The sequence below is a fragment of the Equus caballus genome, chromosome X (assembly GCF_041296265.1).
Source record: "Equus caballus isolate H_3958 breed thoroughbred chromosome X, TB-T2T, whole genome shotgun sequence".
NCBI lineage: Eukaryota > Metazoa > Chordata > Mammalia > Perissodactyla > Equidae > Equus > Equus caballus.
In genome coordinates this window covers 138,581,161-138,650,889 of record NC_091715.1, presented here as the reverse complement: position 1 = coordinate 138,650,889, position 69,729 = coordinate 138,581,161, and the positions used below count along the sequence as shown (strand labels likewise).

Below are 69,729 nucleotides of genomic sequence, written 5' to 3'. Positions count from 1 at the left end.
ATTAAACGGAGTTAAGAAATTATTTCTTCAGTCACAGTAGTCACATATCAAGTGCTCAGGAGCCACACTTAGCTAATGGTAACCGTACTGGACAGTGCAATACGGAACGTTTCCATCAGGGCAGAATGCTGTGATGGGCAGCGCTAGGTGTGCGCGGTGACTATAGTGAATATGGTCGATGTTCAAGAGGTCGTTAAACTGAGTAGGAGCTTTCAAGTGGAACAAAATGGTATTTGCCTTTGGAAACCTTAAGGTTGAGTTACAAATAGATGAAACAATAAGAAACATGAGAACAAAGAGTCTGTGAGGTGACTCAGGAACACTTCGATATCATTCCCATCATTTGCCACCAATGAATTGGGTGGCCTTAGGTGCCTTCCTCCTGCTGGGCCTCAGTGTTACGTGTGTAAAATGAGAGAGTTAGCATTGTCTCTAAGCCCCCTTCTTGCTCTAAAGTCTGACCCTCGAGCAAAGTCCCGTTATCCTCGCTTGGTTTGGGCACACCTGCTAATGGACCATGTAGGTGATGCTGGCTTGCTTCTTAGCCTATCTCATTCTAGTTTTTGAGGGATGTCAAAACTACCCTTCTCAACTGCATTTCCATCCTTATTCTCACTATGTTTTACTCTGGCTTTCCAATGGTTTTCTGCTAGTTTTATTCTATTGTTATTTCCAATGTTAATAGGCATTCCACAGGAGTAAGGAGTGGGGAAGGCCTCCTATGCAAATAATTCTTGAAATTTAGCACATTCCACCCCACCCACCCTCACATCCAGGAGCAATGCATAACGTTCTTTATTAAAGGATCTGAAGAGAGAAGAAACTGCTTTCCTTTCCTTTCATCTTTAAAAAAATTTGTTTTTGCCTCAGCTTTTCCAAGACTAATTGACCAGAAGACACCTGTCCCACAAAACACTTATTAACATCTTCTGAAACTACTGCTTGCACTTGTGAGGAACTGTGAAGTGTCAGCGTTTACTCCACTTGTGAGTAACAAGGTAGCCTGCCACAGTTTCGTAGATACTGGCAGAAGATGCAACACTTCTGGGTCGGAGACAAAGGACAGATGCTCTACTGAGACATGCAGAGACTCGAGAGACTCATGAACAATTGCCTTCCTACAGCAACCCTGTTTGTGTTATAGCACACATGGAAAATGATCATATGACCAGACACGACACAGCCGCCCTGAGGGCTCAGGGGATTAAGCTAGAGCACATGGGTTGGGAACTCAGCTCTCGACCACTTCATGGCTTGTGCTCTCTGAGCCTTAGTTTCCCCTTCTGCAAATTTTGGGCTGTGGTCAGGCTGATTGTGAAGATTCCTTCCAGCTCTGGCTTGCTATGGCTCATACTTGACTGTAGTGTTTGGGTTTGCTGTAAACAAGCAAGACGTGGCAGTTCTACAACAGTGCAATACTCCTGAGCAATCCACATTATACCACTAGAAACCCAAATTACTAACAAGAACTCGGGGACAAAATCCCTAGGATTATGCCTGAGCATCCCCTGGTTTACACAATACTAATTCAAGATTGGGGCGGCAAAAAGCCATGTGGAAGTATCCATTTTGTAGATTGTCAGATGTAGATTTAAAATCTTGCACTGACTTTCCTCTTTCCTCCTATATCCTTGTGGGAGCTAAATTTGATACTGGCCAACTCAGACCTAATTAGGGAATAAAATCTGTTGCATGGGCATGAATACAAGAACTGCTTCGTGAGATGGTACATACCATTGCTCAGAATGTAACTACTGCACTTGTGGAAAATTGAGAATTGACACTATTTTTTAAATATCACTACAGACAGACATGAAAAGATGCTCAATCTCAGGTAATCAGGGGATTGCAAATTAATTAACAATGAGGTATAATTTTATGCTCATCAGATTGGCAAACATTAACAAATATTCACAAGAATATTGTGAATGCTTAACTAGGAATTCAGTCATTGCCGGTGGAGGTGCAAATGGGTACAACCACTCTGGAGAGCAATTTGATAACACCTTGTAAGGTTAAATATCCACATAGTCTGTGACCCACAAATCCCGCTGTTGGGTATCTATCCTGTCACTCATGTGTACAAGGAGACATGTACAAAGACGTTCATTGTTGGGCCGGCCTGGTGGCGCAGCGGTTAAGTTCTCACATTCTGCTTCCGCAGCCCGGGGTTCGCCGGTTCGCATCCCGGGTGCAGACATGGCACTGCTAGGCAAGCCACGCTATAGTAGATGTCCTACATATAAAGTAGAGGAAGATGGGCACGGATGTGAGTTCAGGGCCAGTCTTCCTCAGCAAAAAAAAAAAAAAGAGGAGGATTGGCAGCAGATGTTAGCTCAGGGCTAATCTTCCTCAAAAAAAAAAAATGTTCATTGTTATAGTGAAAGCAATGTAAAGGATGTCTCAGTAGGGAAATGAAACAGACTGTAGTTCATTCCTATAATGTACTAATACATAGTACCTAATGATGATCAGGATCTATCAACCTCACCACATAGTAATTCATTTTTTGCTGATTTGCCTAGTGGCATGAGGTGGCACTGCAGTCTCAGCTTCTAATTCAGTGGAACCATTGTTGTATTCCCTGAAAGAAACAATTCCTCTCTTGGATAATAAGCTTCTAAAACAGCAGAAACCAGAGTTGTTGGAATGAGAAGCAAAGTGTAAACATTGTTGCAAGTAGTTCACTAGGTATCATTTTCACCATCACCCCTTAGATCTTAGCCCCGTGTATACTGGTTATTGGAAAAACAGCACCTTATGGTGATTTCACTTCTGGTTCAGAGTGCACAACGCATCCTCCAAAACAATACCCCACACTCACAGAATGTTTTCTCTGAGGTGGACTTCAGCAGGTGATTTCATTATTCTATTAGGCTAACTTCTTTTTTAATCTTGACTGACGTGTAATTGACAAATTTGTAAGATATTTAAGGTGTACAATGGGGCGATTTGATATACACTGTGAAAGTATTCCCACTATCTGGTTAATTAAGCTATCCATCACCTCACGTATTTCTCTCTCTCTCTTTTTTTTTGTTGAGAACATTTTTCTACTCTCTTAGCAAACTTCAACTATATAATGCAGTGTTATCAACTATAATCACATGTTTTACATTAGATCCTCAGACCTTACTCATCTTATAACTGAAAGTTTGTACCCTTTTACCAACTCTCCTTATTTCTCCCACCCCCAGCCCCTAGCAACCACTTTTCTACCCTCTGTTTCTGTGAGTTCTACTTTGTTTTTAAGATTCCAAGTATAGTTGCTACCACGTAGTATTTGTCTTTTCTCTGTTGGCTTATTTCACTTAGCATAATGCCCTCAAGTTCCATCTATGTTGTTGCAAATGGCAAGATTTCCTTTCTTCTCATTGCTGAATAATATTCCATTGTATATATATATGCTACATCTTCTTTATCTATTTGTCTGTTGATGGACATGGATGCTTAGGTTGTTTCCGTATCTTGGCTGTTGTGACTAATGCTTTAATAAACATGGGAGTTGCAGATGTCCTTTCGAGATCCTATTTTCATTTCCTTTGGCTATATACCCAGAAGTGGGATGGCTGGATCAGACGGTAGTTTTATGTAGGCCAGTTTCTTCTAGGTGATGTGGCACATGGTAAATACAGTGAAGCCAAATGGCCTCAGTCCATTGCTACACTTCTATTAGGGTAATGTGAGTTCCTTTGATGGAGGCAATGTTGTGTGAGATACAGTGGTGATATATACGGTATTCAATAAACCTATGGATAGTAGGACTAGCAGAAGTGTGGTGGGCAGGGAAGCAAATCCAATCTGGAGGGAGAATCTATTGAAGTGAAGGAAAAAAAGCATTGTCCACTCCATAACAGAAGAGTCCAAAGAGATGAACTTGTCTTAAGGTTTCTGGATGGTACCCACAGGATATGACACCATATCAGGGGTCCCGGGTTGATGGCTCCGGCTTGCAAGTTGGGCATTCAAGCAGCAGTAATAGTCAGTCTTGGTGAGAAGAAATCCATGTTATTGAGCCATATGTAACTTTCATCCCTGCCCCCACAGCCACTTTGTGTATGAGCCCATCAATCAAGCACAGGATGATGGGGAAAGAGTCTGACTGACCTCCACTGCATGGGCATTAAGTCCACCTGATGATTTAGCACCTCTTCTACAAAGAGAAACTTTTCATGAATATTAACATGCAAGACAAATAGTATCACACTCTAAGTCTATTTTAGGTCAATTTACATACCTCTTTCCCAAATTTCCTTGCCGTAAATCCTTCAAACTTGCTTCTTCCAAGACCTTGATCATCTAGCAGCAACATTAGGCTCTGCCGTGAATCAACATAGATCTTTGCTACAGCCCTTCTTTCCTTCCAGGCAAATGGGACAACTTCCAGGCAAAGGGGACAATCTGATACACTGCTCAAAGTTCTGCCCACGGGGAAGATTTCCTATCCCCTTCCTACTGATCACCTGTTGAGTGGAGCTGTAATGCCATAGCAGTCCACTTACTCCAAAGAGATAAATATTCTCTCCTTTTCTTCTGATCGTTGTTGTCTCTGGATCGGCTGCAGCCATCTTGCTATCAATATAAAGATGAAGTCAACATGGAGGATGGCAGAAGAGAAGCACAGGAAGAACCTGGATCCCCAGTGACATCAGTGAGCCGACTCACAACTTAACCCATCTTGAAACTTCCAATTATGTGAGAAAATTATTTTTCTAATAGTTTTAACGACTTTGAGTTAGTGTTTCTGCTTCTGGTAGCCAAATGCTTCCTAACTAATACAGTTGTTCAACCTGTCTCACTAGGAAGGGTAACACGACATGCACTATTTGATCACATAGCCCAAAGTCAATGCTATTAATGGAAAATATCCCACATTTGAACACCACATAGATATAACTATATATACAGAGATTTATGTTAAGTATTTGTTCAATGAAGGAATGAACAAATGGATAAATAAATGTTTTCAATAGCTATTGCTCTAAGCACAAATCTCTATTCCTTATTATCTGTATCAGTCAGGGTTTAGTTGCAGACAATTAGAAACCATCCTAGTTAGTTTAAGTAAAAAGGAATTTAATACAGAGAAAGAGGTGATTACAAATTTGTAGGAAGGGCTGGAGGAGGAGGCTCTTAGCTGGGCCTCCAGGGAAAATTCTAGAACAACACTGTAAACTGACTCCCTGAGGGAACCAGTGGCATACCAATGCCAGAGCAGTAAGACCAGACTACTCTGGGTGTAGGCACTGAGGGAGTGCGGCATCTCTAGGAAAGTAAAAATAATAATAAAACCAATTAAAAGTTTGTCTGCTTTTTTATTGTCATCATATGTCAACAATTCTAAATAATGTCAGTGATAAAACACTTCTCTGAAAAACAATCATTTCTTTGGCTATGTTCGAAACAAATTACTGTGACTACTGTTGAGTTGTAATAATATATGCAAGCTTCAATCCAGCATATTTCAATTACATATCCTTTAATCAACATTGTATTTACATGGAAGTTAATTTGGAGAACTTCCAGTTATACAGGCGATCCCCAACACCTATGGAACCAACAACATATGTTAATTTTGAAAATAAATTCACCAGAGTTTAAAATCATTCAAGTTCAATTCAAGTACAGTTCATGTCTCCAACACTTGCAGTGCTACACATTCCTGTATTTAAAAAATGACAGCATGGGGGGCCAGCCCGGTCCTGCAGCGGTTAAGTGCGTATGTTCTGCTTCAGTGGCCTGGAGTTCGCCAGTTCGGATCCCGGGTGCAGACATGGCACTGCTTGGCAAGCCATGCTGTGGTAGGCGTCCCACATATAAAGTAGAGGAAGATGGGCACGGATGTTAGCTCAGGGCCAGGCTTCCTCAGCAAAAAGAGGAGGATTGGCAGCAGATGATAGCTCAGGGCTAATCTTCCTCAAAAAATAAATTAATTAATTAATTTAAAAAAATGACAGCACACTGATTGTAAAGACGAAGACACAGAACTTGAGTTTCTTCAGTTCTGTCATTTATGATACCCCTTGAAGTTTTTAATTGTGTTTACAATTTACAAAACTGAGACAGAATGTCAACTGTAAAGTATGATGTGGTTATTTAGTAAGTGTAAATGTTAGCTTATACATTAAATAATATTTCATTCATGAACCATTTTACCGAACTTAAAAATTTTCAAAATTGAGATTGATCCTTCTCTGTACCTTACTATTCTTCTTATTTTTTATTGAATTTTTATTAAACTGGAATGTTATTATTCATTATTGCAACTGATCAATATATAGAAATGTTTGTTCCCCCTTGTGTCCAAAATATTTATTAATTTAATTAAGAAGTATTAACCCATTACATTTTTCTCTTTTTTGCACAGTAATATTTATTTTATTATTTATTGATTTTTATTATATGATTATATATGAAGTTTAATAAAAGAAATTTTCACAATGCCTGCAGCTCTTTTCTGGCCATGTATTTTTATTCTTTTCATTTAATGATTATTACTGAAAATAATTATGTCACATAGAAGAAAGAGGTGTTAAAAAATGATCGACTCCATTAAACTTCCTCACACTCCTCTATGGCAGCCCAGGTTCATGGGTTCGGATCTGGGGTGTGGACCTTCTCCACTCATCAGCCATGCTGTGGAAGCACCCCGCTTACAAAGTAGAGGAAGATTGGCACAGATACTAGCTCAGGGTTAATCTTCTTCAAGTAAAGAAAGAGGAGAATTGGCAATGGATGGTAGCCCAGGGTGAATCTTCCCCACCAGAAAAAAAAAAAACAAAAACCTGATACACTCCAGTGTATCCCATGTGAGATATGTTTGGCATCCAGTGAAAAAAACAGCTACCTTTCTATAGCTGAGATGCTGGGTATCAGGAAGTCACTTCCAGAACTGTTAGTTCTAGGAAACCACTACTTAAGCTGGGATCTGGGGATCAGGAATTTGCTGCTGGAACTGTTGGCACCGGATCCTCACCAGCAAAATGGATGCCTTGCATCCCTCTTTACTCCATTTGGTTCAGTTTGGAATTCAATCACAATGAAATTGCATCTGATTGGCTATACCTTTAGGTGATTTATCACATCCAAAAGCCTGTGTGCAAGGGAATCTGGGAAATGTAGTTTTTAGCTTTCTAGCTTCTGCACTATAGGAAGGCATACTCAAAAAAGTTGGATGCTGAGCAAGCCGCTACAATCTTCAATAGCCTCACACCCATCCAGATCAGGGCTACTATCACACAGGCACACTCTACTTCTCACTGTCACTCTACCAGCTCCTTCCACCGTGCCTTTTAAAATCTCCATCCTGATGTGAAGAAACTACTCTATATCCTCCCTTTTCCTTTTCCCTGATTTCCTTCGCCTGAATTAGCTGAATTTTAGCTTCCTACTGATTAACACTTCCTGTATTCATTACTACCCTGGAAACTGCCTTCAACGAATGCTGCTCCTCCTTCTAATTCTAGGTAAAGAGAAGGAGTCAGTAAACTCCTCAGACTCCTTTGCTACCCCAGAATATGACTTGAATACTTCTGGTCAATCTCCTCTCTTTTGGAGCTCACATTATCTGATTATACCACCTGCTCCATTTTCTGCATCTCAAAGGCCTACTAAATCCTATTTTCTACTTTTGTATTTTAGTACCTGAATCACTGACTTCCTTTCCATCACAACTTTTGGCCATTATCCTTGGAATGAAACTGGCTACATGGTTCCTTCACCTTCCAATTTTCAAATCCAGAGGCCACTGAACTATATATACTCCTCAAACTCTTTGAAACTGTTAACTTCCCTCTTTCCCTGAGGAAGCTATGTGTCCCTACTGGAATATAAGTTTTATGAGAACAAGGATCTTGTTGTTGTTTGTGTTGTTTATTGATGCATTTTTAGTGCCTAAACAGTGAGTTGCACATAAAATCCACCAAATAAATATATTTTAATGAATAATTGTTATGACAAAGCACAGTTCTCAGGTAAAATCTCATCCTCATCCCATTGGCTAAAGGTAGGCATTCCCCAAGATTTAGCCCACTACCACCTATTCTTTGTGTTCTCTAACTTTTTTCCTGAGTGATATATTTACTTCCAGTTCTTCAGAAATCACCTCTATGTCAATAATGCTTTCATCTCTATATATCTAGCCTCACCCCTGTCCTGAGCTACAAGCTGGAGATCAACCAAGCAAGTTCAATGTTCTTGCTTCTAGGAGAACCAGATGGAATAAGTCAGAGATCCTGGGCTCTGAGAGTTTCAGTCTAGTGTGGGAAGCAGCCATGTAAAATACAATTATAACAGAAAGTGATGAATACTCTTAAAAACAGAGGTAGGGAGTGATATCAGAATCATGGTGGAGTGAGCTTTTCCCTTAGTCTCTTCTCCCAAAGATACAATGAAAAGGACATTCATAAACCAGCAGTGGACATTCACACAACACAAAAGACATCTGAGAGACCCATGCAGCCATACTTCTGAAGGGGGAGGTGCTGGACCTCCCAGGAGGAAGGGGAAGGAGGTTAGGGGATCTCCTGTTCATCCCTGGCAGAGATCTAGGATATAGGATTGTGTGCAGCTCTGAGAAGAGAGGGGGGAGGGGTGGCTTTCCATGGGAATGCCTTCGTTCTCCAAGTTCCCTCACAGCTGTGGGAAAGCTCCACACAGAGGAGGCTAAGATATTGAAGAGGTGTCTTCATCAAGCCAGCACCTCAGGAGGTCAGATAGTGAAGGCAGAGTGAGAATGCCACCAGGATTACTCACACGAAAGTAAGCACCCCTCCCCTTCCCTTGCCCAGTGCACCAGCTTGGCCGGTTGGCCGGAGCAAGTGACCCCTGCCAGAGTGACTGTGCATATGTTAGTAAAACAGGAGCTTTGAGCTGGCAGTCACAGACAGGCCCTGTCATCATAGATTCCAAAAGACAGGCACAGATGCCAGGGATGATGGCAGGCTCAGAATACACAGCTCCTGACCCCACCCCCCAATGATGGCAAGTGGAATCTGCACCCAGATACTATCACTTATGGGAAGGCACAAATCAACCTCATCAAATAGCATGAAGAAATACGTTACTACTCCAGAACAGAAGGAAAATGACAAGCACCCAGAAGTCAATCCTGAAGGCACAGAAATTTACAAGCTAAATGACACAGAATTCAAACTACCTATCAGAAAAAAAACTCAATGAGCTACAGGAAAGTTCAGATACACAGTTCAATTAAATCGGGAATAAAATTAATGAACAAAGGGAATTCTTCACAAAAGACACTGAAACTATAAAGAAAAACCAATCAGAAATGTTGAAGACGAAAAATACAATGGATGAGATAAAGAAAAATCTGGTCTCCCTGAACAACATTGCTGATATTATGGAGGACACAATCAGCAGTCTAGAGGATAGAAATACAGAAATGCTTCAGATGGAGGAGAGAGAACTAAGACTAAAAAGAAATGAAGAAATACTCCAAGAAATATCCAACTCAATTAGGAAATGCAAAATAAGGATTATAGGTATTCAAGAGGGAGAAGAGAAGGAGAATGGAGCAGAAAGCTTGTTTAAAGAAATAACAGTGGAGAACTTCCCAAATCTGGGGATGGAGCTGGAAGCACAAGTGAAAGAAGCTAATAGATATCGTAATTATATCAATGTAAAAAGACCTTCTCCAAAGCATATAGTAGGAAAGCTGGCAAAAGTCAATGACAAAGAAAAAATATTAATGGCAGAAAGGCAGATGAAAATAATTACAAAAGAACTCCTATCAGGCTCTCAGTGTATTTCTCAGCAGAAACCTTACAGGCTAGAAGAGAGTGGAATGATATATTCAAAATTCCAAAAAACAGAAACTTTCAGCCAAGAATATTCTATTCAGTGAAAATATCCTTCAGATATGATGGAGAAGTAAAAATTTTCATAGATAACCAAAAGCTGAGGGAGTTCATTGCCACAAGACCCCTCTAGGAGAAATTATCAAGAAGGCCCTCATACATAAAAAAAAAAAGGGTTTACAAACCCTCGAGCAAGGAGATTAATAGGCAGACAAAGTCAGAAAATTGCAGCTCTCTATCAGAACAGGTTAGCCAACACTTAATTTTAACACAAGATAAAGATAAGTAAAATGTCAAAAATAAGTACAATCTCATTTTAACCATGAAATCACGAAACAAAATGGAATAAGTTTTGACAACAATAACTTAGAAGAGGAAGAAGAAAGGGATGGAACCAGGTTAAATTAAGGGAATAAGAGGCTATCAGAAAATGGACTGAGATCTCATCAGGATGGCAGCATAGGCAGACTCTGAACTCCTCTCCTCCCACAAACACAACCAGGTTGCAACTATTCTTGGAAAAATTACCCTGGAGAGAAAACTGAAAACTGGATAAAAACAAGGAACAGTCCTGACTGAGGCAGAAGAGGCAGAAATTCCTTCTGGAGAGAAAAAAGCCACCTTTTTGAGCCGTGGAGCTTCACAGCCAGCCAGGCAGGAGTCACTCTAAGGTACGCAGCCCTCCCTAGAGAAGTGGGGACCTTAGAGGGAGCACATCACTGCTATAAGCATCCTTCAGACTCAGCACAACTGAGACGAATGTCCTACTATCTGTCTTCGCTGGCTATTAACTGCAAAGGGGGCATATCCCCAGAAAAGCTATCAGATGATAGCTGAAAAAAACTAGCTCTTAAAGGGCCCATACACAAATTCTCCAGTCTCAGAGAGCAATCTAAAATCACCAAAAAGAAAGCTGCACAGTCCTTTGGTGAAAAGAGACTTACCTGGTAGGCTCTGGGTGCATCTTGGTGAGAGGTGAGACTTCTCCAGAGACTCAGACATTGGTGGCAGCCATGGTTGTGACCTAGTACAGGTGTGCTCACACAGGCCCTGGCAGATTCCATTGAAGTTCTTCCCCTGGCCTGTAGGCCCAGGGGTCTGCCACACTCACTAGAGTGCAAATGTTATCCAGTTCAGCCAAGGCAGGCAGCCTGCCCTAGGGACCAGCCCAACCCAACAGCAAGTGCTCAGGCTACTTGTCGACCTGCATAGACTGGGTGCCTTGATCCTCTACAGTCAGGCGAGTGTGTCTGCCTCTGTGGGGCAGAGCCTGTGCGAGGAGCAGGTGAACTGTGAGGGTCATTGGTGCAGAGGTGGGTGCCTCTGCAGTGGGGCAACTGGGTTCACTTCTGGGGTTCGAGAAGTGTGCACAGACCAGGGCTGTGTTGACTGTGTATGTGGGCCTCTGGGGGGTGCGGCTTATCAGTGGCAGAAGACTTGATCTTCACAAATAGCCACAAAGAGGATTGGCCCCACCTTCCAAAGCCTGAAACAATTGGGTGCTTCCATACCTAGGGCCAGCTCCACTCAGCTCCAATCCTCAGAGAGCTGACAATAGCCTTGCAGGCCTGAGGCCTACAGCAACTATAAGCCCCTGAGCCTAGCAACCAGCTACACTGGGTACCTACTCAATCAACAGGAAAACTGCAACAGGAGAGTGCTATTAGACCTTGTAGCCAACTGTGCTGGGGCTACCCAAGCCAGATTTACAAATAGCTGGCCAGGGAGGGAAAGACTACACTCCCTGGGTACCTGCAGTAAGAGCAACCCTGCCACAGCAGAAGGACACAAGTAGCCCACACAGGGATCACTCCTGGATCATCTGGACTGGTGACGAGAGGGAAGTACACTGCTGGGCCTCAAAAGGCATCTCTTACATAAGGCCACTTCTCAAAGATCAAGAGACATAGCTGACTCACCTAAAAAGATTATAAATCAAGATCAAGAGGGTTTTATTCCAGGGATGCAGGGATGGTTCAACATCCACAAATCAATTAACGTGATACACCACATCAACAAAATGAAGAATAAAAATCACATGATCATCTCAATAGATGCAGAGAAAGCATTTGACAAGATCCAGCATCATTTATGATAAAAACTCTGAATAAAATGGGTATGGAAGGAAAATACCTCAAACATAATAAAGGCCATATATGACAAACAGCTAGTATCATTCTCAATGGAGAAAAACTGAAAGCCATGCCTCTAAGAACAGGATCCAGACAAGGATGCCCACTTTCACCACTCTTATTTAACATAATATTGGAAGTTAAATAAGAGCATACAATGGAGATAGGAGAGTCTCTCAATAAAGGGTATTAGGAAAACTGGACCGCCACATGCAAAAGAATGAAAGTAGATCATTATCTTACACCATGCCCAAAAATTAACTCAAAATAGATCAAAGATTTGAAGGTAAGATGTGAAACCATGAAACTCCTAGATATAGGCAGTATACTCTTTGACATTGGTCTTAGAAGGATCTTTTCAAATACCACGTCTACTCGGGCAAGGGAAACAAAAGACAAAATAAACAGGTGGGAATTCGTCAGACTAAAGAGCTTCTGCAAGGCAAAGGAAACCAGGAACAAAATGAAAAGACAACCCACCAACTTGGAGAAAATATTTGCCAATCATATATCCTACAAGGGGTTAATCTCCAAAATATATAAAGAACACCTACAACTCAACAACCAAAAAACACCCAATCAAAAAATGGGTGGAGGATCTAAACAGATGTTTTTCCAAAGAAGATATACAGATGGCCAATAGGCACATACAAAGACATTCAACATCACTAATCATCAGGGAAATGCAAATCAAAATACACTAAGATGTCACCTCACACACTTTAGAATGGCTATAATCACCAAGACAAAAAATAACAAAGGTTGGAGAGGATGTGGAGAAAAGGGAACCCTCATAAACTGCTGGTGGGAATGCAAACTGATTCATCCACTACGGAAAAGAGTATGAAGATTTCTCAAAAAACTAAACATAGAAATAACATATGACCCAGCTATCACACTACTGGGTATTTATCCAAAGAAGTTGAAATCAACAATTCAAAGAGACTTGTGAACCCCTACATTCATTGCAGCATTATTTACAATAGCAAAGACGTAGAATCAACCCAAGTGCCCATCAACTGATAAGTGGATAAAGAAGACATGGTATATATATTCCATGGAATACTACTCACCCATAAAAAATATGAAATTGATCCACACGCAACAACATGGACGGACCTTGAGGATATGATGTTAAGCAGAATAAGCCAGACAGAGGAAGACAAACACCACGTGATTTCACTCATATGTAGAAGATAAACTAACACATGGACGAAAAGAACATATTAGTGGTTACCAGAAGGGAAGGGGGTTGGGGGCTGGGCATAAGGGGTAAAGGGGCACATTTACATGGTGACTGACAAATAATAATGTACAACTGAAATTTCACAATGTTATAAACTATTATGACCTCAATAAAATAATGTAAAATAAAACAAAGGTATGAACACTGTGCAGTAGGAACACAGAGGAGAGGGCAAATAATTCGGCCTAAAGTTGTTAGCGAAGGCTACTGAGAAGTGACATTTAATTTGGGCTTTGAAGATTGAATAGAAAATGTCTGGGTAAAGAAGGTGGGAAAGGTATTTTCCATGGAGGAGGCCGAAGAGAGACTCACAGGAATGAGAGGATACGATAGATATGGTATGTTGAGGAATCAAGGATAAATATTCTGCCACACCTAAAAGTATGTCCAAACCTGACCTTTAAATCTTTCCCTCCCAAACCAATCTCTCCTCCTGATTTCCCTTTCCCTGTCAATGTCCTCATCCTTCTCCTGATCCCTTCGACTTAAGACATCTGGGTCATCTTGGATTCTTTATCCCTCATATCCAGTTAGATTTTTATTGATTTTGCTTCAAAATACTCCTCAGTCCCATACCTCCCTTCTATTCCTACTTCGACAATCCTAGCTTAGACCCTCGTTACTTCTTGCCTTGACCAGAAAAAGTTTCTTAAGTGATCTCCCAACCAATGGGGTCTTGCAGTTCTAATCCATTCTACTCACTACAGTCTAATGATTCTTCCTACTTAAATACCTCTGCTGGCTCCCTGAAGTCTACAGAATAAACAAATGATGATAATAAATCTACTCCCTCCTTCAGGCAGCAGTCTCTCTCTTTGGCGTTTGTAGATCTCCCCCTCCTGGTTTTCTTCGTGTCTGACTGCTGCTTTTCAGTGACTGCTGAATCCTCCTCGTCTAGGGCCTCTGCAAGGCCATCTTCCAGACCTTCTTCTCTATCCTCTCTCACTCTACACTCTCTCCACCAGTGATCACATGGACTCCTGCAGCTGACTTGCCATTATATCCTGATTATTTACAAAACTACAGTTTGGATCGCTCTTCTGAATCCCACTTAAGCATCTCTGCTTGGATAAGTCGCAAGCACTTAAAACCGCTCACATCCAAAATTGAATGATTATCTATCACAAACCTGCACTGTCTCCACTGTTCTCTATCTCAATCACTGGTACTACCTTCTATCCATTTGCTCAAGTGAGAAATCTGAGGGTCTTCCTTCATTCCTCCATATTCTTCAATCCCCATTCGTTCAATCAAGAAAAGCTCTCTACCTCCGAAACTATGTGCGATGGTTAGTTTTATGTGTTAACTTGGACAGGCTATGGAGCCTAGTTGTTTAATGAAACGCTAGTCTACATGTCACTGTGAAGGTATTTTATAGCTGTGGTTAACATCTACAATTAGTTGACTTTAAGTAAGGGACATTACCCTCAATAATCTGGGTAGGCCTTATCTAATTAGTTGAAAGAACTTAAGAGCAAAACTGGTTTTCCTGAAGAGGAAATTCTACCTCAAGATGGCAGCATCAGTTCCGGCCTGAGTTTTCACCCTTCCAGCCTGCCCTATGAATTTTGAACTTGTCAGCCCCCACAATTGCATAAGCCAATTCCTTAAAATAAAACTATGTCTATTTTATATATCCTGCTGGTTTCATTTCTCTGGAGAACCCTGGCTGATATATGATGTCTCTCTTCCACCCACTTCTCTCTATTTCCACTGCCTCCCACCTCATTATCTATGGACTCCTAAAATAGTATCTTAACTCGTCTCTTCCCTGTAGTCTCGCCCACTCCAATCCGTTCACCACACTGTGACCACTGTGTACTTGGAAAGACATAAATCTGATCGTGTCACTCTCCTGCTTAATACTTTTCAACAGCCGATGATTGCCCTGACAACCCAAATTCCTTTCCCTGGTTCATGGTTCCTGAGAGCACACCTGCTCAGCACCTTGCTTACTACCCCAGGCTCAGCTCTTGCACCTCTCCCTCGTTCATACGATCTGCCCATACCCAACTTTTGCAGACTCAGGACGCTCTCTTCTGCCTTTGTACATGCTTTCCCCTCCTTTCCCCTAACTAACTCCTCTCCTCCTCCCTCAGCCCTCAGCTTAATTATCACTTCTTCAGGAGACCTTCCCTGATCCCCAGACAGGTTAGATCCCCTTCCTGTAATTTCCTATAAGGTTAAGTTACAACATCATTAGTCCTGGGGTGCTTGAACATGAAGAATAGAATTCACAGTTAATTCAGAGAGACATAGAAAGATCTGCTCCATGTTTACCACCTCCTCCATCACCGCTTGGGAGCTTTTGCAAGAGAGGATGGTTGAAGGGGCCATCCATCTTCCTGGTGGCTTTTCTTTGTTTATATTGAGTTGGATTTCCTCTGTGAAACAAACACTCTTCCAAACTTCGTATTCAATTTTATTGCTCCATCAACAAGGTGGGAGAGTGAAGAATGCCTGTTTTCTCCTATCTGTAATTGGCATGGGACTCCAAAGTGTCTAGAAAAGTCCTTGATTCTTCAGGGTTTATGAGGGTGGCTAAAGACAATAAAATGTTCAAGTCTTGGTACCTTAAAACATCCAAGGTTTATGGCTTGCTCACACTACATGGTCAACACAGGTTGGCAGGGGCACTCTGCGAATCATCATCATTGAGACCTGGGCTGAATGAAGTGCCCTGTCTCATGATACTGCCATCTCAACTGGAGCTTCAAAATTGCTGTGTCAGGGGAAGAAAGTGTGGAGAATCACACCACCCTGGCTCTTCAATGCTTCGGCCCAGAAACGACATGTATCCTTTTTGCTTGCATCTCATTGGCCAAAGGAAGTTACAGGGTCATGCTTCACTCAAGGGAGCATGTGCCGGAAGGCAAGGAGAACCAGGAAATTTGGTGAGCCCTAAAATGTCTAATACCAGCATTATTACTAACAGCTACCCTTTATTAAGGATGAGCCATGTGCTGGGCACTGTGCTAAGCACATTATATCAATCCTCTTAACAAGCCTGAGGTAAGTGTTAATACCTCCATTTTTATGGGAAACTGAAGTTCAGAGACATTGTGCGACTTGCTTGAGGCTATAGGTGATATTTAAGCTGGGATCTGAATCTGTGTCAACTGACTGGCAGTCAATGCTGCCCCTCTCCCCTCACATACCTGGCAGGTGAGTTTGGCCCTTCTGCCAACCACTATTGCATTGCCTACACTATACTATAGTACTCAATCCCCCCTCCAGAACTCTGTGCTTTTGCACCTATGATGTCCTTGGCCTGGCAAAAATGGGAAAAGTGCATTTTTGGCAAACTCCTGTTCACTTCTTGTTATCCAATTTGAACCATAAGCCCTCCATGAAACTTCTCCTGACTTCCTCTTGCAGAATTCATTGCCCCAGCCTTTGTTGCACTCAGCTCAAATCCCTAGCAGGGCATTCATCACTTGATTTTATTATTATCTGTTAATTTCTTATTTATTTGATTAGACTGTGGCTCCTTGAACAAGGGAGCCACGTCCCATTTCTCTCTCTATTCACAGGACAGAGGCAGAATAGCTTAAATACAGCCGACACTGATTACACATACATGCCAGACACAGGTCTAAGTGCTTTATATATGCTTGCTAATTTCACTCTCACACCATTTCTATGAGGTAGGTGCTATTATTATTTTTCTCTTGAGGAAGATTAGCCCTGAGCTAACATCTGCTGCCAATCCTCCTTTTTTTTTTTTTTTTTTTTTTTTGCTGAGGAAGACTGGCCCTGAGCTAACATCCGTGCCCATCTTCCTCTACCTTATATGTGGGACATCTACCACAGCATGGCTTGCCATGTGGTGCCATGTCTGCACCCGGGATCCAAACTGGCGAACCTGCGGCTGTCGAAGCAGAACGTGCGCACCTAACCGCTGCACCACTGGGCTGGCCCATAGGTGCTATTATTAACATCATCTATTTTACTGATGAGGAAATTTAATCTACAGAATGTTTAAATAACTTGCCCAAAGTCTCATAGGTATTAAATAGCTGTGCTTGGATTAAAACACAGTCAGTCTAACCCCAGGGCCTAAGCGTGCTTAGCCACTATGCTACTGCTCAAAACTTCCAGCTCATATCTCAGCCCTTCCCTCCTAAATACTTTGTGCATTTCCTGAAAACAAGAACATTCTCATACATAATCAGAGTACAATGATCAAAACTGGGAAATTAGCATTGTCCTATTATGTAATCTACAGACTTATTCATAGCAAATTCTCCCAGTAACGTTCTTTATAACAAAAGACAGCAATACTTTTTGCTTCAAGACCCGATCTGGGATAACATGCTGCATTTTACTGTCATGTCTTTTTAGTATTCTTTGATCGGAAACAGTTTCTCAGCACACTCCACGTGCCACTTAAGGACAGGGACATGTTCTGAGAAATGCATTCTTAGGCGATTTCGCCATTGTGCAAACATCATAGAGTGTACTTACAGAAACCTAGATGTTATAGCCTACTACACACCTAGGCCATATGGTACTAATCTTATGGGACCACCTTTGCATATGTGGTCCATCATTGACTGAAGCATTGTTATGCAGCGCATGAGTATTTCTTTTTCTTTTATGACCTTGATAATTGTGAAAAGTACAAGCCATTTATTTTGTAAAATGCCCCTCAGTTTGAGCTTGTCTGATGATTAGATTCAGCTTATTAATTTTTTTAGCAGGAACAGTACAGAAGTGTGTTGTGTCTTTCTCAGTGCATCATATGAAGAGGCATGTAATATCTATTTGTCCCTGTAATTAGCTTTTATTTTATGCTCATTTTTCTTTCTCCTAGTGTCTTTTTCTTCTGCATCTCCAGCATCAAATACACTGCCCGACTCATGATACGTGTTTAATACACATTAGTTGAAGGAATAAATCTCTGTTCCTCTAAAAGAAAACTATTACTCAAGCCAAACCCCGTGAATCATAACCCTAATTTCTTCCCTCTCCTATTCCCCACAAAGAATAATCACCAAGTCCCACTGATTCCACCTCCTAAATATCATAGCAATCCCCCCCTTCTCCATTCTCACTGCCATTGCATTGGCTCATTATTCCAACAACCTGGCCGCCCTGCCACTAGTCTTGCCCCCCTCAATGTATTTTTGCAAGGTGAGCAAAAGAAAACACCACTATGTCATGTAGAATGGGCACAAGAATAGGTCTAATTGGGTTAACTTTCAAGTCTAAGCATTAATAAGAAGAGGCACATGGTCTTCTGTTCTGTTGATATCCCACAGGGAGACCTGCTTTCCCATTGGCGCCAGAAATTCATTGGATTTTTCAGTTGGGTTTCTGGAGTTGATGACAATGACAAAGAAGACATTGGAAAATGAGAAGGGTTCTAAATAAGAGTACAAAGTTCATCATGAAAACCAGAGTTCTCTCAAACCTTTAGTCACGGACTCCAGGGCAAGCCATGAGAAAAAGACCCCAAGGCTTAGATTGGGGATGGGGGGGTGTTAGAGCCAAGTGGCTAGCTCCTATAGTTGCTTTTGGATAGCTCCACTTGCAGTTAGGTATTCAGCCAGAAGCAGCAAGAGCTGTTGGCCACAGTGCACACCGCCTAGTCAGTAAATAACCCAAAGCTATGCAGATATCCAACACAATCAGAGGTAGGGAGTCAAGAATATCTTTGGTAGTGAAACTCCCAGCTATCTCATTGGTAATCACCCTAGGTGAACCTTAGAAACACCTCTTGACGGGGGCAATCTTGTGTAAACTGGTAACAAACTGTGTCCTAATGCCCTCAGGGAGATTCTGCTGATGGCACCAGAGACTGCAGATATATAGCCTGTGCCCACTGGAACTTTGATTACCAAAGAGTTGTGTGGCTACTTTCAGGAAGTGGGCAACCCTGTGTCCAAGGGGGAGGCAGAGGAGACAAAAAAGGCTGTCTTACCACACAGAAAAACTAGTTCTGGAAGTGAGTGGGGAGCGCACAATTGCTGCTTCGAGTTGGGTCCAGGACATCACAAGGGATCCATTTAGCATGATCACAAGGGATGGATACATGAGTATAGAAGGTCAAGGCAAACAGTGGCTGAGGCTCCTGCCTGGCAGAAGTGATACCTGAGGCATTGTTTGATAGTGGAATGCTGATAAGATCCCTCATAGCCAAATCAAGTTGAGGGTGACATATCTAGCTTTGTGATAGTTGGTGCTCTGGTCACTATCTGTCCATGGTACAGTCTGTCCATATCTGGACTAGGAAAACAGAGAAGTTATTTGCCCCTTGATCCTCTACTTGCTTCCCAGGGTTGGATTTGTCCATGCCCAACCAGTTGGGGTCCATGAGCACACTTCAGGAATGAACTGGACCTTATTGTGTATCTTGGAATGAAAAGCTCCACAGAGACCCAAGGCTAACAATTCCTTTACCAAAGACAATCTCGTGAGATTGAGGAAGATGGCTACAGTGCAAAGGTGACATTGCATGAACATAGGAACCACAGGAGTGTTCCCAACTTGCAGAGGAGGTGTGTGGCAAACCCAGTGTCAGAGCTGTCTGCCCAGTGGGAAAAGACACCAGATGTCATTTCGAATTTGTGTTCATCCATATTTCTGTGATCCATGCAGTAAAACTTTCCAGCAACTCACCATGGTCAGTGCAGGTCCAAAAAAGGAGGAGAATTATTATTATGTAGTGTGGTGGCCACATAAGCGTGCCACTGACAGCCCCAGTTGCTGCCCTTCTGGATCTACCACTGTGTGTGTGCCAATGTCATGTTTCCTGTAGACTACTTGCAGACAATAATTGAGCACAGTAGGGGTACTAATGCAGATCCATTCTTGTAAATACAAGAATTCCTTTAACAGGTGATTTTGGCTCCAGCACTCCCCATGAGCCTGGTTGAAACTTACTTGGAACTGCACTATAGTCTAAGATTCTTTCTACCCAATCCTCCTCCTTCTTTCCTTTTCCCTCATAAATATCAGACATGCATCATGGTCTGAAGTCTCTCTTGAACTTCTCCAGCATGTGGCAAAGTTAGTCCACTAGAGCCTTAAATGTATATGTGCTATCTGATTGGGGGAGATGGACAGCAACCTCATACCTAGAAAGCGTGTCCAAACTATGTAGGGGCAGGGGACCTATGAAGTATATCTGACAGTATGAGCCAGTCCTGTCTTCCATGGTATGACCAAGTTCACCCTGAATTATGTGCTTGTGAAGCTGTCAAAGAGTGCAGGCTCTAGGGGTGTCAGTAGCTTCTTTGTATGTCAAAGGACAGCCTTTTATGGTGGTTTAGTTACTGTGCTGTGTCTGGACATGGATCCAGTAGGTCACTAAGAATATGATGGCTCACAGGCTCAATTGACATTCTCATTGCAGATGCTCTGCTTTTCTCACAATGTGGTCCTTTCTAGGAGACAAATACATATGTGACTTATTGAGCTTATTGGTGAGTTGTATTTGTTTCCATAGGGTATGACTTTAATAGTCTCATCCTGGGTGTCCTAAAGGTCTGACTAAAGAGTGAGGCCATTAGCAGCAGCCCATGAGTCTATGTAAAGGCATATTTCATTCATTGAGGAGCAGAACGCTTTATTACCAAAAGCACCACTTGAAGTTCCACCTATTGTTCAGAGCAGCCAATGCCATGGGTTGTCAGCACTTACCATCATTATAACAGATGGCTTAGTATTCCACTGCACTTGCTTACCAAGTGAAACAGGCTTCCTTGTATAGTACCAAGTCTCAAAATCGAGGCCCACATTGAGCCAACATCTCAGGCAAAGCAGGCAATGGGGCCATCTCGGCACCCACTGGGTGGAGAGCCATCTATTCTTGCAGTTGGCTCGATCCCCAATTCGATGTACAATTTCATTTCATATTTTTTTTGGCTTGCTGCACTTTGTCAATTATTAAGCTATTGTCTCCCAGTTCCAAACCATCCTTCTATACTCTGCTCTTGGAGGCTGGGACTGGGACTCTGCACACCACATTTCTCCTTTGCTAGTGCTGCCTATTAGCTTCCGCCGAGAAGAGGCTCTAGAGGGAGACTGGAAGACAATGGTGCTTCGCTCTGGCAGGAAACAGTCTGCTCCAGTAGCAGTAGCTGAATCCAATTTCCAGACGTCCCCACCCCCATCTCAGAACCAGCATCATCACGTTTCCTCAGACACACCAGCACCAGCCAGTTGACTGGCACCCCTCCTCAGTGGTCTAAGTCCCAGCCCCATGGGGATCTGCCTGTGAGTAACCAAGGTACCGGTACCGACCAATAGTGCCCCTTTCCTAGAGGTCTGGGTTTTAATTCTGTGAGCCCCTCCTTTGAGCTTTTGGGTTCTTATCATCCCAGCCTCATCCGTTCCTTCCTCCAGGCCTCAGGACGGTATATGCTTCCTGCGGCTGTCACCTCTGTGTTACCTTATTGTTCCTGGTTTCCATTTTCAGTCCTTTAATATCTGTTTAACCAACCTCTATATTAAATTCTCTGTTAAAATCACTGGTGTGATTTCTGTTTTCCCGACTGGACCATTACTGATACTCCCATCTGATGGAATTTGGTTCGGTGACAACTCACTGCAGAATAGGAATAGTGGCTCTGAGGGTCACACTGTTCCTTCAGTGAGACGATCTGTCCCCACCAGCACCAATAAGCGTCGTTCAAATGGCATGTACCATTCAGTAGTGGAGAGATGATCCATCCCCAATATTGGCAGAGTCTTGTCACCACTGGTTACAGCTACTTAAAACGCCATGAGATCAGAAAGTTAGTGGGAGGCGGGGCAAGTATTGTTATATTGCGGCATGTTTTTCTTCTGTGGCTTCTTACTGCAAGGGTCCTCAATTGAATTGGGCGACAAGTCCGGTGACTTAGTACAGATTCTTGAACAACATTCCTAGGTGCAGCATGTGCTGCTTCTAATACCCAAGGAGGCCAAACAGGTGATAAGGGCTCCTTTTGAGTAGTTAGTTTTTCCTTATTAGGCTGTGTATCTCTTTGGGCTGCTGTTCATCTAGCCCCCAAGATATGCACTCCAGTGGCCTGGTTCCGGTCTCTATCCTCACTCAAGGCCCTGCCACCTGTGGACAGCGGTGCTTAGAGAGCGTGCATTATGGTGAGAGCAGTTTCCTACGTGAGGGCCACAATCAAATGTCATCAAAATAATGCAATGGGCTTTCCCAACTCATTACGCATATTGCAGGTATTAAGTATTGCTGGGGAAGTTCAAAATGACTGAGGCAGGACACCTGCTCTGCCAGGTGAAAACAGAACAATTTTATTTCTTCCTAGAGGGATCTGGAGGACACTAGCAATGTCTAGAGCAATTCTGTCTGAGAGTAATATAATGTGAGTCACATATGTAATTTAAATTTCTCTAGGAGTCATTGTATAAAAAAAGGTAAAAAGAGACAGATCTAACTAATTTTAGTGACATAGTTTAGTTATCCCAATAGATCCAAAATACTAACATTTCAGTATTTAAATATACAAAATTAGTAAGATATTTCCATTCATTTTTCCAAACTAGGTATTCAAAATCCATCGCGTATTCTACACCTACAGTAGGTCTCAACAGCCCCATGTGGCTGGTGGCTGAGTAAGTGGACAGCACAGCTCTGGGGCCACATACTGAGTGCCAGCAATGGCGGCAGTCAGTTCAGTCACCTGTTGGTCTATCAGGTGTTTTGAGTGCCACGGTGGCTACTATTAAAGCCACAATGATCTTCAATCAGGGGCCATGGACGCCAGAATGCCAAAGCGCCTCAAAGCAGCTGTGACCTCAATAGGGATGTTCCACTTCAAATTCAGCGTCCTGGGGAAGTCTCCTTTTTTGTGGCTATGTGAATCTGATTTCCCTGAGCACCCAATTGAAGCACCAGGCAGACACATTTGCTCTCTCCCCACTGGTCAGACTAGTCATTCATTCAGTAAAAGGGAATCTGGTGGTAAACCCCAAAGGGTGGTCATTCAGTGTCACTTACCTCATGGGTGTAGCTGCTTCCTCACGTAAGCAGTTCAAGCCCCGAGGGATTCCTGTGACCGCTGCTGGAAGTCCAACTCCGTTAGCGTACTGAAGCCCCTCAGGCTGTACCTCAACTCCCCTCCCCCCCCCCCCACCAAGCCTCTGTGTGGTACACTGCACGATGAAAAGTTTCAAATCTGAGGTTAGGTTGCACCTACTGTTGCAGTGGTACTTAGGACCAAGGGCTCTTTTCTCCCAACTTCTTTTTCCTTAGGGTTCACACGGCTGGCGGACTTGTAAGGGAGCGCCAAGGGCTCAAACTGTCTCAATCAGCCATATGAGAAGTTGTTCCAGGGCCTTTGTGGCACATGGCATGGCCATAACTAAGCATTGCAACATGTTCATCAGTGATTTCAGCTCAGCCAGGTTTCCCACTGTCAGCCCTAGGAGGGACATCGTCCATCTCTGGTGTGGCTTAGTTGATCCCCTTTGTAGTTTCCAAAAGGCCAGAGCTGGAATGAAGCGGTGGGTGAAGGCAAACGTACATCACCACGCAAAAGGCAAAGGTTTTAGCGAGGGAAAATTCCCAGCATGGGTTGGCAAGAGGCGGCACAGGGACGCCCATTCTCTCATGCAGAGAGGCACGCAAAACCACCTTGGGGCTGTATTTCAGGGGAAGGGTATTCCTTCTCTGGGAGTCTATCTTCCCACAGGGCAAGCCAACAGCAGCCTTGCATACAGAGGATCAAGTCAGGGCTTAAACACCTGCTGTCAGGGGAGCCTTCTGAGAACACGGGCTACCAGCACCTGTGACCTTGCGGGAAGCTGGATTTGGACTGTGGGGGAGAGCAGCTTCCAGGAAGCTGGATTTGGGCCCAGTCCTTCCCTCTAGCTGGTTATCAGGCAACTTGACACGGTCCCTGGAGTCATGGGGCAATCTCGTCTCTTCCTCCACACTCCTGTTTATGATCTTTCAAAGGCTCCCTAAAGTCCAACCTCTAATGTGGCACCATAGGTCCTCCTTGACAGTATCTCCAGTTTCATCTCTCTGCCTTAAATTCTATGGCCTAGCCTAGTGAACTCCCGGAAGTTTCCCGAATGTACTTTCCCATGCCTAGATCAATGACCTCAGTCCCTTTTCTCCTGGCTAGTTCCTCCAACCTGTCCTCCGTCTTAGGTTAAGATTTCACTGCACCTGAGCAGCCCTTTACTGACTCACCACCCGATTTAGACTGTCTCTCCTTTGTGCTGCCACCTCACCCTGAGCATTAGTACTTACCGTACCATATACTGGAACTGCCCATTGCCTCATCCAGCTCGCCCACTTGACACCGAGCTTCTCGAAGGTCTGAAATATTATCTTTATATCCCCAAGAAGCTTTTGAAGTGCCTGCTATATAGTGTACGTTCAGTAATTATTTAATGAGAACCAGAGGAAATCAGGTGAGTGGTTCGTTAGCACTTACTCTGCAGCTTTCTCCATCTAAAACACGACTTATCTTATTCATGCCTACACAACTCTGGAGCTAGGATACCTTAGCAACCATTTACGTAACCGACGAGGAAACCGAAACCTGGAGAGGTGAAATGACTTATCCAGTTATCACAGAGCTATGCCCTAGTCAAGTGTGGAATCTACCTCCTGATTCCCCCTTTTCCATGGCGTAATTCCTTATGCCCCTTCCTATAGTGAAGTATCTATGTTGCACTTGAAACTTTTAATGATGTATATTCCTTCCGCACTAGTACTCTGTTCTTTGATGCAGTATCTTACAGGTTTTGATCTCCAGGAAAACCTGAGAAAGATGCCGTAGTATTTACCAAGGAATAACACCGGAATGTTTTTTCCTCTTAGCATAAGCCATCCAAGTTCTGTACGATACTGAATGATGATAATATACCCCAATTCCCAGGATTCCATGTAACCACGTTCTGTTGACACTTAATCTTCCTTCCAATTTTCAACCTACCCCTGTAATCAAGTGTATGGTATACAGAAATTGGTGGGAAGACCTTTAAGCACTCAATTTTGAAGCTTAGTCTTTTAATTATTTAGCAAGTGCAACCTGCAAAGACTTTTAGTGGTGCTCCCACTAACATAAAACTCCTTAGCATAAAAAAACGGGTTTCTCCCTGTCTCTTCATGGAAAGTTCTGAGAGAGAAATGGAAAGAAAATTTCTAAACAGCCCCCAATAAAATTTTTAAACAGCCCTAAATAAGCACATAGAGGAAAAGATGCTCAAGATTTAAATACTGGTAACCGTCAAGCCTTCTGAGCAATCAGGACTAGCACCCGGTAATGGCTATTTCAGAGGAACCGGTTATCGGAGGCATCAGAGGGTCATGAGGGAAAGATGCTATTTATGCCCAGGAAACAAACTGGCTCAATAGGGACCAAATCAGTGTATTGACTCTTAAGACTCTATACTCCTAACCAGCAGGAGCTGTAAGATCATGATCATGAGAGAAATGCCTGGGTGAGCCAAGGTGAGCCTCAAGTTCACTGCTGCCAACAGGCTGTTCATGCGTAGCACTGAAAACTACCGTAAAACCAACCAAGTTACTTGAGGATCATTTCTACCTACCACCTCTAATGGACTGTGCTCAGCTCTTTGGCCTCAGGAAGAGCACAGAACTAGGCAGAATGCGTAGCAGAGAACCAAAAAAGTTACCAACATGAAAAACTAGAAAAGCAGAAAAAGATGGATTTTTCTGAGAAAAACAAAAAACATACCCATCAACATACAGGAGACTTTCCAGCATCACTGGATCATTTTGGATTCTAACACTGGGTAGAACTTGGACACTGTCACCTCTCCATTTCTATCGTTTTTTTCTAGGCTGTGCCAGAGTTCCTTGAAGTGACCACAATAGCCAATTCAGGTGCATTCTACCTACAAACCTGTCATTTATTTTATTACTGAGATACTGACATCAGAAGTGTTTTTTTCTGTAAGTACACAGACACATTTACTATTTTCCAAACAGCAGGGGATGTTCATGTGCGCACAGACAGGAGTATGTGTTTAATACGGTTTAGTGGCATCCTATGTAATTAATGTGTTGAAATCTTTTAACGGGGAACATGGAGAATTTTTTTCAAATATCTAAGGTTTTGCTTTTTTAGGGTACAGAAAAGATTATTTGCAAGGCATATATGCTTTGCATGATAAATAACTTTCCCCCCACATATCATTAATTTTTGTTATATTTAGAAATTTAAGACCAGGAGCAAACATCTGTCAGACTAATTTTTTGCTTTTTCATAAGTGCAACTTTTTAATAAAAATTTACATCTAGATAAACAATCTTCAGACTTTTGAAACTTTAATAAGATTTTAAAAACATCATGACTTTGAACTGAAAAACATACACGTTTAGCACACAAATATTGTAATATGAATCAACTCCAACTCCATTTGAAAACATGGGAATCAAATTACAGTTTTAGAAGTTAGTAATTCACATTTAAGCAAGTTAGCGCCTTGCTGAATTCAGCCTTTGTAAAAAAGAGACTTAGTGCATATTGGAATGGCACAAAGTGCTTTTGTACCATTTTGTTGATTTTTTCACCTTATTAAACAAGATCAAGTTCTTGAAAGTTGGTAGATAACGGCTAACTTCCTACGACATGTGAAATTTCCAATGGTAACAGTTACATTTTGTAACAGAACATTTTCTATAGATTTCTTTTCCTATCTTAAAATTTTAAAAGCAATCATTTGTAAGGATTGCATCAACATCAATTTAGCAGAGGAAGATCAAACTTTATTGAAACTGCTTGCATACAAAATATATTGCACTATAACCAAACAAATGTCAACATAAAATCCAATCTGTTGTCGCTAATATGTACAGAGAATATTGCCCAAGAGCAGTTACATTACAAGGTCATTCTACCTTGGTTAATTATCTACAGTATTTTAAACCAAACAGCTTACAGATGATGTGTGCAAGGTACCAATTTCTGTTTTCAAATACTATACATTCCCAGAATAAATAACTAGAAATCAACATTAATGTTTGGCAATACTTTCAAAAGACTTTTTAATATTCTTGAAATCATGTGCAGTTTGTTGCCATTTTTATACGCTTATTTGTATGCAAGGAAAAGTAACTGTAAAATGAAAATTCAAAGAAACAAACTCACAAGATACATCAGAGGCAGAACTTGGGTTCGTACGGCTCTGTACAGATTCAGTGGTCCCCCTACTCGGAGTTATTTTTTAAGAAAAATATAACATCTCAGAGTGAAGGTCCTTCACATATTTTTCCTCAGTAAATTTCATTCATTAAAAAAAAAAAGACAAAACCAAAACCCAACATGTCAAAAAACAAAAGAAAAAAAAAGTAGTATTTGTTAACCAATCCTAGTCTGCTTTCCAATTCTGCTTATACATTAGACCTTAAATTTATAGTTTATAAAACATTTAACCTGCTTCAAATGTTTCTTAGACAAAGTACCTGTACTTCACAGGATTATTATGCACACGTGGAAATGACCTTCCTATCTCCCCGAAATAAGCCTGAAACTAAAATATGAAAAACTTCACGAAACTTGGGGAGGACAAAATAAAAAAGGCTCTAAGTTAAAATTGGTCATCAGGCCAAAGAGCAGGCATATCCTTCTAACTCGACCAGGAAGGTTTGTTCCTAGCTGAAAACGTTTCAGCCTCTCTCAAATGAAAAGATAGTTATTTCTTCTCCTGTCTATACAGAAACATTACACATCCCTCTCAATAACACTATTTGTCAAACTTCAGTGCAACAAAACAAAAACAAAAACAAGTCCTATTCTTTACTGCCTAACCTGATGTTTATGTAAGGAAAAAATATGGAAAGCATGCATTCCTCTATGAAGTACTAATGTTTGACAGGGTTTGCTACATCTTTAACATTTAGTGTTTCCAACTTATCTTCCCTGAACTCTGCATCCAAATATAATATTCCTACCTGCCAAGATATAAAAAAGGCACAGATCATACAACTTTTTTTTTTTTGCTAATGAAAATGACAAACGTCACATCACACACATCTCAGGGTCCACTAAAATACTGGAAAAGTGGACCAAAACATAAACTGACACAGGACGTGAAATGACACAGTATTTTATAGACTTTTACATGATACTGAAAACAGAAGTCTAACATGATTACCGTAAGTGCTATTTATTCAGAAAAACTGAAATATACCGGTGAGTTATCACCCAGTGCAGGAAAATGGTCCAAATTAACAAAAGACATCACTGCTCAGTACTTTAAAAAATAAACCAAACTAAAATCCTTTCCTGAAGTGCTAAGTATACTTAAAAGTAATGTTTCAAAATTTCAAGATCTTTTTGTGCAAATCTGAAAATTGTTGCTTATGGTCAATACCAAAGAAAAAAAAATTTCTTAACAGAATTTGTGTTCATTTCATGCCCTGTGCCATCTTGCCTACTATTTGTCTTTGGCCTAACAAAGTTTTCTAATATGGAATAAGAATTATGGAAATGGTATAGGAAATATAACTTCAGAATTATGCAGTTTAGGGTACTCCATTCACAAGTGGTTGCTGACCATCCACGCTGTCTGGCTTTTCCTTCTTCTGGTTACGATCTTTACCCGTGCGCAGCCGATTACCTTCACTGGAGGTATTCTGTAATGTTTTAGTGTGGACACTCCTTTCATTATTGCAGTCAACTCTGATCTAAAACAAGTTATAGTTGTTATATACACAGACCATATCCTATTGTAATCTGTAATTGGCCTGACAAGAAATTTAAGCCTGAAGTGTAAATTCCACATGTTAAATGGGGAAATGGGGGTGAGAATAGAAAGAGTGCAAGAAATTAAGGTCAGGCAAGATCTTTATTTGGTTTGATTTTAAAACACTCTTCTTCAACTGGAGCACACTGGTCATCTCACTGCGTCCAAAGTTAGACAAAAACTCACAATCCTACCGTGTCTTCTTCTAAGCAGAATAAAACAGTGAGAAACAAATATTTACAATGAATTGCTATTATTCTGATTACAAGATATACATGATTATAATACTAGAATTCAAAAGAATGGGTTATTCTTCAAAGACTGTTAAACCAAAGAGGAGAGACATAATGTCTTCCTATTCCAACCTTACCAGGATAAGAACTCAACCAACTCACTTATTAACTAGCCTTCAGTTGACAGCTTTGTATCTATCATGGGTATGATTAAGTATCTCTATAAAGAGAGCTCCCAATGTCTCCCAGCAGAAAATAAGTGTTAGTTTCTAGTAGCTCGCATTTCAGTAAGGCAAGTCGGATGATCATACAACTTGAACTCTCAAGAATAAGGATGGTAGAGGGAAATCTGAAGAAACTAACGTGTGGAAAGGCTGGAATCCCAGGAAGAGTGTAAAGATGAATGCAATTTATAAAAAATTCTTAAGATTTATACAACATTTTAAGTGCCAACACCGAACACTTAAACACTGCTAACAGAATTCCAGATGCTGTACAAAAGAAAAATAACACTGACCAATGGGCCTAACACAACTACAAATATTGATCTGCTTCAAGTACAAATGCTATGTATATCCCAAAATGGTTCACTGTAATTTCAAAGTGTATTTAAGTGTTGGGTCTGGGTGCGTCTTACAAATGTTTGGTTGTCAAGGGTTCAGTGCTTTGATTCAGATCTATTTTCATACTTACATAGAACACACCACCTTTTTATTTGGTATTCCATTTTAATTATAAATATGTATCTTTTTAACCAATGCGATTAGATTGCCAAGTTCATCAAACATGTCAGTTTAAGTGGGGAATTATAAAACTGGGACATAAATGCCTCACATCTTTGTAAAGCACATGTATGTAGATTATTTCATCAATCTCTTTATCTAAGTCTAATGTCTTTTCTATGCTGGTCCTTAAGAACCCGCCAGTAGTTAACACCTACTTACAAGTGCTAGGGATTCTAAGGAATATTCTGTCATGAAGTTTCTGCTCTAAAGAAGTATCTCTCACAAATCTTGGATGTTGGTTCCAAACCACTCCATAGCCAAGAAGGAAGCCTGAATACTTGTATTAAGAATTAAAAGTTAAAGAAGAAGAGAACATGGATTCTGGGAATCAGTCACCAGGGTTCCAACATCACTCCACCATATGCTAACTATGTGACTACATAGTCAAAGGACTATGGACAAAAGACTGAATGTTTCTAAGCTTCAGTTTACTCATCTATGAAACAGAACAGTAAAACTACTTACCTTGGGGTTACTGGAGGAGTAAATGACATAACACATACACAAAGTACTTAGCGAAGGTACCTGGACATACTCAGGTGTAATTTTAAAAATGATTTAACAATGGGTTCAGCACAGGTGATGACCAATTGAGAACAGAGGCTGGCTGTAAACAAGCAGCTGACTGACTCAGCATGTACTAGCTGAGTTTCATCAGTCCTGCCTATCACGATTACTACCCATGAGATAGACACCTTCTTTTCCTTACTTTCCACTCAAAGAGGACACCCCATCCCTGCAACTCAGGGGAGGAGGGCCCCACAGGGCCTACTCAGATCATTCTCACAGTACATTCCAGAATGTTCTCTTTCTTGGGGAATCGGGGGCAACCACCAATGTGGTACCAAAGTCATAATGTGACTGTCGAAGTCTTCACATATACTCAGACTGCATATTCTCTATAGAAATCTTCCTTGTATACTTGTTACAAAGGACTAAGATTGCCCACAATTGTAACGTTGAAAGGAACATATTTCACATATACCAAATTCAGAACCTTTGAACATGTTTTAAAATAAAGTAAAATAAACTCATAAATCTCAAAGTACCGTAATTCAAACAACTGAGATAAAAAGAGGCACAGAGGTTTACCTGGAGGGATCCATCTGCTGTTCTTCCTTTAGCCTCTCTTGGATTACGTGGACGGTTATCTGTTCGGGAGTGATCATCATTCCCTACAAGGACATTTTCACAAAGTTCAACAGTCACTGATTCTGACAGGCTTAGTGGAAGTTCTTTATTCCCACATCCTCAATCTATTTAGACCAACCACAGAATCTAATATATAATCAACAACCTAGTGATTCCAGTTACATAATGGTTAATAATCTAGCATGCTACAAGAAGGCATTACAATTCTGCATCAACTGTGTTACAGATCAACCTGAGCTAATGATCAGATGTCATGGTTAGAATCCCCAAAGCAGCTGAACTGGTTATCAGTGTTCATTCATATCTTCTACATGAACCATAAGGAAGGGTGTCTAATATCCTGTTAACCACTGTACGAATGAAAGGCTGAGCCTTTCCCACGGTGACCAGTTTAAAACAGAAGAAACAGGGTCTTGGTAATACAGCATTGAATCACCAAGATTTTTCACAGAACTTCAGACAGTTGTTACAACTCACCTTTATTCCTGAATAAATGAAAACCTCTGTACCTTTGAAGCCGCCTCCACGTCCTCTTCCTCCCTGGCCTCTTCCTCCCCCGCCACGCCGTCGTCCGTCTCCTCTGCGCAGGAAGTTCTCCCTCTCTTCCTCTGTTGGAGCTAATGACCAATCACTGAGTTCATCTCTGTGGTCAGATTCTGTTTCAGAAGCATTTGATGCTTCAGAATTAGTTCCTATCGAGAGTTAAAAGTTATATACCATTGTCCGACTTAAAAAAAAAGTTAGGTTAACAGAAGCTTCCAGAGACGTTTCAGGGGTAATCCAATACTCTTCCCAATTTATAAGCCCACCAAAAAGTATTATTACTTTCCATTTTGTAAAACAAATTATCTTAAATTCAAAATAAAGGGTTTCAGAATATTTGAGGTAATTTTGGTTTTAAACATTTTTGGTTATCATTAAAACAACACAAGGTATTTCAGCAGCCATCTAAGTTCTACCCTGAGTGCGCCACGTCACTAAACAGCTGTGCTCCTTTACACATCTGCGCCCTCTGAGGGAAAGCTGTCTACAACAGTTACATACTGTTCCTTGATAAGCAAAACCTCTATAAAGAGAGTTCCTTTTAACAAGGCTTGGCCCAGGGACAGAGGGGATTGCACACATTTTGGTCACCTCTGAGAGGGTGGCAAAGAAGGCCACCATGGCAACTGTCTCAGGGCAGGATCTCTTGTGGGATGAGGGACTGGACCCAGCTGAAGGGGTATGTGCGTGCCTGATGCTTGCTCCATAACCTTCCCTCCCACTCCTGTTGGAATAACTGATCATTAATACAGGAATTATTATAAGAAACTCGTTATGCCTGAGGGGGTGGGTTAATGACAAAGGGGATGGGAGTGGGGAAAAAAAAAGAGTTCCATGGTGAGGTGGGACTTCACCAGCAAAAAGAACAGACTGTTGGGAGGGGTGAGGGGTGAGGTTCAAGGTTGGCCTTAGGAGTAGGTGTGTCTCTCCCCCACTCCAGAACATCAACTCTACTACCTCTCTCTTCCTCTGTTGGAGCTAATGACCAATTATAGCTTCACCATTATAGCTTCATTCCTGTGGATCTTGAAGGCTTTTCCATCTTTAAAGAGTTCCTTTTTGAAATGCAAATATTTGTGAGATGGATTATACCTTATACCATCATTAGCAAGTTACATAGTAGATACACAGTTGAGCAAGAAAGACAGTGGGTACTGGCAGGTGGGGATAGCGTTCAGTGAAAGGTAGTGGGAGAGAAGAAAGCAGCACTGACAGAACAGCTGGGAAGGCAAAGAGAAACTTCGCCTACTTCTTGACTGTGCCTAGGGCTGACTTTGGCCATGCCACTCAAAATCACCTTATGAGCCACAGAATGCAGACCCCTGATTTACACAGTCCATCCAGCAAGTATGACCAGCACATGTCTGACAAAAAATGAGCCATAGTACACAAATAAAAAGGTTCTGGCTATACAGTAGGAAAATCAGGAAAGGCCTTAAGAAAGTCATCAACACACAAAGGCTTAAGCAGATTTACCCCCAGCCAGAATGTGGACAGAACTCACACCTGCCCTGTGAACTCTATGTGTTATGATTAGGTTTTTACTCTATATGTCTCTTGCAACACAATTTGACCCACTGTGAATTGGAAACCATGTAGTGAGAAATTGTTATAATGGGGTTCTAATGAATATTAGAGATTAGCAGCTATTAAGTCTAGGAACAGATAAAGTTACTGAGTAAAATGCTTAGTTTGTACCTGAAGTATATCCAGGACCGCGTCTGCCGTGCCCCCTATTTCTGTAAGGTCTACTACCTCGACCCATTCCTTGACCATCATCAGTCACATAGCCTTTTTCCTTATCTGTACGATTTGGTGGTGGTCTAGAACTAGCTCCAATCTGTCGCAACTGCTCATCAATTTGTAATCTCTCCAAACGCAACTGGTCTACTTCCTATTTAAAATATACAAGATAACAGTAAAAATAATTTGACATTTTACTTAATAATACCTTTCTCCTTTTCATCAGATAAAAAGTATACTGGAAATATTTCAATTTCAGTTCTAAATTTACAGTAAACACTGTTACACAGAATCATCAGGAAATTGAATGGTCTCCTTAAAAAGAAAATTACTATAGATAACAGATTATTGATGTCCAGAATTAGAGATATAACAAAAATACTCAGCATTAAAATGATACTGAATAGAATTTAAAGTTGTTTGACCTGGTACTATTATCCAATAGAATCTGCTAAGGCACAGACATACTCATTTTGGGACTTCTTGATGATAGGATATTGAATAAAACAACTCTAAAATGTATGAATACAGATAAACGACATTTAAGGTTTACCAGCTGACCTTAAAAATCACACAGTGTAAATAATCTTAACTGAAACAGATTTGCCAGTTAGTATCTTAATTTACAAAGCATTGAGTTTGGGCCATCTTCTGTTTTCAAAGAACATACATATACTACAGCAGGTCTTTGGATATGATTATACAATGAAGGAACAACTATTTTTAACAAACTGAAAATGCTCATATTCTTTATATGGCAGGGGACTATTTAATAGCTGACCAAAAAAGTTAGGTCCTCCATCACGCCTTGAAAACCTCTTACAGACTACAACTCTGCTAGAACAAGTATGACAAACAGTATAAATTCAGTTGATCAAAAATACACCTGGGGTCCACTGAGAGACCCTTACACACAGTGCTTCCAATATGTTGGGTTCTGTCAAATCCAGATGAAGCCTCAATTCTAACCCTTGTCCTTGCAAAGGACCCACAGACATCTCATTTACTGGCTAGAGGGAAGTGGATCCATAACTACAGTAGTACTGGGTGTCTCAGTCAAGCAGAGGCCATCATAGGGACTGTCTACATGAACAGTCATGGAGAAGTCCCTGCAAAGCTAAGTTCCTAAAATCTTGGTCGTGGCAGCTTCTGGAAGAGAAAGGGCAGGTAAGGATCTAGATGAGTTTCATCAGTGCTCTGAGGCAAAATTTCTGTTTTACAAAGGACTTGAGCAAAGGAGAGCCTGTAGCTAAGTGAGTGGATTACGCCAAAAGTACAGTTATAGCTCATGGAACGGGTATGTCTTGCAAAACAGAATGGTAGTCCAGGTTCTCCCTGTGGGGCAAAGCAGTCTCCTTTTGGTGAGAGATGCCAGGCCCAATCAAGGGAAGATCTGGTGATGGAAAGAATGGCAACAGGACAGCTACTGATGACCAAAAAAGATACTCAAATGTGAAGAATAAATCAAAAGGTCTAAGAGAGAACATTAGTCAAAAGAACAAGGGACTGATACAGTGCAATCCTAACTCTCCAGGATGGTCTTCATAATTATCTAAGCAAAAAATATGGAGAAAAACACATACGAAAGATAACACATAAAACACATTTTAAAAACAAAGACAAATAAGCAAATCAATGGGGTATCCTACCAATGCGAACCTTGCTGGATGAAACCTTCACACTTGCAAAGACTAACTGAGCACCACAAGAATGAATGAAATGCCTAGCTATTGTACTTTTCTTTCTTATTTGTATACAAGTAGAAATTGTTCAATTTTATTTATTTCAGCAAAAAATTAAGATAGCATCATAAATAAATAAAGTTGGACTATTTTTCAAATACTGTTTAGTGCCAGTTACATTATAATCTTGATACATATGTATATAAAGAAGAAATTATAAAAGTGACAAGGATAAGATTCCATTTCATTGAACTATAGAACATTTTGGCCAAAGGGAATTTTCAAAAGCATCCAGTCTAGGGAAGTGACTTGCCTAAAGTCACATAGCCAGTTCCTGGCAGAAGAGAGACTAGAAGCAAACTGCTGGATTGCCAATCCAGTGCTATTCCCACTGTACTTTGTAGCCTCCTGGTTCCTGCTTTCCAGCTTGCAATCTAGAGGAGGCATAACCACACAAACACTGGCTAAAATGAGCATTTATAAGAAGACACAAATTGTTTCTATTTTCTACCACAGAGTATAGAGAAAAATATGAAGGGTAAACATTTAAACAGAGGACTTCATGAAACGCTGGGATTTCCTTGACAAATGACAAAAGAGAGACAACAAAGGCAAGTGTTACAGATACAAAATTTGGCCTGGAAAAAACTCACAAAGGCTAGAAAGGATCAACTGGATGACAAGGCTATGTAAAGGATTACCTAAATTGAGTGTAAGGCTTCAGAAGAATACTGGGAAATGAGGGAATTTACTGAGAACTGGAATATTGGTCCTTAAATTTATAATGATGAAAAACTGACTTGAGTTTTCAGAAGGAATATAGTAAGCTAAACAAAGTATTTTCTTTATTATCTTTTATAGGTCTTTCATTGTAACATACAGAATGAATCTTAACTGCTGACAGATTTATTATGGAGTTTTTATATTTTAGTGCAAAAGGATTAGAAGTTAAGGTTCTTCCTATTCTCACCTTTAAATAGTTCAGGTGATAATCCAAAAGAACAGTGGCATTAGCGATGCTGTCCTTTGTTCCCACAAAAACAAATGGTACCATACCCTGAAAAAGAAATGGTAACAATGATTCTATAAAATTAATGAGGGATTAATGCGAAAAAATGCAAATAATGACTAAATCTCTAGCTCAGGGTCTGACAAACAGTAGATACACAAATGTTTGCTGAAAATATAAATCAATACACGAAAACAACAATAGTTGGTATATTTTGTACATTTACTGTGAATAAGGACAGATCAATATAACAACCCCTTAAATGCATCATGTTATGTTTTAAACACTACTATTAAATGTTGGCAAAGTCACAGATTATGTAATTCAAAATTATACAAGCTTTAACATGAGATGTACAAACAAAATTAATACGTTCAAATACTCTAAATCATTTACTACAGGTTTTATCTAGATCAAATTCTTTAAAAAGTAATTCAAAATTAGATACTAGGGTACAAGAGTGACAACTAAAATCAATTTTGCTAACCAAGTCAACAGAATACAAACAAAATACAAACAAAAAGAACTAGGATAAATTAAAATGCATTCAGTAGTCTGACAAGAAAAAAAAAAACAGGCACATCCATAAGTATAAAATTTAGCATTTCAATACATTTCAATAATGTATTCTGAAAATTACAAAAGGCTGAATCATAAGAAAAGTTCGATCTTCTCTCTGTGGTACTATTTTATTATATTAAAATACTAAAAATATATACTTCTAGCCCATCACCATAAATGAGGAAAAAACTTTATCTAGTCACAAGTTACAGGGAAGCCTAGGCCAGCTGTACAAACTAATAGCTGGCAATTATGACATCAAAGTTGAGCACAGTTCAATATCTTGCTACTGAAAGAATACACATGTACACATGGTTACTGATATTCACAAGTGACTAAAGAAAAGCGTACAATGGCTTTGAGGTGGAAACACAATTTTCTAGGCAAAGCTTCTAGGTGTGAAAAGCCAAGATGCTGTCCCTTTAGCAAGTATCATTTTATTAAAAAGAGCATTCATCTGATCGGTGTGGCTACTGCTGGGCTGCTTTGTTTGCTTGCATTCAGTACACAGCATCTAAAATGTATCTGTGGCTAGAGTAGGCTTTTTCTTTTTCCTTCCACGTGAACGTGGCTATTGATGGGGAACAAAACTGAACAATTAAGAATACTACTTGCAGACTGACCTTCATCTGGTAGGCAAGGCACTGCTTCCTAGTAACAGTGATCACCTGAAAACCAGCTGCCACTGAAAATCCGTGGGCTTCATAAGGACTTTTTTTTGCATTGCATAATATATGAACTACAGAAATAATCAGGTCTGCGAATCAGATCTCTTCTTCTCAAAACATTTTTGACTGTTGAGTTTTTTCCCCAACTGGCTTTGTTACAAAGCAGTTAACCATATTATTCTCAAAAATATCATATGATGAAATGCTGCACCCTTCCTTCTGGATCATACAGTACAAAATAAGCTTTAAAACCCTATGTCACAGATTCAGTTTGATTGACTTCGGAGTAAATAACTTTAAAACATCTTCTCTTTCAATGTGTCCACTTGCAGTTATATTTCTCTTTATAAAACGGCATTTTTGCTTTTAATCTCTTGTGAGTCATAACATTTTTCCCATAAATAATTCTCACAGGCCAAGCAGGAGGCCCTGGCCTCAAGGAACTCACAACGTGGCTGAAAAGATCAAAACTAATGGCTACGCAGTAAGTGCTACCATAGGGGTGAGCATATTGGAGCATGGAATGGGGAAAGGCTCTTGAGCCAGTCAGGGGGAGGGGATCTGAGGCAAGTACACAAGGAAAGCACAAGGAGTAAGGTCAAAGCAAGGTGGCAAGTTGGAGGAAGCAAGAGCGCTCCAGGCGGAGGAAACACATGCACATGTCTAGAAGCAACAGAGTATAACATGTTCAGAGAACTCTGCTTCAGTACGGCTCAAGCCTCTCTAGAATGAAAGGAAGAGGACTGGTAAGAGATGATAGGTGACGGTGAAAGAAAGGCCTCATAGGCAACAGGAAGGCATCTGAGCTTTCTCCAAGGGCAATGGATCCACATACCCACAAAACACTCCCCCACCATCCCCCAACCCTGATGGTCATGTGTAGTCCTTCTTAACAAGGGGAATAAACATTAAAATATAAAATTCAAATGTACTTTTCAAGGAATGTTCTCCTACCTGCCAAACCTTGAGTTCAGGTTTCTGGGATTCCCCTGCTACAAGTGATGAAACCACTAACAGCTAAAGCAGCATAAGGAACGCAAGTGATGTTGTTAATTGTAACAAGTGACACCGAGAAGCCTGAACGCAGGACTGTCACTGCAGGGCTTCTAACCCACTGCTAAACAGTTAGGTTCGGTCAAATATTGAAAACCAGTTTCTAAAATATGGCTTTACATAGTAACTAATGCATCTAACAGAAGGCATATTTTGGGCTATTACAACCTGCAAAATTTCAAGAGAGACAGCATGAAAAAATGAAAGTCCACCCTTGAAAGAAGACTGTGACCATTAAATGCAACCCTGTAGTTTATGTTTACAGCATAAGTTCTGTCACTGTGAATAAGCTGAAAAGTAGGCAGCACTTTGGTTTGTAATATCTCATAAGCTGGCAATCAGATTTGAAAAAAACACAACATGAGTAGCCTATAAGCCTAACCAGAGAGAACACCCGAAACACCAATTGTGACATCTGGGTTGAAGAAATTACTTTTAGCATAATTCAAAGTGACAAATATTTCTTACCCTCTGCACTTTTGTACTGTTAGGCTGAGAAAAATGAGTGCTGTTTTCCTTTATATCTATATGTTTTTTTTCTTCCGAGGGAGTAGGTCCAACTCTTGAGTTACTGGAAGGTAGGGAATTTGGTGGCATAATTTCCTTGGTAAAAAAAACACAAGAGAAAAACAGACCAACTTTTAAGACTTTATTTAGCTTATTATAACGTTTTGGTAAACAAAATTACAGAATGCAAAAATTACGCAGTAAAATCTCCAAAGTATTTAAGTTCAGCAAAAAGAATCTTTCCCAAAAGGAGGTTGGTTAGACAATATGTGAAAATTATGGCAATTTGGGGGGATTTTATTTTAAACCCTACCATTCTACAGAAGAGCAGGTCCTTACCTCCCCAACTCCATACAAATACTTTAAAAGTTGCTACCACACTCATGAATATAAAAGTGAGCATTATAAAATTTAAAGATTGGGAAGAGATGTTATGCCCAGATAAAAATTTACAACACACAAAATAAACACACATACACTTAAACTAAAAAAGCCAAAGGATGAAAGCCAGACAACCTAACCAGTAACCCAATTTTTGCTGTGTCAGCAACATTAAGTAATATTTGAAAAGTGCTTTACACTTTTCTATATTTATGACTCCCCATTTTAAAGACTGAGAACAAGCGTTAAAGGAGTTAAAAAGTGACTAATCCAAAGTCACAGCACTGGAGACTAGACAGAGGCCATTATCTACAACTATACCGTTAACTGGCATGCCTCCTAATCAGAATTTTTACATTCACATTATGTGTGTATTACAGAGGCCTATAAATTAATGTCAAATAAAACAATAAAAAATGTTTACTTTTATTAGACAAACTAGAAACAAATACACCAGAACATACCTCTTCTTGTGGAACATTTTTCTCATTTTCGGCCTCAATTCTCACCCTCACAACTCCTGACTTGTCCACAATCTCCTGAATCAGTTTTCCATTTTTGCCTATTACCTTGCCTAAGTTAAGAAATGAATAATTCATGTTTGGTTTTAAAAACACATGCCCCAAACCGGTAAGCACACCCCACTGTAAACTATCACCTTATTTTACATATATATGCACACACATAATTATAAAATCTCAACACCAAAACAGAGACTCTTTTCAAAAAGACAAACTGGCTTTCCGAGTTAGTAGGTGGTCATCTGTAATCTCTTTTGGTCAGGTATTAGAGTGGATGAATACTCAACTGATTGGGTAATTTTGAATTTTTAAGGCAGTTCAAAGACAGGCTCTTATTTTGCACAAAAGGGTATACTTTGAACTTGCTGGTACAGTGGTGCGTATCACTCTTTCGGCAAAATTCTATGAAAAGAATTAAGGAAAAGGAAAGACAACAGAAAATACACTTGCTTATTTATTCGACAACTTCAATTCTACCTGTACCTGATTTAAATCTGCTTCTTTGCCCACAGTAAATATTTCTAGAATTTTATGTGGCACATTTATAAAAGATATTCTAAGTTTAAGAGTGGCCTAAACAGCCATACACCCATCTAAAAGATGTGTACATTCTTCAGGCCAGTGTGTTAGCAATATTGCTCCTGTGCACTACCCACAAATTCTATCAGTATATCAAAGGGGGAAGGATTAGCTACAGAGTGAAAGATTAAGAAATCACATTTTAAGATAACTCAAAACCACAACAAAAAAGCTTAAAACCAGTTCAAGGTTAAGTATTATTCAATAACATCCGTTAAAACGCCAAAGACTTCAAATACCAGTAATGAATAGGCAGTCGATTCTTTCCCTCATTTTATAAAATTCAATCACATACTTAACTGGGAAATGACTGCTGTCACAGCCACCATCACCCATTAGTGTAAAGCATCACATTACAAATGTAAGAACTACCGATTCTAGAAATCTACATGTGAATTACATCTGATTCCAAAGGCTCTCCCAAGGTACCCAAAAGCACCTTTGCACTGGCCACATGCATCATGTACTTGCCACATCATCATCAACTCATCTAAGGCAGGAATGGGGAAAAAACTGGAAGCCAAACCTAGATAAGAACCCAGGGAAAGCCTTCTTACAACAGGATCTGGTGGTTCTTCTCATCAGCATAGCCTTGGTACTCTTGCTGTGTGCGGCAGCCTCACTCACCCCCATAACCTCTTTCGACTGGTCAGTGGTCAGGGAACAGAACTGACACCACTAAATCAGGACTCCTGATCTAGGTCCTTTCGTCAATTAGTTCTGCTCTTCTCTTCAAATGAAAAGGGGCTGGGGGAGGAGAGAAGTTACATGGAGTCTTCCCACAACTTATTTTTTATCTCTAACACTTATATTTTCATGAATTAATGCTGATTTTAAAAAAGGTCTCAACGAATCAGCAAAAAGAAAAATGAGATTTTGGCACACGTTTAACTTATGTTTAACACGTTTAACTTAACTATCCTAAGTAGTGTGTGTTAACTATAGATGATTGAATAATTAAACCAACTCAATACCAAAGTGGGTGAAAAACAAGCAAATTTTTAGATAAGAAAAATAAATCAGTGTACATACTTGTGAACGTGAATCTCTCACAAAGAGATCTTGTGAAAAATAACGAGATCATAAAACATATTTTGGGACTCAAACTCACATAATACTGATTAGACATCTCCCTAAAGATCTGCCTTGCCAAACCATCTTACACAAAAACACTTTCCCGGGCCAGCCCGGTGGCGCAGCGGTTAAGTGTGCCTGTTCCACTTTGGCGGCCCCGGGTTAGCCGGTTCAGATCCCGAGCGCGGACGTGGCAGCACTCGGCAAGCCATGCTGTGGTAGGCGTCCCACATAGAAAGTAGAGGAAGATGGGCACAGATGTTAGCTCAGGGCCAGTCTTCCTCAAAAAACAAACAAACAAAAAACACTTTCCGAAAACTCCCAACATTCCCATTGTTAGAGCAGACAATCTCTAAAACAGAACTGTTTTACTTTAATAACTAGAAACAAAACAAAAATCAGGCTGATTGTACTTCAGCAGGCTTTCTGGTGAAAGGTCACTTCTGGGACCCTCTTGTCTCTAGGCAGGTTCACAGGCAGAATCTACTTTTCATAGCAAATAACCCAATTCTACATTACACAGCTATTTCCAAATGCCAACTGACATCTGACTATAACGTCCCTCAACTGAATTGGATGAAATTGTTTTGAAGAAGGGGAAGGAGGGAGAACTAACATTTACCGAGTCCCCTCCTATGTCCAGAGCTTGGGTAATATCTGTATCTATCTGTATCTTTCTATTTAATTATCACGACAACCCTGTGAGGTGAACACTATCATCACATTTGTTTCAGGGTTGAGGAAAGTAAGACTAAGGAGAGCTAAGTGAGTTGCCCAAGGCCGAATACCTATTAGAAAGTGACGTAGGACTGAAATCTAGATCCAGTTCCAACATCCAAGAACTTTCCCCACCATCATGCCATCTCAGGAAGGAACGCCACTGAATCTGACACCTAAGTTTCTATTTGGTAATTTCTGAAAAAAGTGTCTATTGACTATATTTTATAAGAACTTCTAAATTTAAAATAACTTTTCTAACTATAAAATGAATTGCTTGACAAACTGTAAATAAGAGGGAAATAAATATCATTCATAATCCCACTTACCCTGAGGTAATCAGCATAGTGCTGTACATACATTCTCTATACATACAACTGGTATGCAAGTTACCTCAATAACATTAGTAGTGTTCTTTAGTTGTCTGCAGTATACATCAAGTGAATAATTCTACATTATTTCACTACTATTTATACTTTATCTTCAATCAAACTAATTTGCTTTGCGAGAAAAACATTATTCCAAGTATTTCCTAATGGCACAGAAAGATGTTTATAATTCTATGCTGACAAAAAGTACAGCAAAACAGGCTAAGCTGGACTGAAACTACGTGAACAAAATGCACAGAAAGTCCTTATTTTCTCTTTCTTTAAACTTTCCAAAGGGCGTGCATTACTTCTCATAATCAGTCATGACGTCAAGTTGAAAAAAAATAAAACGCATAGGAAGTATGTCCCAATTTCATTTATAAATTAAAAACATATGTAGCGTTCTTGACAAAACCGCACATTCCTTTAATATGTTCTACTAAAGACATCTGTCGCATGTGAGGGTACTGGTGAAGGGTTCCAAGGTATTCGCTGGTGTTCGTGGTGGTGATGGTCGTGAAACAGTACTCAAGTCAAAACGAAGAATTACTGTCGATGTTGCAGAAAGCCCCACAGACATTCAGTGTTACCTCTAGCTTTGGAACTTACTAGATTTAAGTAACTTACATTCAGATGTTCAACTCCAAGATAATTAAGAATGCTATCATTTTATAGATCCATTAGAGAGATCATATACTAATCTACTCCAAATTACAAGGTCCCCAAATGTCATTCATTTAAAAAAATATATATTTAATTTTGAAAAAAATATATTTAATTTTAAGATATATAAAATATACAGTAAAGAGGCTGCGCAAAATTTATCCTTCCAGGCACTAGTAGGTTTGAACTAGCAAAGCAGTATCATTTGCATACCTTCCGAATATGTAATCTTTGCGTATCACATTTACCAAATATTTTCTGTACACCATAGCAACACACCATATTTCAAAGATTAAGCTTCAATTAAATGGTCACTCGAGTGAGTGAAAATGGAATTCTACCAGCATAAATTGTTTACCTAACTTTTGTTTTTGTAGTGGATGTCAACAGCAATTTCTGACTCACCTACTAAGTTCCTTGGAACTTGTATGACATCTTCAGCAAATTCAAGGAAGCTTCTGGCCTTTTTCACTGCATCTTGATCCTAATAAAAAGGGGGAGGAGATTTAAGACAAAAGATGAGCCATCTGAAATACTGGTTTTATTTTAGGAAAAAAAACCTATTTAGTAAAATATTTACCTCTCCATAAATATGAAATGTGCAGGTGTCTTCATCTAGATCGATAGCTGTGACTCCTGGTACTTTTCTAGCTTGCTGAATATTAGCACCATGAGTACCAATCGCTAGACCCATCAGATCTTCTCGTACGATAAATTGTTCATGAAACCTTGAGGCAAGTTGCCTTGAACTCTGAAGAGAAATGCACATCTGATTAAAATTCTTTATCAACTATTAAGACAACTGTATTTAGGTCAGCCATGTAAATTATCTTGACCCTATTTATCAGGGGCCTATCAATTAGTTTCAGTCAGAAACTAACAGGTTTTAGAAAATACCTCCCAAGGCATAAGTACTTATTAGGTTACTGAAAGTCTATGTCATTTGATATATTTTTGTTAACAGGAAAGGGCTTGTTGACAATTTTCCAAGGTAACTTTTGAAAACCTATTTGCAAGGCTGCCTTAACCAATGACATCAACAATGTAACAATTAAGAAGCAGATCAAATGTTCCCAAATAAAAACCAGCTCACTGGGTCTGACAGACTCAATGTTATTTAAGTAAAAGTATTCTTAAATACCATCTTTACAGAAAATTGTATTCAGTTCATTTTTACGGTGTGTATATATATGTTTTTTTCTGGAAACAGTGCTAGTTATATAACTTATCACTAGATACTGTGGTCTAGACATCCCTCTGATGAAGTGATGACATTAAAACGACAGCCTCCCACCACATCCCCCAACCTAAGAAAAGGAATCATAAAAACTGTTGGTACAGTAAGTTAATTGAATGATTACAGAGTGTCAAAGATTTACAACTTATCTTACATATGTGCCTGCAACCTAAAATGAGATCAGAGTCTGTAAGACCTTGTGATCTGGATCCACAAGTATGATCAATTCTTTCAAATATTCGGTAATGACTGAACTAAGTTACACTAACACGCCAAACTTGTGGATAATTGCTCTCTTTAAATAGAATTATCAAAATTTAATGTTTAGTTCTAGCATGCCATTAATGAAAACCAAACATATTAGTGGCTCATGTTGAAAAATGGAAATTTCTTATCTGAATATGTGGATCTCTTTAATATTAGTAGTGAGGAAAGATAGGCATGCACACTAGTTTCTCATTATTCAACATATCTGATAATTTGAATGAATGAGTGTAACTACTGCAAACAATTTTTAAAGTATAATATCCTTTTTGTAGATTAGAGTAACAAAATGTATCAAATATTCCTAGGACTTTTCAAGAAGTCATGTTTTTTGAGTCCTGGTTCATTCACCTGGTTCATTCTTTTCATTGATAATTCACTGATAAATGGTAAGTCAAAGGTATGATAGATCATTTAAGAAGAATGAGATGTTTCAGAAGAGGCATATGAGCATATTTCCATAATACTCACAATGACAGTAAGGAGGCTGTTCTGGCCTAAAAGTTATGGAGAATAGCTAAAGAAACCACAAACTTGTGAACACAAGGACATCAAGGACGAATGAGAGCAAAAACTAATTTAAACAGACCTCTGTGGCCATAAGGAAAACAAAGAGCAAAAGGAGATATCAATGTCTCCTCCCCTGCTAAGAGTTCAGCAATCACACATCAAGTTAGAAGGTGGCAAGTTTCACAGAGTTTTACAAGAATAAAGACTTTACTACCTTCTCTGTTAAAATGCAGTTTGGAACTCTTTTTTTTCTTTACTATTTCAACTGCATGGTGTTTTCCCTCTAATGAAAGGAATAATGATAAGGAACTCTGGAATCTGACAGTAATATACTTGAGTTGGCACATTAAACTAAAATCCATTTAGTTTCTATGGTAATGGATGGAAGTACTAGATAGTTATCAATGAAAATAAATGTATGGTGATGGAAATTATTGGAGGATTAATAAAAGTAGATAAAATGCACCTTAAGAGACGAAATAGTAAGTTAGGGAAATAGCCTCTGGCAGGAATCTGAAGACAGGAGTTTTAAAGAGTGACAACCAATTAGAATGAAGAAGTTCTATACCCTTTTAAACAGAGATAAACATACATAATGAAAGGAATATGATTAGATATTTAAATACTCTCTAGTACTTTAATGATAACATGTTATATGGAAGAAGCATTGCCTCATTTTATTAGCAGCTTTGATGAACTTCTAGAAAAAGTGAGTTGACCAGAAGTTTCTTAATATACATAAACTGCTGCTTAATTCTGAAACCTCAGACAAAAAACTTTAGTATGATTATGCTTTGTATAATTTTTCAAAATACAGAATCTAAGGAATTGCTAAGAAATAGTAAATAAAGGACAAGCTGCCCATACTCAAGTTTTGTAACCGCACACATCATTTCTAGATAGCCGTACAAGCAGCACTAGGGAAAGCCTCATACCTCTAGTTGCTTACTGGCTTCTTCATTTCTCAGTATCAGAGACAGCTTAGTGCGCAGACTCCGAAAGTGCATGTCAATCAGCATGTGTGCTCGCTTTGAGGTGACTTCATTGATGGACTAAAGGATATAAATTCACACCATTATTATCAAAGCAAATGCCCCAAATGAAATACGACAAAATAGACAACTCAAAAACACTCACCAAAATGACAAGCTGATAATTTTCTGGATCATAAATTACAGAAAAGGCACCAACTGCCTTTTTAAAGTCCTTATGTGCCGACTCTTTGGCACACCTAGAAATAAACAGAATATGTATTGTGAAGTTAAGATGAATGATACCAACTACTGGCATAAATATACGCAGAGAGATCTGCACTTAGAAGAATTATGGATTTCTATTAAACTTGATTTATGCAAAATACGCTATATCCATTTAAAACTTTAGTTCCTTTGCTGTCTATCTCTAAAATACTTAGCCCAATCAAGAATTTGAGAGTACAGAGAAAGGAAAAAAAAGTTATGCTCTTGAGGGATTCCTGGTGGTCTTAGATCACATATTTAGCTGAGCTACTCTCCCCTGCAGGCTTTCTGATTTCAGTTACAAGTAAGACAAGTCAGTAATTTTCTTGCATCAACTGTTGAAAACTTTTGGGGATAGCTACAGGTTACCCGATTTTGTTTTGTTGTTTCTTTTCTAAAGAAAAACTGCTGACCAATTTAAGGGAGAGAAGAAGTATATGAATCAGAAGGCACAAAGATGTACACACATACACAATTCTACAATCAAAAAGCAGAATTTCTATGTATTCTGAACTGCAAGTTAATGTTTATCTAAAGTGACATTCCAAATCAACATTATTATATCCCCTGGATGAAATCTTCCAAAAGCAATCTCTTATCTAAAGTCTTTAAGCATTACTCCAGATTAAGGATTATACGACAGAGATGACCTTTTGAAGCTTCTTTAGCTCTTCTTACTACACATTTCTCTGAAAATATTAGTTAAAAGGGAAAAAAATCTGGAGAAATCTTCATTGTCTAGAATTTGATTTGTGACTTATGACAGAAAATCTTATTAATCACTTTCAAAATCTTAAAATTCTATGAACAAAGTTAATTTTAGAAAACAAATGTACATGAGCCACGTATCTAGCCAAGTAAGTTTAAACAAATGCAAGGCTGGCTTGATTATATAACTGGAAAAAGCTAACTATGGTTTTTTTCATTACTTTTGCAACCATTTTTAAGGTCATCGAATTTAAAAATTGATTTATATTATTTTAAAATCATACCCTTTTAAATGAATGGCATATCACCTGTGCGTTCTCAGCGTTTCTCACATACCAACTTACATTTGTCGTAAGTCTTCTGGCACATCCAGTTTGATTTTATGGAAAGTATCTTTTGTGGCAGGTTTGTTGGGATTAACTGATCGTAAACGTTCAATTGTGACAATTTCATTGTACGTGGCATCACATGCTGCATATTCTATCACGTAAAACTGAGAGAAATAAACAAAAGTCATTCCTGGTCACGGTATTTAAAGTAAGAGCAATAAGCTATACCTACTCAGTTATTTTTAAATTCTCTAGAGGAAAAAAAACTGTATTTGATCAACATACGAAACATTCTGAACATGTAGAGAAAATATTTTAATAAAATGACTCAAGTTAGATATTACTTTACAAAAAGAAATCCAGACTGAAATGCAGTACCTGGGTTCAGAAAAGGGAAACAAGTATAAAAAATTTTAAATATGCATTTTCCTACCTCACCCTTTATCATCCTCACTTTAGCTAACCACCAACAGCAAGGCTCTTTTTCATTTGCTCTGGAATAAACCTATACAAAAATTACAACATAGAATATTTCATGATTAACATCATTCAGAAATCCACAGATTATCAGTCATCGAGGAAAATGTCTCAAAATGACCTTAGGTGTCTTCCAAACCCATATGCCATATACCTTAAAGCAGACCACACCCCTATAGCTAGACATAGATACATAAGCAGAAACTACCTGATTACTAGGGAGATTACCTAGAGAAAGCACTTTCTTCCTTCTCTGTTCTACATCAGTAATAATCAGTATTCTGAATGAATACGAATGGCTCAAGAAAAGCTGATTGTTCATAAACCTGGGCATACCTTCCTTGGGTACTTTGTGAGTGATGAAAATCTATCTGAAAATGTACAAGCAAACTTGTTTTTCTTTTACTCTAATAAGCAAATAAATGACTGGAAGTTACTGACCCTGGCCTACCATCTGGGTGCACAGTCACTAAATGGATAAGGCCGCTGACCACTCAGCCCACTAAGGATACCCCCCGGTATTCATGTCTCTGGGGACTAAATGAACAGATCCTTGGTCACTCTCTGGTCTCCTGTGCCCTCTTCACTAAAATGGACAACTCCATGCTGGCAATCCTTTAGACACTACCTTCCTGCTCTCACACTCTGTGGATCAGTTCTTCTAACCGATCTCTCTGGGGACCACTTCAGAGTTCACTTACGATGTGCAGCATGGAAGCTTTTGTGAAGACACCAGCAAAGCAAGGTTAATAGGAAAAGAGACAACACAATGTACATGGAGAGAGATACAGAGACTCAGAAGCAGAAAGAAGATTCAGGGAAGACAAGGGGGATAGGAAGGAGAGGACAGGATAGAGGAGAGAGATACAGAGCCTAAGGCTGACAAGCAACTCAAAGCTCCAACTCCTATCTCCCTTTGACAAGTGAAGTTAATAGTTATACAACACAGTGACTAAATACAACATCATTCAACCTACCTTTCCCTCTTGCCTCCATCACTTCCTCTTAACTTTCCTCTAGCCAGAGAAATAACCTCGGTTAATTGTTATGTAACACAACGAGGTCATCCTGGCAACAGTGTCTCATTGGTCTCTACCTGTCACATGACTAAGTTGGGAAAAAAGTCTCCTTTATCCACCACTATTATTAGCATTCCTGATATAGACAGACCAAAAGACCTGGTGTCTAGCCTCCCTTTTACAACGTAAGTTAATAGTTATATACACAGTGACTAAATACAACTTAATTTAACCTACTTTTCCTTCTTGCCAGGTGGCCATCAATCTCCTTCAACTCTGCTCTGGCCAGAGCAAGAACTTCAGTTATGTATTACTGTTAGGCAATACAGTGAGGTCACCCCAACTACAGCATCTCACTGGTCACTACCTGTCATGTGACTCAGTTGTAAAAAAGTCTCCTTTATCCATGCAAACACTATTAAGAGCACCCTGATACAGAGAGACCACATGCCTGGCCCTTGCCTTCAGGAAGCTTGCAGCTCCTAGGGAAGTGGACAGCTAACAGTCCTCAAGTCCAGACAGCGTGTGTTCCCTACTGGGATCCCTCACAACACCAAGCCCGTTCCTTACACCTAGTAGGTACTGAGTGCAGCTCTGGTAAGTGAATAGTATATTCTATTTCTACTTTAAAATTTTAGAGAAAAGAACACAGGCCGGGACATTCAGAGACCTCTCCCGAGCACCCTCTAAAATAGCACTCCTGTCCCTACATCACCTTCTATCCTCTTACATTTTTTCCCTAGGACTTACTCACACCTGCCATAGTATTAGCTATCCTCACTAGAACGTGACTTCAAAGGCAAGGGACTCTCCTGTTTCACTGCACCATCTGTACCTAGCACAGAAAATAAGAATTCAAGAACCTACTACACTTTACCTGTACAAACATCTACCTAGATGCTTCCTTCATACCATAAATACGCATGAAGCTGCAACTACGAACAAGGCATTGTAGAGAAAGAAGAGAAGAAGCTTAAAACGGAGTACGTGAAAGGGGAGGAAAGAGAGGTACCACATAGACCAACTGTAACATAAAGCTGACTCCAAGTGCCTCAAGTCCCAAAACAATTTCGGTGGCTAGAGAAATCACAAACACAGTGTTTTTGTTAATGTGTTACATCTCCATAGCACGTTTTGGTCAAAGACATCAATGGTACACGAGCAGGTGGTTTATAGCATGCCCTGTGAAAAGATGTTTCATCTATATGTGTATATACTAAAACTTGCAGGTGGATTTTTAAAAATATACCAGGAGGATTTACTGCTACTTAAAGAAATTCTAGGATGCTGCTCTAAGGCATGAATTTTTTCATTTGTAAGACTAATTTTCTTAATCCATTTCGCTCAAAATGGGGACAGAGTTGTAAACTAACAATATACTATTCAAAAAATGATTCAGAGATTGAGGGAAAAGAAGTACTAGTGGGCAAAGGAAATAAGTGGAAACTTTCAAAGATGTGCCCCAAGGCAGCCACATTTAAGCAGCATGTATTATTTCAAATCATTATTAAGATGGCTCAGTCAAAAGCACATGTCCATCACAGCTCTAATTCTCAAGGTAGCGTAAACAGTGTTAAAGACCAGGGGTACAAAAGGCACAGGCAAATTAAATGCTCCGACTCCTTCAGTGCTTAACAACTTGATGGCAGGGGAAACTTACCTCAACTTCATCACTTTCATTTATATCTTTATTATAACCTACAGGTGGTGGGAATCTCACATCATGGAATGGAATCTGCCTCTCTGGCTGCCAGCTGCAAATAAGCACAATTATTTAACATACTTTTCAGTTTAATGCAAACAATGACCACAGTGACCACACTGCCATCAATTTTTGGTTAAGTGTGACCCTGCTTCTCTAGTTTAAAGAAGCAAATGCTTTAAAACTGTCAGTGTCTTGCTGAGCGGGGATAACGGCACTATAGAGACATTTCCACAAAGTCTGCATGCAGCACAGCAGCCTCGTAGTCCCATTTGGAATATTTCTCCAAACACAACAGATCAATATTACAATTTCCCAAACAAGTCTTTCTTCCAATAATTTCAACCTCTAAGGATTGTAAACGTAAGGCCACAACAGGAATACCATTTGATGCTTAAATTAAATGTTAGTATCAGTAAGTGTTAGTAATATCATCACCATACTTATACTTGCAAAGGAATTTTAACCACATTCCAGTGACCACAGAAACTGGTCCTAAATGCCCTCTAAATCCAAAGCAAAATAGGGCAGTCAGCAGATTAGCAATTCATAACTCACTTTTCCCCATTTAAATTTTAGATCCCGCGAGGTGGTCAATTCTTGCCATGGATAGCTGGCTGCTGATCAGTATGACGTACCAGTATGCACTGGCCTGGTGGGATCGCCTAAACCACAGAAACCCGATGGAGACAGCCTATAGGAGTTGAGTAAGTTGCCTATGCTTTTTTAAATTTAAAATGATACGGAACGCTTTTGAAAAATACCTAATTATTCTTTTATATCCACAATGATATAAAATATTAAAAGACAAACTTGGCAAAAACACTGGAGGACTCACCTGCTGAAGCAGCCATTTCTGGGTTTCCGCTAAAAGGCTTTCTTAGGAAAATCCTAGTGAGAAAATGGCTTTTTTTTTTTTTTTTAAGAAGATCTATTATATAAGATAGGAGGGTAGGTAATTAAGTCAGAATTTATGGAAATGTGATTAGGGCCTATATAAGACTGAACCCTTTCTCTGAATTATTATACACACTTAAAAACTATGCAACTTAAAAAAATCGTCTTAACTTCAGAAAAGCCTTCTTATACTTACTGAAAATTAGTGACTTTTAATATGTTACAAATTCATTGCTAAATTTGATTTGTAAAGCATAAAATAATACATAATTTTCTTGGTTCCAAAGGAAGGATTATTTTTTAAGTCTTAAGTGTATAGAGATAAAAAAATCAAATTCTTCATTCAAAAATGTGAAACATGGAAGGTAAAAACAAAGCATCTGAAATAATTTGTATTATAGTAATAGGAGTTTCTAAAGAAAAGGTAAATATAGTCTGAAGTTCTATAAAACATCAGCTTTTTTTTTAAAGATTTTATTTTTCCTATTTCTCCCCAAAGCCCCCTGGTACATAGTTGTATGTTTTTCTTAGTTGTGGGTCCTTCTAGTTGTGGCCTGCGGGATGCCACCTCAGCACAGCTTGATGAGCAGTGCCGTGTCCGCGCCCAGGATTCAAACCAGCGAAACCCTGGGCCACTGAAGCGGAGCGTGTGAACTCAACCGCTCGGCCAAGGGGCCAGTCCCGAGCTTTTTTTTAACACAAGCTTTTTTTTTTTTTTTTAACAGAAAAACAAAAAGGAAACACACAAGGAAAGGCAAAGAGACTACTTTGGTAGGGGCCTATCAAATCCTGGTGATGTACTCAAACCCAGTGCTGAACGGCAAACACAAGGGAAAACAGTTGATCTATTTCAGATTCCCAGTATGACAGATAGCTTGAAGAGAAACTTTTACAGAGCTATGGGATATGGAGAGAATTAGGAGGTCCAAAGACAGAATAGTTATAAGTTTACAGTAGAAATCTGATTGAAAACAGAACTGATCTGACAAATCCGTGTATAAAATAGACATTCTTAAATGCATAGAGGAAATGAGTGTTTGATTAATATTTTAGATTAAGGACTACAGAAGAAACTAAGAGTGGCAAATAAAGATAACTCTCCGTTTATGGCAAACTGTGTTTACCTAGTGATGGGAGCAAGCAGATAAGAGTGTAATTACAAGAAAAAAATTCCTCTCCACATTATCAAAGATCCCTCCGTTAGAGGTGTGAAGCTGTTGTCTAGTGTATAACCATGGTTATTTGAAATAGCAAAGAGGCAGACTCTGGAACTTTTGGTTCTATGTATTCAGAGGAAGGTATTCTATTATTCAAACTTGCATTTTGGACTCAGATTAGTAGTCTAGAGCTGGGAATAGGGTTGGATACGCTAAATCCTTTTCTCTCTCTCACCCTAAATGTGTTTCAGGCATCTGAGAATACTACTTTGTCCTGTTGGTAGCTAAAAGACTCTGCTGACAGTCTCATTACAGTATGTCTGGGTCAGATACTATATTTTAACAGATTTATTAAGATACAATTCACATACCATATAATCCATCCACTTAAGTGTATGTACAATTCAATGGTTTTAAGTATATTCACAGATATGTGCATCCATTACCAGTCAACTTTAGAACATTTTCAACACTCAAAACGAAATCTCATACTCTTTAGCTATGGCTCCCCATTCCGAAGCAATCACTAACCTATTTCTTCTCTCTACAGACCGGAAATATGCTTCTGATATACTATTAATTCTCGTGGTGCATAAAAGCCAATACACTATAATTGTTGACCATTCTTCAGAGTTCAGTAAAATCCTAAGATCATGACCATATCTACACTTTGGCTAAGGAGTTTACACATACTTTAGAATCTTGAAAAGCTACTCTGAAAAATGCCTTTATTAGCATTCAGAAAATTCAGTCAAGAGACTTGTCCCTCCAATAAAATGTTAACATCTATACTACTGATGCCTTCATATAGCTCATGTTCATGGGCCTGTATTTTTATTTACTCATCTAGCAGAAGAAAGCAGAAAAGATCAGTTACCACTATTATTGATTATAAATATATGAACCAGATAAAAAATAAGTCAACAGGTAAACATGATTATTTCCAGTAAAATACACTAGACAACCAAAACCATCGATTTCAGACTTAACATTACAAAACTCACATCGTTTTTACCAATAAATATGAAATCCATTCATTTTCGTCTTTTAAAAATTACAAATATTCCTATTAAAACTCTCTTACTAATACAGAAGAATTTGGTTTGCTTTCTTTACATCCAAGGGGACTGAGATGTAAGCATCAAGACTATACAAAAGGGATCTCTAAGGTCATTAGCAGAAACAGTCATTCCATTGGTTTAATATTGAGTTGTTCAGGAACTTCCTGGTCAGTAACACGAAGATCCATTCCTGAAAAAACACTCAAACTAGGCTTGAATTTTTAAAATGAGGAGTAACTAGAATAATTAGCATAAAATAATAAAGAACCTGAACATTAAAATTATACATAGACACTTACTTGTTTTCAAATGCAACTGTTATTGAATCTTCATGAACATCCTTTACAAACGCCTGTAAGAAAAACACCACAGTTAAATTAACTTCTAATCTTCAAAATCATTTTTGTTTTTAGTCACATTTTACAAACATACCAAAACATTTTAAGAATAAAATGGAGTCTTAAACGAAAGCTTGTCAGTTTGTGAGGATCACGCACTCATGAACCACATCTGTATTTAGCCACCTACTATGTGCTAGGCCCTAGGAATACGGATTAGTTAAAACAAAACATGAAAAAATTGCTCCAGAATTCAGCATCGAAGGGGGCGGGGCGAGAGTGGAGGGGGGCGAGAGACAGAGATAGAGACAAGTCAATTGAAAATTACAATGCACGTGGTGAGTGCAAAGCTGGAGGTATACTTTACGCTAGAATTACTGGAAACTAAGAAACTTGTTCCAGAGACATATGCCAGCCACTATAGATCTGTTGTAACCTATCTTTTTTCTCCTTAATAAAATTTTAGGAAAACACAATAGTAAATGACTAAATATAATCTCAAATCTATGTATCCAAAAGTACACTTAATTTTCCTTAACAACAATATACTGCTAATACTACTAAAAAGTCCAATTACCAGAGTTTAATTAAATTCTCAATCTCATGAGCACTTGGAGAAAAAAATAGTAATATGAAGTGCAGAGGTTTAAATCTTTTAAATCTGATGACGCAATTGCTGGTAATCTGCAGAAAGACATAACAAAAGTAATAGCTAACTAATTATCAAGAATTCTTTAATCAGCATGCTGTCTGTAATTCTATAAAGTGACATAAAAGTAATAGCTAACTAATTATCAAGAATTCTTTAATCAGCATGCTGTCCGTAATTTTATAAAATTAGGTCTTTAATAGGTGCAGGAAAGGAGGTTTTGTTTGTGTTTTGACAATTAGAGGACTAGGATAAAGCATAAAGAAACCCAAGGGGCTTTATATCCTAATTCATTTTAAAATGGCTTGAGAGATTTAAGCTTCCTACTCAAATTAGTTCTGTACGTTTCTCTCCTCCTGTGGTTTCTCCCTGCCTGGATGGTTACGGCCAAACTCCTTCTCCAGCTGTAAAAGACCCTTCATGACCTGGCCTGCTGCTCACCTCTCCAAGCTTCATCTCTCACATCCTCGGAGGCTGTGATTCAGCAAAGCTAAACTACCTGGGCCTCTCTCCTAAATGCTGTTCCTTCTTTCCTATTGCCCTTCCCCTCTTTCCAGCTAGCTATCTCCTATGGTCTTTTAGGTTTCAGTTTAGATGTCACCTCCTATGGGAAAACCCAGAAGACTAGGTTAAATTCTGTCCTCTGCATTCCTATAGCATCCTATACTTATCCCTACTATAAACACCTCACTATAGTATTATTGCCCATTTTCCCTCTACCAGTAAGTTTCCTGAGGGTGGGTGACAGGTTTGATTTTATTTACTGTTGGACTTGAGTGCCTACTAAGAACTCAATGAACAGTTAAGTGGATCATTGCCTAAGAGGTTCCTATCCTAGCCGTGGAGGAAAGGTATGTGGGGGGTGGGGTGGGGGTATGTTGATCAGGGAAGACATACTGAAGAAGGTGAGGTTCCTATCAAACTTTAAAGGCTGAGGAAGAATTAGCCAAACAAAAGGGACTGGAGGTAGGCGAGGCACACCAGGCTTAAGAAGCAGCAGGAACAAAGGCTTAAACCTGGAGAAACAGCTTGAGGCATGGTAGAAATAAATCCTTTGTGGACAAGGAAGCGAAGACGACAATTCAATGGGGAAAAGAACAATATTTTCAACAAATGGTGCTGGGACAACTGGATATCCATGTGCAAAAGAATAAATTTTGACCCTTGCTTTATATCATATATAAAAATCAACTGAAAATGCATCAGAGACCTAAATGAGCTAGAGGTATAAAACTCTTAGAAGGGGCCAGCCCAGTGGTGTAGTGGTTAAGTTCGTGCATTCCACTTTGGTGGCCCAGGGTTCATGGGTTTGGATCCCAGGTGTGGACCTACACATTGCTTGTCAAGCCACGCTGTGGCAGTGTCCCACACGCAAGATAGAGGAAGACTGGCACAGATCTTAGCTCAGGGCCAGTCTTCCTTACAAAAAACAACTCACAAAATAACCTCTTAGAAGGAAACATAGTAGTAAAGCCTCATGGCTTTGGATATTGGGAGGATAACTACTTCAGATTAAGATTATTCTTTAACTCCTGGATCCTCAGTAACCGGTACAATTTCTGGTATATAGTAGGTGCCCAATAAGTTTGTTAAACAAATGATTCAATGCAAATGTAAATGTCTTGGTAATCCAATACTTCTTCAAAGGCCCAAGGCTAAAGGATTTTTTCAAAACTAGAACTTTCCAAAATATCAAATTAAAACATTATCAGTCAAGTATTAATTAGCTGCTCCTAAGAAAAACAATGACAGGGACGCAGGGCCCTGGAAAACATTTATTTGGAAGCTAGATAAACAGAGACACCAAACTTGTGCAATCATGCTTACAGGAATAAAAGTAAAGCTATACTAAAACAAAGTTTCCTTGTAAGATCAAGGTGGGCTAGAATGGAATGCAGGTGTTCTGCTATACCCAAGATGGCTGAATTATGGTTTCTAAGTTAAGCATCTTTATAGTTGCTGGTTTAAAGGGGAGAAAACCGATATTTTCTTCCCATCATTTTGATCTTATTTTTCCCCAGCTATATTTAAATCATGAACATTTTCCACAGATATTTTGAGAACTCTAGCTTAATACTGACCATATTTTAGAATATAGATTTCCTAAGGGCGCATGCATGCCCTCAGTGCCCTAAGGTGGTGTTTGCCTCACTATTATTTCAGCAACAGAAAGGTCTCATTTTGAGTTAAAGTTGCAGGAATTGGTTGCTCTTAGTTTTATAAAGTAAGTCCCCAAAATTATGGTGAATGGGAAGAGGAACAGACCTCCTCCCACCCCCAGCCTCATTTCTGCCTCGTCTTTACATGATGGCTGATACTAAAGTGACGATGTGCTTTCTAGGGGTGGGATTAGATTAAGGACTAAAATGAAGACTCCTATTAGGAGATGATCTTTTATTTACCCAGAAAGGCCACTGCTTCTGTTTTCATCCCTGTCTAAAAAGTTCTATGTTTGCATGTCTTGGCAGTAATTAATAGTAGTTCCTTACTGTATATTATATGCTGAAAATGTTAAGTCCTTTAATCAGCTAAGAGAACCTTGTTACAGCTGGGTGAAAAACTGTTCTCACTATATTAGGTGTCTTTCCAATACTATTGCCCTTGTCTAAAACTGTGCTGTGCACCATAGCAGCCACCAGTCATATGTGACTATATTTAAATTAATTACAATTAAATAAAATTAAAAATGAGTTTCCCACTCATACTTGCTACATTTCCAGTGCTCAATAGCCACACGTGGCTTAGTGCCTACTGTAGTGGACAGCACAGGCAGAAATCATTTCCATCATCACAGAAAGTACTACTGGACAGCACCAATTTGTTAAAAATGTTGGGGACCATTTTCAAACTCACCTTAAAAGCACTCTAAAAGTCAGTCTCATTACTTCATTGCTATATTCTTTTTTCTATTTGCCAAAAAGTTATTGCACAGTTTAATCATACTCACTCACCACATTTGCCTATTTCCTAAAATCAAACATTCCCTCAAAAGAGGAAGATCTGCAACTTTTACGACTATTAAAAAAAAAAATCTTTTAAAGGCTCTGAAAGCAATTCCGGATGTAGAGTGTCAGAAACAGTTTGAGTAATCATTGCAGCCTACCAGGGCCACAGCCTTCGAGTTAATGAGGCTTATCTGTATATGGATGTTTGCATGATTGTTCCAAAACCAGTCATTTTTCATCACTGTTTGTATATTAAGTGAATACAGAAGGCATGCAATACCTTCTTCGTTGCTGCTATAATAAATGGCATAAAAGAAACTCATCAGTTGCGTCTGGCCTGCACTCACACCAAGGACAAACGCCTCCTGTGACTTCTATCTAAGACCTTTTACTAAACCGTCACTTCCAACATGAGTCCCATCCTCCTGCTTGCTTCTCATCATCCTTTCTCCAATATCTCTCCTTTTAGCCCTGCCCCTTCCTCACCACAACACTCATTTCCTCCTTCCCCAGCCACCTCCCGAGCACTGTCACCCTACCCACCACCAATTTGGAAAACTACATTTTGTTGTGATCACTACCTATCTACATCATGCGAAGCTGGTGTTTGGGGAGAAGATAGGTTCAGGGGATTCCAAAGAAGGGAGATGGAATGGGTTTGAATGAATACACAAAGGGAGCTGCACCGTACTGAATGAGAGCTAGGGCTCTTATAAGAGCCAGTAACCTTAGTGGTCAGCAATTTTGCTGTGAATGAGACGTAGGTTCAAAATCTTGGTTCTACCACATAATAGTTGTGGGACTCTCCAAGAAGTGGTCTCTGGGCCTTAAATTTCTCATCTGCAAGTAAGGAATGGATACATGGGAATTGGACCTGCCGTCAAAGGTTGTTGTGAATAATGAAATCACACATGTTTAATACCTAGCACAATGTCTGGCACATAACGGGCACTAAATAAATGAGAGGTAAAGCAGAGAGGGGCATATTTTATAAAAGATGCAGAACCATAAATGCTCCTGCATTTGAGAAAACTACATCTCAACAAAAGCACTTAAAAAAAGATTTAAAAATTGGGACAGAAAAAGAAAAGGCTGTTTCCTGAAAGATACTAAACACTAAAAGGTTATTTAGACTCTGAGAAGAAAAAATGTGATGAAAATCTTTGGGGTTTGAGAAAGGTGCTAAAGTGTGAAGAGAGACACAGCCTCCTCATCAGGGGGTATATACAGGAAATCAAAAAATCATTATGAGATTTCCCAACTTACGGACAACTGAGCCAAAGAGGCAATCACAAAATCATACTTACCAAAGAATGCAATGACTCGAGATATCCAACTCAAACTTTCCCTTACCAGGACTGACGAAACTAACGAAAGTCCATCCCTATCTGAGTGAATCTTACTCCGCCACTACAACTCATACCCCCCCAGCTTAGTAAGCTCTCTCACAAATATGAGTGACTAACCTATATATAGGTTATCGTGTAAAGATATTTCAATGTAAGCCTCTAACCACCACTGAACACAATTACATTATCACTGAAGACAGCACACGTAGAGCGATAATTCTCAAGGGAGAAAACTAGAGCATTGTAAAATATCCCTCCTAAAGAAAACCTATAGGATATAGAGGATAGGGACATGTGAAATGTGATAAAATACAATTGAAGGCTTCACATATAAAGCAAGTTATCGCTTTGTCACCCTTTGTATGTGACCACTAACAATGGAAGGGAATGAACAACCGAAAGGGAAAAGTACAATACGCCACATCAACAGCCCTGCCCACCCCAGCGCATGTCTGGGAATACTAGACTTCACTTGGGCATTTACCAAAAATTCTGAAAAAAATGCCTTCTTTCCGGTTTACCCTGACCCAAAGACAACACACAGGTATAGAGAGAATAGTATTAAATGAGTTATTAATTTTCTTGTATGTATTGTAACTTTTGAATGTTTCAGTTCTGATCTGCTCCCAGTGTAACAAAAGCAAATTTCATAGCAGAGTCAAAGATTTCTAACTTTACCTTTCCTTAGTGGGCTTCCATAGGAAGAATTACAGTGTGCCACATCAAGGCACGGGAGTGAATAAAAAGGAAGCTAATACATAAGCTGAATATTTCATGACATCTTTGTATCAACAGTAAAAAACGGTAATATAAACTTGCAACTGTACTTATAAAAAGCTAAGGCAGTGTGACAGTCACAAGTACAAAGATGACAACGCAATGCAAAAAATGGGCAGGAACTCAAATCCAAGCCATTTCTTCAAGCTAAGTTTCATCATTTCAGGAAGTCAGAGTACTGATCTCAAAGCCCAGGTCAGACCCTTACTAGCTCTAACACTTAGCAGTAAGTCACTTACCTAATCTCTCTGTACATCTACGTCCTCACCCATAAAATGAGAATAACAACAGCACCTCAGGATTGCGGGAGAGGGTGAAATAAACAAACAGAAGAACAGCACCTCAGGATTGCGGGAGAGGGTGAAATAAACAAACAGAAGTCAAGCACCTAGAACAGTGCCTGGCGCCTGTTAACAGTTATCATAATCATGATCGTGGTCATCGCAGGAAGCACATTCCCAACGTGGGCAGGAATCGGAAACCCAATTATTATACCACTGATTTTTGCACTTAATAATTTGGAGGTTTTCAGAATGGATGAGTACGAAGTTGGAAAATGCACAGTTCAAAAGGGAAAAAATGATGCTTCCACAAAGATATTAAACACTAAAAAGGTTATTTAGACTCTGTGAAGAAAAAAAACTGTGGCTGACCTGAACAATACATTTGCTCAAGTAGAGACCAATCCCTGGATGGAAAGTTATATGTAGAGACTTCAGAGAAAACATACATAGTGTCTTACGCAAGTATATTTGTAGTAGAACAGTGGTTTCTAGCAGGCTATTTAGCTAACATGACATGTTGGGCTACTAAGGGCTTTATTAAAAAAAATTTCCTCTTGACTGTACATTTTATCATATTTAGCTGCTGGCTCCATAGTACTGCTCACCAAATTAAAGTCTGTCCTCAGATACCAAACTTAAAAACATACGCTGTAATAGAATATAATCTAACAATAAGAATGCAATTTAGCACATTTACACCATATTACAACAATGAATCAGATGCCAGTCACTATATTTTCAGAAAATGAAAAGGTGTTGTATCTTATGTTTCCAACATACAATTTATCCATCTTTGGCAATTCATACTAATATACAAAACCTAGGAATCTTAGGATATACTAGTGCATACATTCATATTAGAATGACATACATTCTACATCTACAATGGAGTTAATTCATTACCATTCGCAATAAATCAAAACTTTAGTCCGGAAAAAATCCACTACACTATTTTAGGCAGATTTCCCTAGAATAAAGAACTTATTTCTACATTATTCATTTAGGAAATGTTTTGTGAAGATTTCGTGAGGTATAATGCAAGTGTCTTCATGTCTTAAAATAACATAAGGCTCTATAAGTTGTACATGCGACTTTTTCTAAGTCAAAGAAAGACCTAAGCATAAAAGTAGTGGCTCTGACAACTACTAAATCTAACTGTCAAGTGTTTAAGAATAAACACCAGAGGGAAAAATAGAAATGAGCTGTTACAATCTGAGGGTTTAGGTCTCATGGTTCCGTTAACTCTGAATCCTGAGTGTGAGTTATTTTTTAGAGAAAGAATCCAACTGTTCCCAGCATATACTCTATCCAGTTTACACTGCAAACTTGGACCCTGCTCTCAGAAGATGGAGAACTGTCCTTTGCAATATGGTGGTTCTGTAAGGCAAATCAAAGTCTGAACTCAATTATATTGAAGTCGTTTGAGTTGTTTAGTTTTTAAAAGCTTTTCTATCAATTTGATGAACCAGGGTCCTATTTTTTCCCTAAATGTAACATTTCTCCAGAACAGTTCATTTTTCATTGGTCTTTATTTCCCATCTTTTCTGCCCATCCCAGGGGACAAGGAACTCAGTTTACTTTTGCTTTACTTTTCTAACTCACAGCAATATTGAGTCATATAAAAAATCAAACCTTTTTCATTACAGAAACTATTTTTCCACCCATACAGACCATCTGAGGTATTCTTAAAAATAAACCTTAATTAAATAAACATAACGGCAATTTCTCTATACACATTGAAGTTTCACATTTCCCCTCAAGTAACTAAAAGACAATCCAGTCTTTTTATTCACATTCAAATGAAACGACTCTGTTAAAAAACAAAAACAGGGGCGATTAATAGCAAAGATAGAGGTCATTTCTTATATTCCAAGCAGTTTGCAAGCAAAATCACGGAAGCAAATCATAGGTTGCTGGAAGAGAACAATAAACCCTTCAAGACCAGGATGTGCTACCTGCCCTCTATAGCAAGCTAACTCCACCAAAAGACAGTAAAAGTGGCGTCCAACCTAAGCTAATATCACAGACCTATTAGAATACTGCTCAACCATTAGCCCCTGCTCATATTGACTATAGCTAACGCCACAAATCTACTGAGTAAAACTACCAACCTAGGAACTAGAACGATTCTACACAAAGCAGCAGAAATTGCGCATCACTGAAATAAATGCAAGTAAAATTTTGACTGCAAAGTCAACTGAAACAATTTTATACTGGTAAGACTCTTAAGAACCTAACTGCTGGGTTATTTTTTTCTCCTTTTACAGCTAAAGGTTTCGTCTTTTTGCTAAAAGTATGGAACAGTTTACATATTTTACTCACTTATGAAATATACTGATCTCCAAAATCTCCATAAAATTAGTAAACACATATATAGTTAAGTCAACTGTTTATTTTCCTATAGCCAAACGAGTCTCGTTTGAAACGTTTCAGTTATCCTATAATAAACTGAAGAACTGTGTCGGACAACGGCAATAGCTAATTTCCATGTTTCCTTCCATACGCACCTTCTATTGCCAAAATACTGTAGTAAGGTGAGATATTACTTACAGAAGTTACAGAGGGACATTCAAGAGGAAATGAGAATTTACAGATTACTAGATCTACAGTAAGTACATACCAACAGAAGCACTACAAATACATCAAAATATTTTTAATCCTCTTTTTGAAAGTATAAGATCTTAGTCGATTTGCAAGGGTGCAACTTAAAAAAGAAAAACCCACAGTAAAACCACGAATGCCTATTTAAAACCTCAACAACACAGTCCACTGCAATACTACTACACACTCAGAAATGATAGGTACTTGGAACACAAAACAATTATTTCAACTCACTTTTTAAAGTTCCCTAGTAATAATATACTCCCAGTTTACTTCCTGAAGTTTCACGGCATACATGCAGCCCTTTTGAGGGTTAAAATTTTTTTTTCTTAAGTAGCAAAGAGTTGCTAATGTTTTTAGATGCTGAAGCATCTGTATTGCTGAATCTGCCCACATTCATAATAAGGGGGGGAGGCTGCGAATATTCAAGATTGCCAACTTCTTTAATGCATTACTGGGATACGTCAGGGTCTTCCTGAAACTTTTGGATCTAAAATCTCTCCTGAAATCCACAAAGAGAGGCCACTAAAAATCAGTTGCCGCTGTGATTTGGTACTGACGACAGCTTCTTACTACTCTCTCTTCACATCCCTTTGCCCAGAACAGTGGAGCTCTCCGAAGTCCCAACGCTGGACCGGAAAAAGAGAAGCCAAAGGAGATCTCAAACCCTCTTTGCAAGGCAGGAGGCGGCTCGACGGAAGCACCCCCAGCTCCTCAGCAACTACCCACACGTCAGGCCCGGATCCCACTTGCAGAGGATATTCAGGAAAAGAGAAATAAGCCGTCGCCGTCACCCCGCGCGGATACTGGCCCTTCTCGCCAGGATCTCTTACCTGCCGCCGGCCCTCGCCCATCCGCAGCGCTCCCAGGCGGGGCTCGCCCCCGAAAGGGCACCCTCTTCTCCTTGCCCGCTTCTCCTTCCGATAGGCGCCTGGGCCTCTCGTAGGAGACAGCGGGGCTCGAGGGGCTTCCTGCAGGCCCCGAGCCCGCTCCTTCCCTCCCAGACAACATCCCGCCCAGCGCGCCCCGGCTCCCGGGCGCGGCGTCGGGAAGAGGGCCCCAGGCCTGCCTCCCGCCGAAGCCGAGAAGAAAAGGGAGGGAAAGAAGGGCGAAGATGGGGCCTGCCCTGGAGCCAAGTACCTTGTAGAAAGCGCCATTGGAGCCCCGCACTTCCACCACCAGCTCCTCCATCTTCTCGTCGGCCCTGCTCACGCCAGGAGCCCGCCCCCGAGAGGTGGGCTGCGGGCGCTCGAGGCCCAGCCGCCGCCGCCGCCGCCGCCGCGCTGCCGCACGCCCCCCGGCAGCGGCGCCGCCGTCACCGCCGCCGCCCGCGCTCGCCGTCGGCTCACCGCCCGCTCAGAGGCGGACCCTCACCGGAAGTGAAACCGAAACGGAGCCGAGCGCCTGACTGAGGCCGAAGGCTCTGGCCGTTCCGCGTGTAAACAGTGAAACCGCGTCACGTGACCGACGCCGCCCCTCCCCCCGCGGGCTCAGCCCCTCGGCTCCGCCCTCTTTCTCCTCGCGGGCCCAGGAGCGCGCGCATGCGCGCTGCTGGGAACCGGCCGGGGGGCCGGGCCCAACGTAAGGCGCGCGGGCTCGGCGTGCGCGGGCTCGGCGGAGGGCGGGAAGGCGGGAAGGGCGGCGACGGGTCGCGGTTCTGGCCCAGGTTGCCCCCCTTCGCGTTGGCCAGCGAGGGCCAGAGCGCCAATTTCTGTAGGGAGAAGTCGGAGGCCTGGGAAAGTGCCTCCCGTAGCGATTAAGTGTATTCATGTATCCGAATCCTGCTGGCTGTCTTGGGTTGGAAGTTTTCTTTTTGAAGTGGGGCAGAGTCTGATTGAGCTGGAGGTGGAGTGGGGGACAAGAATAAAGGTGAAATGTTAGATTGGAGACTTTGAATTAGTAACAGTGGCAACCACGGTGACCCAGGCTTTTGTGAGCCTTAGAGGCAGAGGATGAGAGTAACGCCGCCCCCACCCCAGGAGATTTTAGGCTGCATTTGACACATCCTGTGTCCTCTGACGGACAATGGATTGTGTCAGGACCTCTGTAGATGTTAGTCCTTCCTCAGACCCAGCACTGACCCATATACGTCCCTCCTCTCCATTCAGTTTCGTACTTTTACTTGACATACGTAAAAATAAAGTGTTAAACACTTGTTAGTTTCTTTACAGTTTATTTCCCTACTGTCTCGCTCCTCCTGTATAGTCACTCTGTACCAAAGGCTGGGGTAGGCATGTGTAGAGCAGCCAGGGGACGTATCTACAGGGGCCCTTCACCTGTTTCCTTGCAGCTCTCCCTGTTTTACTCCCCACAGGAGAACAAACTGCAACTCTTCCTCTTTTGTGCTTCTGCACTGTTCTTGTATCCACCTTGACTTAGGTTTCCTTTGGAAAGCTTGTAAACCAACTGAGAAGCTTATTGAGCCCCTACCATATGCTAGGCACTGTGCAAAGTGCTGGTGAGACATTGGTGAAGAAAAATGAAGAAAGACAAGACTGCCAGCATTGAACTTGGATGCTAGACACGTAGACGGACATAAATCAAATTACCAGAAAAGTAAATGTGGAGTCGCAGCTGTGATAAGGGCTATGATGAATAGGTACACCTATGATAGTAGGAAAGGACCCAGTCTAGGGTAGGGGAGGAGTGGTCAGAGCTGGGCAATGACTCCAGCTGGAATGTGACCAGTAAGAGTTAACTGGCAGCACTGAGTTGTTGGAGGCGGGGTGAACTGCCCCAGGCAGGCGCCCCAGAATGTGAGGCATCCGTGGACCTCCAGTTCCCCTCCAACCCCACTCCTAGCCAAAGCAGCAGTGTTATTGCTGACGGAGTTCCAATTTTAAAGCAGCGGATCAAGGGCCACATTCCTTGAGGCCGCAGTAAACAGGAATGACCCATTGGACCAGGGTTTCTGGAGTAGTCACAAGATGCAAAATCCCCAGTAGGACTGAAGGGGAACCTCACGATAGGCTGGGTGGGAGCAGAGCGTGATCTTTAACCCCAGTGTAGTAAAAGGGGACAGATTTATTAGAATGATTATACCTTCCACGTGTAGGGTGTTGTTCAGTTTACCCAGGGCTTTCAAAGATTATCAGCTCTTCACAACCAGTACAAGCCACACTGAACCTGGTGCTATTCCCTGAACCTGTGAGGCACTTTCATGCCTTCATGTCTCCACACATGCTTCCTGGTCCCCAGAAATACGTTTCTTTAGGGTCATCAGCTGGGTTCCTATTAGCGCGTTGTTTTTACTTCAGGTGCAGAGAGTTGAGTTAACTTTGCTCCTCAATTCTCAGCACATTGCCATCACCGGTCCCTGCAAGACCCCCTCTTATTTGTATTATTTTATATTGTTTATATTATTTTTCCTCGTCTTTCTCAATCCCCACTCTCATTCTCTTTCTAGACACCTGAAATCTGTTTGATGTAGCTCCTTGATAGTTTAAGACATGCAGTGTTTTGCGTATGCCTTTTGCATTTACAGAGGTGGTATTGGACTGTGAATCTGTTTCCCACTGTTTTCATTCAGCACCACGTTCTTGAGCTATATCCACGTTGCTGTGTGTACACCTAGTTTTTGGCTTCTAACTGCTGCTGAGTATTCCATAAATTGTATTGATACATTTCCCTAGTGATGGGCGTCTAGGTTACTGGCAACTCCCTGATGTCACACTGTGGTGAAAACGCTTGTGAATGTCTTTACAAACCTTTGCACGAATTTCTTTTGTGCTCTTAGAAACTTTGTACGTTACGTACCTCCTGCTTCCTCACCACACTGTTTAGCATATAGCAGGGCCTCAGTAAATGTTGAATACCTCTTCTATGACGCTTACTGTATTGGAATCACTTATTTATATTTCTGTTTCTCTCATTGGACTGTGAGTTGCTCGGGGGGAGGAAAGAGGCCTTTCGCTTTGTGTCCCTGGCACAGAGTTAGTTGCTCAAGCCTAAAACTGAGTCATTTTGACCCTCTCTTTCTCTCACACATCTCTTCCATCAGCAAATTCTTTCAGAGACCGTAATCTACTTCTCACCACTTGCACTGCTAAAACCATGGTCCACGCCCCCATTCTCTCTCACCTGGATTATTGCAATGATTTTGCTGGTCTCCCTGCAGCCACACTTTTTCTCTGTCTAGTTTCAACACAGAAGAGAGAGGGACCCTATTCAGGTGTCGTCAAATCACTCTCCACTCAAACCCCTCCAATTGTTCCCTAAATGCCCGAGGGTTAAAGCCAAAGTCCTTATTTATTCTGGCCTCAGTGCCCTACCCACATTGGCCTCTGTTATCTCCTCTATCTCGCCTTCTACCTTCCCCCTTCGCTCCATTCCAGCAATACTGGCTTCTCTGCTACTTCTTGAAAACATTAGGCAGGTTCTGTCTGTCTCTATCCCCTAGAATGTAAGTTCAGTGAGAACAGATGTTTTTGTTTCTTTTATTCACTGTGTCCCCAGTGCCTACCACAGTGTTTGGAACGTAGCAGGTGCTTACTGAATATTTATTGAATGAATGAATGCGTTGAGGACCCAGCTTAGGTCAAGTCTGCTCCCATGGCCTATATTTATCTGATATTGGAATGATGCTTCAGCATTTCTAGCCTTGCCTTGCCCTTAGCTTCCATTAAATTGCTGCCTCTTGTCTTTGCATTGATTTATTCTGTGTTATTTCCTGCTCCTTCGCAATTTGAGCCCTCTGAGTCTTTTTCCTGCCTCAATCCCAGCTGAAATGCCCTTTGTCCTTTCCAACTCTAGACATCCTGTGTACCCTCTAGGACCCAGCTAAAACCTTACTTCTTTCATGACACTTTCTCAGACAATTTCACCTCACTTTGACTTCCTTGAAGTAGATATTAGAAAAACAAATTAAATTAATAGTCTTTATGTTTTAGGACAGTTTTAGATTTACAGGAAAATTGAGCAGATAGTAGAGGGTTCCCATGTCAGTTCCCTGATGCCTCCCTCCCAGTTTCCTCTGTCATTAACACCTTGCATTACTGGGGTATATTTGCTATCATTGACGAGCCAATATTGAGACCTTATTATTAACTAAAGTTCATAATTTACACTAAGGGTCACTCTTTGTGTTGTGTATTGTATGGGTTCTGACAAATGCATATGGTGCCTCCACCATTACAGTATTATATAGAATAGTTCCCCCACCCTAAAAGTCCCCTGTGCTCCACCTATTTATTCATCAACTCCATCTGCTAACCCTTGGTAACCACTGATCTTTCTACTGTCTTCATAGATTTGCCTGTTCCAGAATGTCTTATAGTTGGAATTATACAGTATGTAGCCTTTTCAGATTGACTTCTGTCACTTAGCAATATGCGTTTAAGGTTCCTCCATGTCTTTTCATGGTTTGATAGCTCATTTCTTTTGAGTGCTGAATAATTTCTATTGTCTATTCTATTATATTGTCTGGATGTACCACAGTTTATTTATCCATTCACCTACTGAAGGACATGTTGGTTGCATCCAGTTTTTGTCGATTATAAATAAAGCTGCTGTAAACATTCGTGTGCAGCTTTGTGTGGACATAAGTGTTTAACTCATTTGGGTAAATACCTAGGATTGAGATTGCTGGATCATGTTGTGACTATATTTGGCTTTGTAAGAAGCTTCAAGCTGTCTTCCAAAGTGGCTGTACCGTTTTGCATTCCCACCAGCAATGAATGAGAGTTCCTGTTGCTCCACATCCTCCACAGCATTTGGTGTTATCAGTGTTTTGAATTTTGGCCATTCTAATTGGTGTGTAGTAGAATTTCATTGTTGTTTTAATTTGCAATTCCCTAATGACTTATGGCATTGAGTATCTTTTTGTATGCTTATTTGCCATCTGTATATCTTCTTTGATAAGGTCTCTGCTCAGATCTTTTGCCCATTTTTTAATTGGGTTGTTTTCTTATTGATGAGTTTTAATAGTTCTATGTATGTTTTGGATACCAGCCCTTTATCAGATTACGTTTTGCAAATATTTTCTCCCAGTCTGTGGCTTGACTTTTCCTTCATGTAACAGTGTCTTTCACCGGGCAGAAGTTTCTAATTTTAAAAAAAGTACAACATGCATTTTTTTCTTTCATGGATTGTACTTTTGGCATTGTATCCAAAAAGTCATCACCAAACCTAAGTTCACCTAGATTTTCTCCTATTTTATCCTCTAAAAGTTTATAGTTTTGCATTTTATGTTTAAGTCTTTGATCCATTTTGAGTTAATGTTTGTAAAAGGTGTAAAGTCTGTGTCTAGATTCTTTTCTTTTTTTTTTGCATATGGATCTCCAAATGTTCCAGCACCATTTTTTGAAAAAAGACTCGTTTCTCCATTGAATTGCCTTTGCTCCTTTGGAAATGGTCAGTTGGCTATAATTGTCTGGGCCTAATTCTGGTGTCTTCATTTTGTACATTGATCTATTTGTCTATTTTTTCATCAATACCTCACTGTCTTGATTACTGTAGCTTTAAAGCAAGTCAAAGTCAGGTAGTGTCAGTCCTCCAACTTTGTTCTTCTTCAATATTGTGTTGGCTATTCTGAGTCTTTTGCCTTTCCATACAAACTTTAGAATCAGGTTGTCAATATCCACAAAATAACTTGCTGGAATTTTCATTGAGATTACATCGAATCTATAGATCAATTTGGGAAGAACTGACATCTTAACAATATTGAGTCTTCCTATCCATGAACATGGCATATCTCTCCGTTTAGATCTTCTTCAAGGTTTTGTAGTGCTCCTCATATAGATATTGTACACATTTTGTGAGATTTATGACTAAGTATCTCGTTTTTTGGCGCAGATATAAATGGTATTGTTTTTAATTTCAAATTCCAATTGTTCATTGCTGACATATAAATCTCCTTCTAACCACTGCTTTTGCTGCATCCCATAAATTTTGATAAGTTGTAATTTTTTTCATTTGCTTCAAAATAGTTTTAAATTTCTCTTGAAACTTATTCAACTTATGTGTTATTTAGAAGTGCATTTTTAAATTTTTTTTAAGATTGTCACCTGAGCTAAGATCTGTTGCCAATCTTTTTCTTCGTCTTCTTCTTCTTCTTCTCCCCAA

General features: G+C 40.0%; 1 protein-coding gene across 15 annotated transcripts; it reads right to left on the bottom strand.

The window, feature by feature from the left end:
• Positions 1-26,390: 26,390 nt before the first annotated feature.
• FMR1 (fragile X messenger ribonucleoprotein 1) lies at positions 26,391-64,153 on the bottom strand. 15 transcript variants are annotated; one of them, XM_023634117.2, is made up of 16 exons: positions 63,808-64,153; positions 54,024-54,076; positions 50,568-50,661; positions 47,845-47,916; positions 47,427-47,575; positions 46,274-46,367; positions 46,072-46,188; positions 43,706-43,876; positions 43,531-43,609; positions 39,668-39,777; positions 38,784-38,918; positions 35,995-36,081; positions 33,298-33,493; positions 31,566-31,748; positions 30,997-31,079; positions 26,391-28,827 (listed from the first exon to the last, which is right to left on the bottom strand). In XM_023634117.2, exons 1-16 carry the CDS (start codon positions 63,856-63,858, stop codon positions 28,666-28,668), a joined length of 1,836 nt encoding a protein of 611 aa, XP_023489885.1. In that variant the 5' UTR covers positions 63,859-64,153; the 3' UTR covers positions 26,391-28,665. The 15 variants fall into 15 exon arrangements, with proteins under 15 accessions (XP_023489885.1, XP_023489887.1, XP_023489886.1 ...); XM_023634119.2 differs by having other exon boundaries at positions 26,391-28,776; XM_023634118.2 differs by having other exon boundaries at positions 31,566-31,712.
• Between the last annotated feature and the right edge of the window lie 5,576 nt (positions 64,154-69,729).

Bases quoted from the DNA above. Each gene is read 5' to 3' on its own strand.
- FMR1 (XM_023634117.2), bottom strand. From the start codon at position 63,858: ATGGAGGAGCTGGTGGTGGAAGTGCGGGGCTCCAATGGCGCTTTCTAC. The intron at 43,610-43,705 runs GTAAATATTTTA...CCTTTTTATTAG, and splicing joins CATTTCATATTTATGGAGAG to GATCAAGATGCAGTGAAAAA. The intron at 36,082-38,783 runs GTAAGAAATATT...TTTCTTTTTCAG, and splicing joins ACAGTACAAAAGTGCAGAGG to GGTATGGTACCATTTGTTTT.